The sequence below is a fragment of the Schistocerca cancellata genome, chromosome 3, assembly GCF_023864275.1.
Source record: "Schistocerca cancellata isolate TAMUIC-IGC-003103 chromosome 3, iqSchCanc2.1, whole genome shotgun sequence".
Taxonomy (NCBI): Eukaryota; Metazoa; Arthropoda; class Insecta; order Orthoptera; family Acrididae; genus Schistocerca; species Schistocerca cancellata.
In genome coordinates this window covers 293,813,245-293,885,171 of record NC_064628.1, presented here as the reverse complement: position 1 = coordinate 293,885,171, position 71,927 = coordinate 293,813,245, and the positions used below count along the sequence as shown (strand labels likewise).

The 71,927-nt window shown below is 40.4% G+C and overlaps 1 protein-coding gene across 1 annotated transcript; it reads left to right on the top strand.

Moving 5' to 3' along the window:
• Positions 1-27,945: 27,945 nt before the first annotated feature.
• LOC126174991 (BTB/POZ domain-containing protein KCTD9) lies at positions 27,946-60,932 on the top strand. Its single transcript, XM_049921473.1, has 8 exons — positions 27,946-28,110; positions 28,185-28,306; positions 28,538-28,759; positions 35,180-35,337; positions 35,539-35,762; positions 43,016-43,211; positions 43,393-43,526; positions 59,460-60,932. The coding sequence occupies exons 1-8, from the start codon at positions 28,063-28,065 to the stop codon at positions 59,574-59,576; spliced, it is 1,221 nt and encodes a 406-aa protein (XP_049777430.1). The 5' UTR covers positions 27,946-28,062; the 3' UTR covers positions 59,577-60,932.
• The last annotated feature ends 10,995 nt before the right edge of the window (positions 60,933-71,927 follow it).

Below are 71,927 nucleotides of genomic sequence, written 5' to 3'. Positions count from 1 at the left end.
CATAGCTATAGAAATGTAGGCTCAGAACTTGCGTGATAGTTCTAAATATTAAGTGCAATAAGTTAAGAACTCACTAACAATGTCTTCAGATGTGGGTGTTATGCAGTGACAATCTTTGTCTATTTATTAGTTTAGTTTCCCCTGTCATTTGTAACACAGGTGTTAATTTTTGTTCAAATTGTAAGGAACGCCGTATTTTCATTGTATAGAGGTGGGGGAAAGTATAGTTTCATCTTACGGTGAAACGAATTTTTATTAATAGTTACATCTCTCATTTAAACATTATTCGTTTTATGAACTTCATGTTAGGTTTGTTGCTTGCTGAGTCATGGTAAAATCTTTATCCTTTGAAGGTTATGTTCCATACCAATGACCAATCTGCCATAAAAATATCTTAATTATCACTTGTTCTACTGTGGCTATATAATATATGGGGTTAAGTATAATGCAGTCTGTATATGTGTGTTTATGATAAGACGTATAAATACATCCAGAATACTCCTCTCCACTTTTCCTTTTCCGAAAATATTGCAGGAATCGAAAAATTTTGAGACAAACTGCTTCAGTGCAGTTTTCGCTGTGAAAAAACGCATCTGCATACAACTGGTTTCAGGTTTATAGCTACTTTTATTAAAGTATATTGACAACAGAGTCCACCCGGTTGGACGTGCGGTCTAAGGCGTAAATTGAGACGCGTATAGCACGTGTGACGTGACACGACACTACAGCGCGACACGCACGTGCCGCACGAGTCGCGCGGGTGCAGCGTATAGTGCGACGCGTACACCATACTTCGCACGCGCCGAGTGACGACGCTCTGCGTTGACAGAACCGAAGCGCACTCATCCTGTTATTTCCTCAAACGATTTTACAGAAACTATTCACTGAAAATATTTGATTTTTGCCTTACTTGTAGCGTTATATGTCAGCTTCGTGGCGAAGTGCCCATGATCTTGCTATTGACCATTCTTATTGTGATGTACACATTTTAGTAAGACACTACGCAAAACTCGAAAAGTTTGCAACGAAAACTAGGGATCGCTATGATTTTGCATTTGGTGCGTATTACACCATACGCTGCTGCGCATGAAATTTAGCTAACGTGTTGAATTTTTGTTTAGACTTAGGAGAAGGTCTCTATCTGCCTCCGATCTCGAGGAAATGGATCCCATGTAGCGCGCTCACTTCCGATCTCACGCCCGCGAGAATGAAATACTCGCAGCATCTCTCATATCTCCTAAACCGCTCGAGACATCGAAACGAAAGTTTTGGGAATGATGGCACACAAGAAGGAGAGTATATTGCCAGTTTTTAAACACACTGAACTTTCTTATTTATGGCGATATATCAGAAATTGTACTTTATATTTTATTTGTTTGCACTCCAATGACTAATTTTTTAAGAGGTCTGTGATTGCCAATTACTTGTTTAATGAGGCACTCCGTCTCGGAGTTCTGTTTCAATAGCTGCTGTGAGATGTGTTTAGCAAATTACACTGTAACAAAGGAAGTGCAATTAAACCAGTCACCAAGAGAAATGTGCCCGTTACTCACAAACGGTGATGCTTCTTCGAATGAGAAAAGGTTAACAACTCACAGAATAATAGATTGCCAATTGTGTTGGAATTTTGGTGGAATTCCCGTAACCCATCGTATTTTTAACACTTACCGACTGGAATGGAAACTTAACTGAAGTATGCTTTTTTCTTGACAGAAGAAAAACAAAACAAAACAAAACTATACAGATATAAATAACAGAAGAGTGTAATGTACTAATGAAGAAAGCCGGAGCGTTTAAATGGCGAAAAACGAAACACTACACAAAGGCAATAAAATCTAGTACACAGTAAGGCAAAATTTATCGTATGGGCAATACTACCACTGCTCATATGCGCCATTCCGATGTGAGCATATGGCCGGGCTACTTTTCCGCTCCCCGCCTCAAATTTCCCATGGTGCTAGCGAGGCACGCGCGACGCGCGGCGCGAGAAACTGTGCCTCAACCACAACGCCGCGCGACCTGGCACAGGCGCGTGTCGCGTCCCAGTCGCGTCACGTCGCGTCGGTCCCATTTGAACCTATGATGTTACAAAAACGCGCGCTGCGCTGCGTCGCGTCACACGCGCTATACGCGTCTCAATTTGCGCCAAGGCTAGGCAAACTGAGACGCGTATAGCACGTGTGACGTGACACGACACTACAGCGCGACACGCACGTGCCGCATGAGTCGCGCGGATGCAAACGTATATCGCGACGCGTACACAATGCTTCGCACGCGCCGACTAGAGACGCTCTGCGCTGACAGAACCGAAGCGCGCGCAACCTGTTATCTTTCTCAAACGATTTTACAGAAACTATTCACTAAAAATATTTGATTTTTGCCTTACTTGTAGCGTTATATGTCAGCTTAGTGACGAAGTGCCCATCAACTCGCTAATGACCATTCTGATTGTGATGAACACATTTTAGTAAGACACTACGCAAAACTCAAAAAGTTTGCAACGAAAATTTGGGGTCGCTATGATTTTGCGTTTGGTGCGCATTACACCATATGTTGCTGCGTATGAAATTTAGCTAACATCCTCAATTTTTGTTTCAATTTGGGAGAAGGTCTCTATCTGCCTCCGATCTCGAGAAAATGGATCCCATGTTACGCGCTCACTTCCGATCTCACGCCCGTGAGAATGAAATACTCGCAACATCTCTCATATCTCCTAAACTGCTCGAGACATCCAAACGAAAGTTTGGCGAATGATAGCACGCAAGGAGGAGAGTGTTTTGACAGTTCTTAAACACACGGAACTTTCTTATCTATGGCGATATATCAGTACTTATACTTCCCTTTTTATTTATTTCGCTCCACTGACTGTAATTTTTTAAGAGTTATCGACAGCTAGTGAAACAAGAACTTCCTAGTATGAAAATAAACACGGAATTTCTTCTTTTAGGTTACTGGAAACCGACACTATGAGGTTTTTGGTAAGCTATTGAGCTCTGTGATTGCCAATTACTTGTTTAATGTGGCACTCTGTATTTCGGAATTCTGTCGCAATAGCTGCTGTGACACGAGCTTGGCAAATTACACTGTGACAAAGGAAGTACAATTAAACCATTCACCAAGTGAAATGTGTCCGTTACAAACGGTGATGCTTCTTCGAATGAGAAAAGATTAACAACTCACACAAAAATATATTGCCAATTCTGTTGGAATTTTGGTGGAATCCATGTAACCCATCGAATTTGTAACACTGAGCGACTGGATTGGAAAATTGCCAAAGGATTTTATTCCTTCTCTCGATATGAGCAGTATTAAAATAATGACGAGTGTTCCTTCAGGTGAATGATAGGCACATGCCAGATACTGGTTACTCACCTACGGCTTGCCAAACTGACAATGTGTGATCACAAATAAAATAGTTATTGAGAAAAATAAACAATTGATCTGTCGCACAACACAATGGTCAGTGTGTTGTCAGCAGTGGGGATAATGGGCGCGACAGGAATGCACAAGCTAGCCATGTGTGCTTTATGAGTTGGAGTTTGAAAAACATTGTCATGAAAGTAGATCTGCCTTTGTCAGCAGTACATTTCAACAAATTAAATATATCTAATCATAACAGCCTTTTATGATATTCCTTAGTTTCGTAATAATACAGAGCATTTTCTTATTTGTGTAGCCTGTTGTATAATTATTTTATTAATGCTGATAATGTTCATGCAACAATTAAAATGCTTTTTCTCATCATGGCAAACCAATTAAAACATTGTTATTTGTAACTGTTTTTCGACTGTTTCTAGCTTGCAGTGGAAATGTGATGTTCACTTGCATGTAGTACAGCGTGTTGTATTACATTATTGCATCCATATCAGAGTAGTCACAGTGAGCCTTCTATACTTCAGATCTTGGACGCTTTTTACCAGGAACACAAAGGGATCAGACCTGTGGAGAGTATCACTTTCTAAATTTTGGTAACTGATCGTACAGACACGCCAGAATACTAGGCAGCGAGAAGATAACCTTGTTTTACTTTCCTACCTTGATTCTTAATCACATGATTTGGTAATATTCCTTGCTTTCTTATTCACTACCTTCTGTCCCTTCTTGCGATCTGAAAACATCGCGGAGTCATATGACACAATTCCAGCGGCCAATGGCTCATCAGTTACTGAAGTATGCATTTTTCTTGACAGAATAAAAACAAAATAAAACAAGACTATACAGATATAAATAACAGAAGAGTATGATGTACTAACGAAGAAAGATGGAGCGTTTAAATGGCGAAAAACGAAATACTACCCAAAGGCAATGAAATCTAGTACACAGTAAGGCAAAATTTATCGTATGGGCAATACTACCACTGCTCATATGCACCGTTCCGATGTGGGCATATGGCCGGGCTACTTTTCCGCTCCCCGCCTCAAAATTTCCCACGGTGCTAGCGAGGCACAGCGCGACGCGCGGCGCGATCAACTGTGCCTCAACCACAACGCCGTGCGACCTGGCACAGGCGCGTGTCGCGTCGCAATTTGTGTGGCCCCATTTGAACCTGTGATGTTACAAAAAGGCGCGCTGCTCTGCGTCGCGCCACACGCGCTATACGCGTCTCAATTTGCGCCTAGCCTAACGGTCGGCTTTCCAGGCAGGAAGGAGCACTGGTCCCTGCACGAATCCGCCCGGCGGATTTGTGTCGAGGTCCGGTGAGCCGGCCAGTCTGTGGATGGTTTTTACGCGGTTTTCCATCTACCTCGGCAAATGCCTCAGCTACACTATGTTGGCGAATGCTGCGCAAACAAGTTCTCCACGTATACGTACACCAATATTACTCTACCACGCAAACATAGGGGTTACACTCGTCTGGTGTGAGACATTCCCTGGTCCACCGGGGGCCGAACCGCACAATAACCTCGGGTTCGGTGTGGGGCAGTGGAAGGGTGAAGTGGACTGCAGTAGTCGTCGTGGTGATGCAGACTACTGCGGCTGCGACGGGGATGGAGCGTCTCCGTCGTTTCTACGTCCCCGGTTAACATAACATAACATATTGATAATACATAACTGAGTGCTCGGTAATTCCCAGTTGTCTTCCCGGGCAAGCTATGGCCCATCTTTTTCTTCATTTAGGATCACTAGGTAATATAAAAGCACGAAAACCATTTTTGCAATCGTTACTTCAATTCACAGCTGACAACTACCCATATTTCTGACGAATTCTTCAATTCATTAAATTACACATCTCCTCTCATATTGTGACTAATAAGTAAACAATTATGAACATCCTATACTTTGGAGAAAACATGGCGGACAGCTCAGTTCAGGTTATACTAGTCTTAAATGAGGCTACTTGCGTGGTAAGCTTCACTAATTGCGACTGGGTCAATTCTAGTGTCACTACAGACATATTCCCTAGCCGTGGTTTCAGTGATGACACATTTGTTGCTGGATACATCTTGATGATCCTATCCACTGTTCGCTCTAGTGTGTTTAAATCACCCTCACACACTGTCATAATTTTTTGTGTGTCCTAGGGTAATTGGGACAACCAAATATTGCACAGTACGTCGTCGCTCAGTGTGTTGCTTGCCAGTGTGCTCAAATGGCATAAAAGTTGTAACGCGGTTCGATCGCCTAGCTCCTCAGACCGTAAAAGCTTCTCCAGTTGCTTCTCTTCCGATTGTGACAGGTGCGTCACTAGCACGTTCTTAATTCACACATACACATGCCGTGTGGCTAGGGCCTCCCGTTGGGTAGACCGTCTGCCTGGTGCAAATCCTTCGTGTTGACAACACTTCGGTGACTTGCGTGCCGATGGGGATGAAATGATGATGATAAGGACAACACAACACCCAGTCCCTGAGCGGAGAAAATCTCCGACCCATTCACGAATCGAACCCGGGCCCGTGGAGGTATGACATTCCATCGCGCTGACCACTCAGCTACAAGGGGCAGACGCGTTCATAATTGACGCATACCATTCGGTGTTGGGCGGTGCAGCTATTATACCTTGCACCTCAGTGGCTAAGTCTTCTGTTAGTGCTGTGACTACACAGCTACACCTCGTTTCGTCTGCTGATATCTGTGCAAGGACGAACTGGCTTTTAAGCTGCACAAACCACATCAATAACGTCAAAGAACAATTGAAATGACAAGTATTAGACATATGGAATGTTTATACACTACTGTCCACTCTTGTTTTCGGTGACAGAATGAGATGCAGTTTACACTCACTAAATACACTCCTGCAAATTGAAATAAGAACACCGTGAATTCATTGTCCCAGGAAGGGGAAACTTTATTGACACATTCCTGGAGTCAGATACATCACATGATCACACTGACAGAACCACAGGCACATAGACACAGGCAACAGAGCATCCACAATGTCGGCACTAGTACAGTGTATATCCACCTTTCGCAGCAATGCAGGCTGCTATTCTCCCATGGAGACGATCGTAGAGATGCTGGATGTAGTCCTGTGGAACGGCTTGCCATGCCATTTCCACCTGGCGCCTCAGTTGGACCAGCGTTCGTGCTGGACGTGCAGACCGCGTGAGACGACGCTTCATCCAGTCCCAAACATGCTCAATGGGGGACAGATCCGGAGATCTTGCTGGCCAGGGTAGTTGACTTACACCTTCTAGAGCATGTTGGGTGGCACGGGATACATGCGGACGTGCATTGTCCTGTTGGAACAGCAAGTTCCCTTGCCGGTCTAGGAATGGTAGAACGATGGGTTTGATGACGGTTTGGATGTACCGTGCACTATTCAGTGTCCCCTTGACGATCACCAGTGGTGTACGGCCAGTGTAGGAGATCGCTCCCCACACCATGATGCCGGGTGTTGGCCCTGTGTGCCTCGGTCGTATGCAGTCCTGATTGTGGCGCTCACCTGCACGGCGCCAAACACGCATACGACCATCATTGGCACCAAGGCAGAAGCGACTCTCATCGCTGAAGACGACACGTCTCCATTCGTTCCTCCATTCACGCCTGTCGCGACACCACTGGAGGCGGGCTGCACGATGTTGGGGCGTGAGCGGAAGACGGCCTAACGGTGTGCGGGACCGTAGCCCAGCTTCATGGAGACGGTTGCGAATGGTCCTCGCCGATACCCCAGGAGCAACAGTGTCCCTAATTTGCTGGGAAGTGGCGGTGCGGTCCCCTACGGCACTGCGTAGGATCCTACGGTCTTGGCGTGCATCCGTGCGTCGCTGCGGTCCGGTCCCAGGTCGACGGGCACGTGCACCTTCCGCCGACCACTGGCGACAACATCGATGTACTGTGGAGACCTCACGCCCCACGTGTTGAGCAATTCGGCGGTACGTCCACCCGGCCTCCCGCATGCCCACTATACGCCCTCGCTCAAAGTCCGTCAACTGCACATACGGTTCACGTCCACGCTGTCGCGGCATGCTACCAGTGTTAAAGACTGCGATGGAGCTCCGTATGCCACGGCAAACTGGCTGACACTGACGGCGGCGGTGCACAAATGCTGCGCAGCTAGCGCCATTCGACGGCCAACACCGCGGTTCCTGGTGTGTCCGCTGTGCCGTGCGTGTGATCATTGCTTGTACAGCCCTCTCGCAGTGTCCGGAGCAAGTATGGTGGGTCTGACACACCGGTGTCAATGTGTTCTTTTTTCCATTTCCAGGAGTGTAGATGGGTTGTTGAATAATTTAACTGTTATTTGCGAAACACTTTCCTGATACAATACTGTTACACACTGAGACATTTGGATATTACTAACGTTTCTTGAGCTGTGGCTATGAACATGCCTATTTTATCATAGATGTCCAGTACTGTTTAAAATATACTTCTTTCCAAACAGTTTGGCAGGCTCATTATTTTCAGCTGTATGGAATGTTGTCTTCATGTTTTCAATTTCTTTAGGTTTCATGTAGCTCATACTACTCTTTTATGCATTCTAAAGATTTTTTGTTTGTGTCTGAGTTTCCCCAAAAGATTAGCCCATACCAGAATAAGGAATGGAAGTGTGCATAATATGCCTGAATGACTGTTGACCTGCTTACACACATGGAGAGTGTAACAAACGTTTGAAAGCTTTTTACCAAGTTCCTTTTCATGACAGTTCCATTTCAAATTGTCTTGTATCCATGTCCCCAGAATTTTAGTGTCAGTAACTAATTTCATTAATGTGTGGCATATTTTGATTCATTGGTAAATTGGCAAAATTTAATCAGTCTACAAAGGAAAGTGTTCTCAGAACTGTTAGGCAACCCATACTGCAATATTATTCAAGTTTACAATACAGTATATTACTAATGGGGCACAGAATGGCTGTTTGAACAGTGATAGGGTTCTTTGCCCCTCGAGAGACTATCATGGAAATTGAGAAAAGCCTTAATTGGCAGACGCTTGAAGACAGAAGCTAACTGTGAGAAATATAAGAAAATACTAAAACCCCTTCAAAGACCAGATTACACTAAGTACAGCATGCAAAGAGGCATTTAAGCGGCCATTTTTTCTTTACTCAACACTGATTGTAAATGGAACAAGAAGAGACCTTAATTTCTTAAACAATGCTGGTACACTTCTCGTTTGTTAGTATACTTTAGATGTAGATCATCTCTTGCATGTTTAGCATGTCTGCTGCACAGTTTCTGGTTGAATAAATTTTCAGTTGTGACCTCACTGTAAAATTTAGATTTAATAAAAAGAGCGTAAATGTACCATCATTGTTATTGAGTCAAAAAACTCTTAAAAATTTCAAAGTGTAACAAAAGTGTGATCCTAAGATGGTCTATACATAACTTTACAAAAAGGGTGGGTCCTGTAAATCATGTTGTGTTAGCAGTAATTACTGATAAAGGCTAATTGTCAAAAGTGAAAATAAGATTTCCGTTTCCTACACAGTAAAATTTGTATTAACCATTTACAAAGTATTTAGTTACTTTACATATCTGAAAATTGTGCAGAAGCGGGTAAAGTGACAGAATAGAATAATGCATATTTATTTAATTGTGTGGTAGTAGACAATACAAGGACATGCTGTTGAAGGGAAAAATTAAAACATTGTGAAGGAAAGTTCAGTCATGTGTATGTCTTGTCTTGTCCGCTTCTCTTTCTGAAGTGAAGAAAATTATGTATTCTTTCAAAAGTAAAAACTTCTCATTCCAACAGATTACTACATATTTGTTCCCCTAGAATAAGTGATCTCTTTTCTGAAATATGTAATGGGTCTCTAACTCAGGGTATTTACAGAGAGATCGAAATATCTATAAAATGTATGTTTTAACGATCAGCTGTTTTTATTTTAAACGCAAATACCTACCGGTTTCGGTCTTGGACCATCTTCACAGATGAAGGCTTAAAATGGTTTAAGCCACCATATTGCATTAGTCATTACTTAAAATGCGTGGTGTATGCCATGAATGTAAATGTGTGACATAGCACTTAAGAAGAAAGCATGTGAATAATAAATGTATACAGAGCAGGAAGATTGAAATACGCCATTGGTAATCTTCTTTGTAAGAAAGGTGAGCAGAGTGATATCAACAATTACCAATGCTTTACACTACTGGCACCATTTTCCAAAATCCATTAGAAGATGATGAATTCTATCTGAGGACCATAATATCCTCACTGAATCACAGTTGGGATGTCAGAAGAGTTGCACAAATGAGAATGCCATTTACACATTCACTTAATAAATTTTACAAGCATTACATAACAGAAGAGTGCCATTTGCTATTCTCTGTGAAGCATAGTGAAGTGGATGTCAGAGGATAAGTCCTATTGTACCAGTTAAGGGGGTTTCTTCTTGTTCCAGTCTTGTATGGAGCAGGGGTGAATGATTGTCTGAATGCTGCTGTACATGCTGTGATTATTCGAATCTTATCCCCATGACAACTATATGAGCAATAGATAGGGGGTTGTAGTATATTCCTAGAGTCATCATTTAAAGCCAGTTCCTGAAACTTTGATAGTATACTTTCTCAGGCTAGTTTACATCTATCTTCAAGAGTCTGGCAGTTGAGTTCCTTGTAGCTCTGTGACACTCTCCCATGGATCAAACGAACCTGTAACATTTTGTGCTGCCCTCCTTGGTAGGTGTTCAATACTACTATATCCGTTAATAATACTACAATAATGTCTCCCCTAGAAAATCTTCATAAAACCAACTATTGTCCATTAAATTATATTGGTAAATGTTGAGAAAAAGCCCCCTGTATGAAATCTTAAAAACAAATTCATCATTAAAACTTATTCATGTGTCTATAATCTGATAATAACCAAACGAGTGCTGGAAGTTGTACTTCTTAGTTTAACCAATGTAAGCAAGGGAGATTCCTCCAATGAGAGAAATCACTTTTATAGTTCCACGTGGCTCCGTCTTAAGTCCACTTGAAAGGTCGGTGCTATCCACTTTTGTATTGGTTAACGAAATGTATCGTCTGTGTGTCAAGCCAGTGACACTGCACCGAGTGTGACATGCAAATTTTGTATGCGGGAGATGCCACCAAAAGCCTTCTAGAAGGAAGATAGAACATGTAATCGTTTTAATTCAAAAAAATTTCGTTTTTTCCTCACTCCATGTGCAACTGCAGTTGGATGAGAGTGAGGGTAAGTAATCATGGTGGCAGAGGAAGGAAAAATACAGTAGGGCAGGAACTACAGTTTCAAATTCTAATGGTTACGAAAACTTTTCCCAGTCCGTAACTTTACATTACCTTGAGCGCGACAAAGGTGCACCTTGTGTGAGGAAGAGGGCAAGTTTAACGAAAATCTCCCCCCATCACCTTGGTTGCTTTGAGAATGAGGGAGAGGCCTTTGGATAAGGAAGATGACAAAACGTGTAGCCGCCAAGAAGAGAATCCTTGGCGTTTTCGAATTCTGACGAAAATTCCTTCCCACCACTCAGTAAAGAGAGCCAGTCCTGCACTGCTATCGGTTGGTGTGTTTCGTATCCCCCAGTCACCTCTTCCCCTTCAAACTGCGGCCGAGGGCCATTCTGGAAAAGACGAGGAAGACTAAGTGTTAGAGAGACAGAGGGATGCAGATCTGTAAGCCTTATAATAATTGAGAGCCTCAAAATCTAAGTTTTAACCTCTTCCTTTGTATGCAAAAGAGACACTGGCGAACGTATGGGGCTCCAAACGAGATTTCTTAGTGTAAATTCAGACGAGAATAGAAAAGTTTACGTCAGGTAGCAGTGGTTTTAATTGGTCACATTTCAATTCAACGAATTTTGCTTCCCAAACTCCTAAGTATCGCGGAATGACCTAACCTACAAGGGTAATTCTCGGGGCGGTGGAAAGTGGCCTTTACATGTTGTGTGCAGTGACCACGAAGCGCGGACGAATGGGTGGGCGAAGGACAGAGTAGGACTGCTGATGGTTGTGTTGAGTATGCCTTCGTGAGTGGGTAAGTCTTCCGTGGCTCTCCATACGTCGGCATTGATGCCATGATAGGTCGAGTTCTTTCGCTTTCGAGTTTTGTGTACCTGTTTCAGTCAAATCTTCACGGGTATTCTTAAGAGAAGAGTAACTGGATGATCGTTCCCATCACGCCGTATTCCTTCACACTCTGTCACCAGTATCTGAAGTATAGTTACCAGAGAACCACGACTCTTGAGTGCATCTGCAAGAAATGAGATGAAATGATCGTATTGCGTTACTGCCTGGGAGATAACATATGGGGTTGTTTGCCACTTAGTGCAAGTCTTTTGATTTGAAGCCATTTCGGCGACTTGCTCGTAGATGATGATGAAATTTTGATGAGGACAACACCACACGCAGCCTCGAGTGGATAAAATCTCTCATCCAGCCGGGAATTGAAGCCAGGATCGTAATAGGGCAGTCAGCTACGCTGAACACTCAGGTACAGCGGTAGACAGTCAGCAAAATATGTGACAGGACCACCGTTGCCCCTTCCAATACGAATGCTCTCGCCATTTCTCTCCACTTCAGTGTAGTCCCATATATTTACAGAGTTAATATGTGAGAGGGTCCACAACTTGCTGTATAATGGTTCACTAATCATTCGTGATGCTGTCATGGTGTTGTTGATGAGTTGTCAATTAAGTTAACATGTCTTACGAAATAAAAAAACAGGTTGTGATGCTAAAACAGTCCCATAGTCTCCTCCAAGCCATCTTCTGTCACCTGCACGCGAATAGACGTATCTGTAGTGCGTAGTTTCGATGTTTACTATTAAGACTGCGACTTAATCGCTAATCCTAATTTCTTAAGCAGCACGGAAGTAAACTGAGCTGGAAGAGCATGCAGAAGTTAGTATTCCATTCAGGTTACCCCACCAGAAACTTTTTTAAGCACATTAGTTGCTTCATAAAAGTATTTCCCGTTTAGTTTTTCTGCTAGGATGGAGACTGAAGATAGAACAGTAGGCTTTCTGACACCTGCTAAGGATGTCAACTTTGATGGAGTCTTTAGCAAAACCGTAGGATTTTCTAGGATGTGCAATAATGTGTGGGAGACACTTTCTGACTGTCCATCAATCCGGGGTTGGTAACAGTGGTGTGCCTGTCTTTCATGGGATATTTGAAGATTTCTTACTTAGTGATTGGTGTCTGTGTCATTTGATGGATGCTTGGTTAATGGTTATTAATACGACTGCTGTTCAATAAGGTTCAAATGTTTCAAATGGCTCTGAGCACTATGGGACTTAACACCTGAGGTCATCAGTCCCCTAGAACTTAGAACTACTTAAAACTAACTAACCTAAGGACATCACACACATCCATGCCCGAGGCAGGATTCCAACCTGTGACCGTAGGGGTCGCGCGGTTCCAGACTGAAGCGTCTAGAACCGCTCGGCCACATCGGTCGGCTGTTCAATAAGGAATGTTCATTTTTTTTGTTATAATTTCTCGTGCTAGAATTTAATCTTATGATATTCTGTTATCTTAATGTGTAACAAACACGCCGTAGTAGTTCCATCGTTGGGACTTCTGATTCCCGCCTGTGAGAGGCAGGCAAGGTCACACATGTTCAGTATTGCATGCTGCTGCAATGGAGGTAACACGCGAGGAACATTATGCAGCTTTGAAATTATGCTTTCATCCCAACAAATCTTCAGCTGAGGCCTATACAATGGCCTATACAGGAGGCCTATCGAGAGTATGTTTTTCCCTACGCACAGCCTGAAGGTGGTTTAAAATGTTTAAAGAGGGGACGCAATCAATTTCAAAGGAAGGTGGACCCAGTGCTCCAGTTACTGGTCTTACGGAAGGAAACATCAACACTGCTGCTGTCATTGTGAAAGAGGAATTATGAATTACTTTAGATCACTTTCTGAAATACTGAGCATTTCATTGGGTGCCACCCACACGTTGGTGACAGAAAAATTACACATGACACGTGTTTGTGTGCGATGGGTTCCAAGACTGTTGATTATCGAACAAAAGGACATGCACATGCAGGTCTGCAAGCAGTTAAAGCTGATGTTAGAGGAAGATCCGAAGTATTTTCTAAATGTAATCACTGCTGCAGAAACCTGGCTACATCATTTTGATCCTGATCCCGCAAAGCTCAGTGTGGAAGTCTCGTTCATCACCCACTCCCAAAAAAGCAAAAGTGGTTGCTTCTGCAGGGAAAGTTATGGTCATCTCATTCTTTGATATTCATGGAATGGTTTATCAGCATGTTGTACCTGCACACACATCAGTAACTGGACAATACTACAGGGATGTCCTGAAAACATTGCAAGTCCATATTTCCGTGAAGCAGGCTAGATGCTGCAGCACGATAACGTGCGGCCGCCTATTGCCAGTGTTGTTGCTGAATATCGTGCAAAAGTCAACGTGAAGTGCATCCCTCACCCTCCCTATAGTAGGATTTAGCCCCATGTGACTTTTTTTCTGTTCCCTAACATGAAGAAAAGCCTTCGTGTGAAGCATTATCAATCATCATAAGCATTGATGAAGGCTGCAGAGGCGATTTTGAAGGACCTCTCAGAAAATGATTTCCAGCCTGTATTTGAAAAATGGCAGAAATGCTGCAACAAGCGCATCATATTCATGGGAGACTACTTTGAGAAGGACCATGAAAATTATGAGGATGGGTGATGGTATGTTGTCAAAAAAATTATGATCACTCTTTATTGAACAGCCCTTGTATTATCAGTTTCTTCCTTTTCCCTTTCCATCTCTGGTTCACAGATCATGAATAATTGCAAGTTGCAACAAAGACTGTAGCAGCTGTGTAATTATTACTACAGCAAAACCTTGGATGTTGATCATGAACGAGTCGCAATCAGCCATAGTCCACGGAAGTGTTGCAGTCTGCGAAGGTGATGGCGCCAATACAGTTGCCTTTGGGGCAAGCCGAGATAGAGAAGTGTGAGAACGTTAAGGGAAAGATTGGCCTGCATTTCAGGGCGATAGCAGAAACGCCAGATTTTTAACAACTGAGACCGCCAGAGAACTAAGAAGTAGCGGCGCGTTTATCTACAAGAAAGTGAAGTGAGAATAGGTAATGCCGAAAAATGCTATCCCAACAGGTGCTTGGGGCGGTTCGTCAGTTATAGCTGCAGAAATAAGACGAGCAGTGTAAGAAATCCGATTAGTAGAGTTAGGTTCTTAGTGCAAGACAATGGGGAACTACATGAAAAACTTAATGAGACTAATAAGAAGTTCGATGAGCAGAATAAAGCACTTATTTGAGGGCAACAGGTGCTAGTTAGAAAGCTCTATGAGACTAAGACTGTCGCAGAGTCTGTACACAAAGTAGTGACCAAAGGAGGATCTTTGGAATTAAGAAAACAATTTCTGGAGATAGCTAATATTGATCCATTATGTCATTATTGTTGCAGGTGTTTATATAGACATTTAGAGATATAAACATTTACCTGAAAATACAATCGCTGTATTGACTAAAGAACAAAAAGAAAATTAAAGTAAGGAATCCATAGGCTGGTTAAACAGTTTAAACAATCATAATATCATGCATGCTCTTAATAGTGAAGAAGTAAAAACAGCTGGGGCTAAAGTAGGTGAAATTGATAAAGAAACTAATACTGTTCGTCAATACCACTATTGTTTTTGGCATGGTTGTAAAAAATGTTTTAAAACTGAGACGATCAGCAATAGAAATAAAGAAACAACGGATGACTTTTAACAAAAGACTTTAACCAGAAGTGCAGAGATACAAAATGGGGGATATAATTCAGTGGAGATGTGGGAATGTGACTGGCTTAATTCAACAGAGTATAAAAAACTTAAGAAATTAAAACAGTTATCTGAAATTGTTGAACCATTGAATCGAAGAGATGCTTTATATGGTGGTCGAACAAATGCAATAAAATTAAGAGCTAAAGCAGATGGAGTTTGCACAAAAATAAGATATAATGATGTATGCAGTCCTTATCCAGTTGTACAATATTACTATTATTATGCTGAGCAACACCACAAAAAATATGTAGACCAAGATATTATTCTAAAAATTGGTATGGTTTCATAAACTGTAAAGTAGTGGCAGACGAAAAGAATAAGTAAATGCAATAATAACAACAAAGAAAGAAGTTTTATTGGAACATAGGTAGCTGATGAAGTAAACGTGGCTGTAGAAATGGGATATAAAATTTTAGATGTCTCTGAAGTAAGGGATTTAAGAAATAAAAGCAGCATGTTGTTTAAAAATTATGTGAAAGATTTTATTAAACTAAATTAGAAACCAGTCCATATGATTTTGAATCTAATGAAGAATGTACCAAACAGTTAAAGAGAAATTAGATATTGACTTAGATCCTGATAGAATAATGGAAACTCCATGGAAACGAGCTGTTTCTAAGATATGTCTTAATTCATTATGGGGGAAATTTGGGCAGAGGCAAAATATGAGTCAAATAGAATATGTAACAGATTTACAGCGATTTTATGAGATATTATTGGATGCTCGATTAGATGATATAGATATCAATTTTATTAATGACAATATGTTTCAGATGAAGTTCAAATTCAAGGATTAGTATGTGGAAAATAATACAGTTACAAATATTTTTAAAGCAGCTTTCACTACATCGAAAGCTAGGCTTATGTTGTATGAAAGACGAGATAAACTATGAAAGAATGTTATATATTTTGATACCGATTCTGTAGTATATATTGATGATGGCAAAGTCAATTAAGAAAAAGATTGTATGTGGGTGAATGGACATATGAGTTAGGTGATAGTAAATGGATAACAAGTTAGGCTTTGAATGGACCTAAAAGCTATACTGAGGAAAATGATAAAAGCACAATGATGAAGGTAAACATCTTCACTTTAAACTACAAAAGTATTCAAAATCTGAATAGTGAATCTATGATAAGATTAATTGAGAGTGAAGTGAAAGAAAAGGTACATTAGAATACAATCAGAACAGGATATGTTGATACTAAAAATCTAGTCAACAAACAGTCTAAGTAAGAATTCTCATATCAGTATGATAAAAGAGTAGTTCTAGAAAATTGTGTTGCAGGCCTTATGAATATTAAAAATTATTATTTAATAAATTTAATAAGACTACAACAATTTTTCTATATTTTCTGATGTAAGAATAAGATTCATACCACATTTGTGGTACCAACGATATAAATTTATTAGTTGATTTTTATTGCATTCTCTATCTTCTAAATGTCTAATTATAGAGAGAGAATTTTTAAAAATAATGAATAGGCTTTAATATAATTTTGTATTAATTTTGGTAAATTATTTAATGGTAAATTATAATTCATTACATTTTTTACAGTCATAAGAAAAGAGAATCTGAGTTTTGTATTACTTCCCATATTTCTACACTACTGACCATTAAAACTGCTACACCACGAAGATGACGTGCTACGGACGCGAAATTTAACCGACAGGAAGAAGATGGCATGATATGCAAATGATTATCAGAGCATTGACACGAGGTTAGCGCCGGTGGTGACACCTACAATGTGCTGACATGATGAAAGTTTCCAACCGATTTCTCATACACGAACAGCAGTCGACTGGCGTTGCCTGGTGAAACGTTGTTGTGATGCCTCGTGTAAGGAGGATAAATTTCCGACTTTGATAAAGGTCGGATTGTAGCCTATCGCGATTGCGGTTCATCGTATCGCGACATTGTTGCTCGCGTTGGTCGAGATCCAATGACTGTTAGCAGAACATGGAATTGGTGGGTTCAGGAGGGTAATACGGCACGCCGTGCTGGATCCCAACGGCCTCGTATCACTAGCAGTCGAGATGACAGGCATCTTATTCGCATGGCTGTAACAGATTGTGCAGCCACGTCTCGATCCCTAGGTCAACAGATGGGGACGTTTGCAAGACACCAATTATCTGCACGAACAGTTCGACAACATTTGCAGCAGCATGGACTATCAGCTCGGACACCATGGCTGAGGTTACCCTTGATGCTGCATCACAGACAGGAGCCCCTGCAATGGTGTACTCAACAATGAACCTGGGTGCACGAATGGCAAAACGCCATTTTTTTCGGATGAATGCAGGTTCTGTTTACAGCATTATGATGGTCGTATCCGTATTTTGACGTCATCGCGGTGAACGCACATTGGAAGCGTGTATTCGTCATCGACATACTAGCGTATGACCCAGCGTGATGGTATGGGGTGCCACTGGTTAGACGTCTCGGTCACCTCTTGCTCGCATTTACGGCACTTTGAACAGTGGACATTACATTTCAGATGTGTTACGACCCGTGGCTCTACCCTTCATTCGATTCCTGCGAAACCCTACATTTAAGCAGGATAATGCACGACCACATGTTGCAGGTCCTGTACGGGCCTTTCTGGATGCAGAAAATGTTCGGCTGCTGCCCTGGCCAGCACATTCTCCAGATCTCTCACCAACTGAAAACGTCTGGTCAATGGTGGCCGAGCCAGTGGCTCGTCACAAGACGCCAGTCACTGCTCTTGATGAACTGTGGTATTGTGTTGAACCTGCATGGGCAGCTGTACCTGTAGACGCCATCCAAGCTCTGTTTGACTCAATGCCCAGGCGTATCAAGGCCGTTATTACGGCCAGAGGTGGTTGTTCTGGGTACTGATTTCTCAGGATCTATGCACCCAAATTGCATGAAAATGTAATCACATGTCAGTTCTAGTATAATATATTTGTCCAATGAATACCCGTTTATCATCTGCATTTCTTCTTGGCGTAGCAATTTTAATGACCAGCAGTGTGTATCAGTTTAATCATAACTATTAAATCTCATTTTGTATTCTTCTTCTTCATAAATGTGCTTTAATACATTAATACTGTCAGTACGGTCCTAGCTTCTGAAACATTCTATAATTAAAGATGGTTTAAAATATCCTTAAAAATATTGCATACAAATTGTTTCTCTCTTGGTTTATTATTTCTATCAACAAAAAAGCCAAGTTCAAATTCTTCCCACATATTAGTCATATTTATATACATTAAAAATTTAATGGGGTTTTCAAAATACCGATTTAAAATCGCTGTCTTCAAATATACGTAAATTTTTATATTTATTTTTATTGGTTTGAATTTTATATTTTATTGTTGTGTGTGAAGTGGGATTGATCGGTAAATAATCTTTTAGTCACTCACATTACTCATAACCTAACACCCTCCTTAACCTAATCTGTCATTTGCATACTCTGCCCTGACCTATGCCAAGCCCCCTCGACTTGTCATGGAAGTGCATCTTGCCTGACCATCCTCAGTCCCATACTGTCGGTTGATGGAATACAGTTGAAGTCAACGAATCTCCCCACTGACTTTGGTGCCTTGAGAGATCTTGTTAAGAAAGTATTTGAAAGACGAAAAGAAACCTTCGACCTGGATTAGATCTACGCACAGTGAACACTAGCCAATGGGCGCATAGCGCTCGATTAGAATAAGATGTGCCCTGAATGTAATGTCCACACTTGCTTTCCCCAAGATGGACGTAAGTGTAAGGTAACTAAACACACACAACAGTAAACTCGTAATGCAAGAGCTGTGTAAGGTGGTGGAGGAGACGAGACTGAATTTGCTCTATCTGCAGGAGACATACTCCCTTGCTGGACAGATCGCTTTCGCAGCCGCCATATGGCAGGTTATACCTTTGGTGATGAACTAAAAGCTGCGCTAGGTGTCACCAACAAAGCGCTAACAACTGCAATTATTTCACAGTTGTCAAATAGCCACAATAACGACATAGAGCTTCAGTGTACACTAGGAACGCTCTACATAGCTAACATTTACTCCCAGTATGGAGGCACTTTCGAGGAGTACCTAGACCACCTTACTAGCGTGAGTGCGTGACCATAGCATTGCGGGTGCTGAAAGTCACTGTGGCGGCGAGCATCAATGTGAAGTTCCCACTTTGGCTCAGTGACACTCGAGATGCCAATGGAGGCAGGGTGGAACAAGTAACCATGGCCCTGAACTTGTGGTGGCCAACAGACCAGGTAATACCCCGACCTACAATGGTCGAGATGGTGAAGGCTCTAACATTGACATCACTTTGGCGTCACCTGGTATAGTGGACAATGTTAAGAACTGCCTAATGCATAATGGAGCTACCACAAGTAATCACAAGCTAATAACGTTTACATTATCTGATAGAGAGTGCCACTGGGACCTAGGGTGGGAAGTTTGACTCATTTATAACCAAACTGATTGGGAGTGTCTGGCAAGGGCATGCGACATTCCGATGTTGCCAGAGAGTGACGAAAATGTGGAGCAGTACACTGAAGAACTGAGTTAGAAAGCTTACCACAGCAGTTAAAACAGCTGTGTCAACCAAGGGAAGGGTCTTGGCGGCCTCCCCATCGCCATGGTCTGTCGAGTTGGGATACATGCGTCAGTCTGTCAGAAGGATGAGGAGGCACTATCAGCAAAGTGTCTTTTGAGAAGACAAACAGTACTGGCTTCAGCAATACGGGAAGCTAAGGAGCTTCTTCAGAAGTGACTCTTAGACTCCGGTGCTGGGAGTGGTATATGCTGTATCACCTGGCAACCGCCCCCTGGGGTATCCTGTACAAATTAGTGAGGGATAAAATCAAGTCACCCATAGTGTTGTCCACCATCAGGGATGGGGATCGGATGATGGAGTCTTGGCAGGAAACTGCTAAGGTTCTGCTCTGGTCTCTGTTGCCTGACGAAGATGCAGAAGTAGATACTGAAGAGTGATGTCGCATCAAAGAAGAAAATCAAACAGAAAATGTCAACAACAGCGTGGTGTACCAATTCTCTGAGAGGAAATGGGTGTGCAAATTACATCCTTAAAGAAAAGTAAAACCCCAGGGCCAGATGGCATCACAGCAGAGGTAGTGCAGTTCCTCACCCCACAACCAGCCATGCCCTTAACAAGGCTGTGCAGTGAATGCCTGAGACTACATACATTCCTGACCATTTCGAAGAGGGCAAATGTAATAATAATAAGGAAAGGTCCCGACAAGGATCCAACACTGGCAAAATCATACAGGCCCATCTGCCTGTTAGATGTACTCGGGAATTTTCTGAAAAGCTGTTAGCTCACAGACTGGCTGCACACAGAGTGCTATGCGGGATGATCGACAGGCAGTTTCGCTTTCGGCTGGGGCGATCAGTGTCTGACGCTATTGCCCTGGCAGCTGAAGTCTGTGGCTCATCTCAGCATAACTATATTGTTGGCATCATGGTGGAAATAAGTGGCGCCTTTGACAACCTGTGGTGGTCGTCGCTCTTCTCCTGATTGCAGGAGAAGGAGTGCCCAGGGTCGCTAAATGACTGTCTAAGGAACTATTGCGAAGGAAGGCAGGTCTGGCTATAGTGGCTATAGTCCCCTAGTGGATGCGTTAGTAAAATAATAACGGTTGGCTGTCCACAGGGCTCCTTCCTGCAGCCACTCTACATCTACATCTACATCTACATCCATACTCCACAAGCCACCTGACGGTGTGTGGCGGAAGCTACTTTGAGTACCTCTATTGGTTCTCCCTTCTATTTCAGTCTCTTATTGTTCGTGTAAAGAAAGAGTGTCGGTATGCCTCTGTGTGGGCTCTAATCTCTCTGATTTTATCCTCATGGTCTCTTCACGAGATATACGTAGGAGGGAGCAACATACTGCTTGACTCCTCGGTGAATGTATGTTCACGAAACTTCAACAAAAGCCCGTACCGAGCTACTGAGCGTCTCTCCTGCAGAGTCTTCCACTGGAGTTTACCTATCATCTCTGTAACGCTTTCGCGATTACTAAACGATCCTGTAACGAAGCGCGCTGCTCTCTGTTGGATCTTCTCTATCTCCTCTATCAATCCTATCTGGTGACTGCAGACAGCAAAACATCTTTGATATGCTTAACAGCTTGGCGAATGAGGTTTCCACCAAGATAATAAGGGAATACCTGAGGGACAATGAATGAAAGCATAAGATCACCAAAATACGACTGGCTGACAGTCATTACGATCGGAATCCTCCACATCGCAGAGTAGGAGGGAAGTGCATCTCACACCGAAGGATACTGCATTAGGTTAAGATAGTTAGTCATAGCTGTAGTTTTAGTAAATGTCGATTTTGAAACTAACAGTTCAGGATCCTGCAGCGATAATACAGTTTCTAGAGCCAGCCCAGTGCCAGGGGCATGCCCACTGGGGCCAGCTCCGTGGGCACGGCCACAAAAGTAGGTTTATACCTCTGCTGGCACATCTGTGACTCTGCAGTAGTGTGTAGTACAGTAGAATAATAGGAATAACTTGTAGTTTCGGTAGAGCAATGATGTGGTCAGCTTGCTCATCAGAATTAAGAAACACTGCTGTATATTACGCTGCATGGGAAATTGCAGTAAACTATAGCACCCACTAATCATTTAGGTGGTGAGTTTATGTCCTACTATGAACATTGTTATGAATAAAGAATTTAAAAAAAAACAGATTCCTCATCAGAGATGTTAGAACGCTTTTATTAGATCAAAACTAATCGGTCGGCTCGTCTGGTCTGTTTGCCTTGGTGATTCTGAATAACTTTGGGCTGATTGCATGGTCCTTGTACCAGTAACACAGCTTTGAAATGTCTGCCTCATCAAGTGCCAATGGTAGGTTAGCACCTACCATAGTTATAATGGGTAATGAGGAATCATGGTTCAGTTCCAGAGTGGAAGCCTGAAAAGTGGTACCTCATCCAAGGAAGGCAGCAGGCGTGAAAATTACCCACTCCCGGTACAGGAAGATAGTGACGAAAAATTACGATATGGGACCAATCCGAGGCCCCATAATTCGAATGAGTATAGTTTAAAACCTTTATCTAGTGTCTATTGGAGGGTAAGTCTGGTGCCAGCAACTCCAGTAATTCCATTTACCACGTTTCTGGTTCATCGACCATCAGTGTTAAACTGGCATTTATCATTGGATGTCATGTCACTGGGGCTAGCTGAAGGCACGCAGTTGCCTTGTGCATGCCTGTGCGTCCCAGAACTTACCCCATTGAAATGCTATTATAGTGCTCTTTATCAAGTGTCGAGGTGGCCCAGCACATTTACTTTGAACAAATAAGAGGGCTTGCCGCAGGCAAGCCCTCCTGAATACTATGTGCATGGAGTAATGGAATAGGACTTTAGTTATATTTTGTAGGTTTTCAGAATCCGAAGTAATAATTAACAGGGACAGGCGGGGGAATTCGTACTGCAACGTTAGAGGTGAAATTCTTGGACCGTTGCAAGGTGAACAGAAGCGAAAGTATTTGCCAAGTATGTTTTCATTAATCAAGAACGAAAGTTAGAGGTTTGAAGGCGATCAGGTACCGCCCAAGTTCTAACCATAAATGATGACAGCCAGCGATCCGCCACAGTTCCTCCGATGACTTGGCATACAGCCTCCAGGACACCAAAGTTTTTGGGTTCTGAGGCCAAGCATGGTTGCAAAGCTGAAATTTAAAGGAATTGATGGAAGGGCACCACCAGGAGTGAAGCCTGCAGCTTAATTTGACTCAACATGTGAAACCTCACCCGTCCCAGACAGCGGAAGGATTGACAGACTGATAGCTCTTCTTGATTCTATGGGTGCTGGTGTTTGGTCGTTCTTAGTTGGTGGAGCGATTTGTGTGGTTAATTCTGATTACGAACTAGATTCTAGCCTGATAACTAGTCGTGTGACATCCTTCGTGCTGTCAGTGATTACTTTTCTTCTTAGAGGGACAGGGCACTATAGGCGTACGAGAAATTACAGGTCTGTAATGCTCTTAGATGTTCTGGGCCATTCGCATGTTACCCTGAAGGAATCAGTGTGTCTTCCCAGGTCGAAAGGTCGGGGTAACCTGCTGAACCTCCTTCGCACTAGGGATTGGAGCTTGCAATTGTTCTCCATGAACCAGGAATTCCCAGTAAGTACGAGTCATAAGCTCGCGTTGATTACATTCCCGCCATTTGTACACACTGCCCATCACTACTACTGGTTGAATGATTTGGTGAGGTATTTGGACTGGTATGCGGCATCGACTCTGTCATTGCCGAGGCTACCGAAAGATCACAAAAACGTTATCATTTAGAGGAAGTGAAAGTAGTAATGAGGTTTCCCTACGTGAACCTGCGAAAAGATCGTTATCAACTAGACTGCATATCTTGCCATGTGCATGTCATGTCGCACAGCTCACTACCTGCACGGCTTGCAGTAACCGCACGCCACGTGTGGAATCACGCGCACTTCTCAAAACTATCACAATGGTTGTAGTTAAGACTGGTAAGAGCTCTGAAGCTCTGGAGCTGGAAGCCTGTGGCACCTGGCGCACTGTGTCGGTTTTGAATGACTCTCAGCGGGGTGCCTCTCCGCACTAATGTGGAGCCATTCGATGCTCATCGGCTATGAGGCCATTGGACAACACTCTGAAACAGGGGTCGTCAAACACCCCAGTCTCGCACATGCAAGTGTTTTGCAGCAGAAACAGAACAAACGAAAATAGATCACTCAGGACGGTGGATCACTTGGTTCAGGGGTCGATGAGGAATGCAGTAAATTGCATGTAGGCATAGAACTGCAGGAGACAAGAACGTCGACGTTTCGAACGCACATTTCGGGCCTTTGTTCTGTTCCTGGGCCACGTCTGGCTGAGGTTCAGCTATGTATACTGTAAAGCGGCACCTGTTGTGCAACGTGCGCCGCTTTGGAGACTTGGGAGCATCGTGGCTGGATTGATGAAGGTTTCAGTGCATTTCTTTGTGTAACGCTATCTCACGAAATAAGCATCAAACGAAAAAACTACAAAAAACGAAACTCGTCTAGCATGAAGGGGGAAACCAGGTGGCGCTATGGTTGGCCCGCTAGATGGCGCTGCCATAGGTCAAACGGATATCAACTGCGTTTTTTAAAAATTGGAACCCCCATTTTTTATTACATATTCGTGTAGCACGTAAAGATATATGAATGTTTTAGTTGGACCACTTTTTTCGCTTTGTGATAGATGGCGCTGTAATAGTCGCAAACGTATAAGTACATGGTATCACGCAACATTCCGCCAGTGCGGACGGTATTTGCTTCGTGATACATTACCCGTGTTAAAATGGACCGTTTACCAATTGCGGAAAAGGTCGATATCGTGTTGATGTATCGCTATTGTCATCAAAATGCCCAACGGGCGTGTACTATGTATGCTGCTCGGTATGCTGGACAACATCAGCCAAGTGTTTGGACCGTTCGTCGGATAGTTACGTTATTTAAGGAAACAGGAAGTGTTCAGCCACGTATGAAACGTCAACCACGACCTGCAACAAATGATGATGCCCAAGTAGGTGTTTTAGCTGCTGTTGTGGCTAATCCGCACATCAGTAGCAGACAAATTGTGCGAGAATCGGGAATCTCAAAAATGTCGGTGTTGAGAATACTACATCAACATCAATTGCACCTGTACCATATTTCTATGCACCAGGAAATACATGACAATGACTTTGAACGTCGTGTACAGTTCTGCCACTGGGCACAAGAGAAATTACAGGACAATGACAGATTTTTTTCACGCGTTCTATTTAGCGACGAAGCGTCATTCACCAACAGCGGTAACGTAAACCGGCATAATATGCACTACTTGGCACCAGAATATCCACGATGGCTCCGACAAGTGGAACATCAGCGACCCTGGGGGGTTAATGTATGGTGCAGCATTATTGGAGGAAGAATAATTGGCCCCCATTTAATCGATGGCTATCTAAATGGTGCAATATACGCTGATTTCCTACATAATGTTCTACCAATGTTACTACAAGATTTTTCACTGCTTGACAGAATGGCGATGTACTTACAACATGATGGATGTCCGGCACATAGCTTGCATGCGATTGAAGCGGTATTGAATAGCATATTTCATGACAGGTGGATTGGTTGTCGAAGTACCATACCATGGCCCGCGTGTTCACCGGATCTGATGTCCTGGGATTTCTTTCTGTGGGGAAAGTTGAAGGATATTTGCTATTGTGATCCACCGACAACACCTGACAACATGCGTCAGCGCATTGTCAATGCATGTGTGAACATTAAGGAAGGCGAACTACTCGCTGTTGAGAGGAATGACGATACATGTATTGCCAAATGCGTTGAGGTTGACGGACATCATTTTGAGCATTTATTGCATTAATGTGGTATTTACAGGTAATCACGCTGTAACAATATGCGTTCTCAGAAATGGTAAGTTCGCAAAGGTACATGTATCACATTGGAACAACCGAAATAAAATGTTCAAACGTACCTAAGTTTTGTTTTTTAATTTAAAAAACCTACCTGTTACCAACTGTTCATCTAAAATTGTGAGCCATATGTTTTTGACTATTACAGCGCCATCTATCACAAAGCGATAAAAGTGGTCCAATTGAAACATCCATATTTCTTTATGTACTACACGAATATGTAATAAAAATGGGGGTTCCTATTTAAAAAACGTAGTTGATATCCGTTTGACCTATGGCAGCGCTTATTTCGTGAGATATTTGGCCAAGTCACAATCAATGGACCACCCTGCATATATGTATATATCTTGAAGGGAAAGGTATTGAGGGAGATATGAGTATTGCAAAAAAAATTTCACTGGCCTCATAACGAAACTTAATTAACCAATTTTTCATGGGATGTGATGGCAGCTCGTGACACTGCGTTTGTTTTAGTAATCCTGGGTGCAGTTTGATATAACATATAAAAAAACTGATGCTTCGGCTTTCTAAAATATAAAATGAAAATTCCTCTTCCTTGAACTCCTTGTATGGTGTCTGAAATACCCTATTTTTCAGATCCACGGTCTTTTTTGTGTAGTCTTGCACTTCTATCTTTTTTCTGTAATATTCAAGCTATTCCTTCACGCTGCAGACCATTTGAGTTCAATAAATATGATTTTCATACAAACGTGAACTCAGATATCCATGTACATAAAAGTTACCACGCTGTGTATGTGCACTTTGAAATCATCTTGCGAATGCCGTAATTCCCGCGAAAAAAAAAAAAAACAGCTAATTACAGCCATGCTAGTTGAGATCACGTGACTTGAATTTACTTGACGCGCCATGACGTGAGAGACAGTGTGAATACCCCTTGACGTGGTGGTGTCATGACGTTACTGTGCTGTTACGGATAGTGTGAACTGGTCTTAATAATAACTGTAGATAGGAATCCCTAGTTCATGGTCGTGTCCAGGTCTGCAGGTTCATTTACCAATTGTGAGGTGATGCAACGACACAGCGATTACTTTTTGCTCATATCGCTCTCAGATTTGTTGCTCGTAGCTCAACGTTTTTCATTTTAATTCTGAGAGGATCCACAGTCTAACGTAACAGTCGCTACACTCCGTCTCGTTTTTGTTGTCCACAGCGATAGCAGCATTCCAAGCAGCGACGCTTCGGACTACGATATCGGATGAGTGTGAATGCTAACGTTTATATCGATTTGCAACATAGTTTTTACAATAGGGAGTGTATGTAGTGCCATAAAAATCTACAATAACTAAAAAATGAGACCACATTTATCACTCTTTCGTTTCCTAAGGATCCTCAAAGGTACAAGACTGTACATTACAGTATAAAATTAAAGCAATAACAGCCCTTCGCGACCGAGGGCTGTTACTGCTTTAATTTTACTTTGCAAATAGTCGCTGACCACGCAGCCATGTTTAAAAGTTTAACATTACAGGATAGTTTATAATTCTCTTGTAGTGTACATGTATCTGCTGGATACCGCTGTTTTTCTTTGATAACAGAAAGTTGCTAGTAAATAGCGGAAGACCTGAGCTTTTGCAGAAAGGCATTGTGTATGTACCCAACAAAGCGGGGTTTTGTTCACTACACTTTCATCAGTGATCCGTGAATGTGGAACGTAGGAAACCTATATGGAATGTAGTACCCACATTACTCACTGTACGAAATTAGCGACTACACTTCTGGCTTAACGCAAAATCGCACAGGCATGATAATAAATCGTCCAAAGCAATAAAACTCTTTCCCAGCACAGAGGAAACCAATGCCACAATTGTTGCTAAATCTGAGCTGCAAACGGCAAGAATATTCAAGACATTTGTTTTCGAAGAAAAAGTAATTACGTTAACAAAAATACTATGTATTAGAAAGTTGAGTGAAGTGAAAGATTGTCATGAGACTCCATAAAATTTTCTGTAAGTATCAAGGAAACTGCCCATGATAATAACATCAGACGGCAGAAATATATGCTCTCATTAATGAAATATGTGTTTTTATTGAAAAATGTGTTTAAATTCTCTTGCTTTCAGAGGGGTAAGCTGCAAATATAGATATATTCAAAAGTATTTCTTCACGAATAAGTTGTAACTTATGTCATTGAATCGGTGCGATTCGGCTGTGTTTACATGTATTTCAAAATAATTCATGTCTCTTGGTAATTTACTAACGCATGGAACACAAAAGTATTACAACAATTTCGTTAACTATTTAGAGAGTAGTTAAGACAAACACTGTCCTTACGACACATGTGACTATCCGCTTTCTCGTCGCTTGGAGCGCTAGTGTCGCTCCAGCTGTCTAACGATAACAAATTTCGCATCACAGACTATCGTGACTAGGTTCTCGCCATGGTTCTGGCGGATCTCTCTGTACTAGCGAGATGTATGATCTTTGCAAGCTTCTATGCCGAGAAATTTGACAGGTACAGTTACAAAAAATTGTCGATAGAAAAGCATGAAGAGAGTAATATTGTTCAAAAACGGAACAGATGTAGACGGAAAGGTCAGCATATTGTTGTATTTGCGTATATTTTTGTCTTACGTAAAGTGTTTTAAAATATTTTTTTCTATTTTAAGGTCTTTTTAGTGACACATTCGCTGGACGAACTGCTGACAGCAGCGAGTCAGAAATTTGGATTTGCAGCTAAACGATTGTTCACCTCTCAGGGTGGCGAAATTGATGATCTTAAGCTTATTAGGTAAGTGTCTGAATAAAGCGCAGAGAATTTTCCTGTGTCTCGTTCCCACAGAAAAATAAACAAATGTCACTAACTTAACAACCATTGTAGATGCATGCTGTCTAAATATCTGCAAGGAGCGTGGGTGACTTTTGTTGTGGACTAGTTTGTACGATTAAGCCAACTAGCGTAAACTTGAAAACCTCTGCATGCTGATTAATCTTTTTTCCGTATAATGTTATTCTGTTACAGAGATGATGATATATTATACGTTTCTGAGGAGGAAGGTTTTATTCCTGTGAAACCAGCCACTACTTCAGCAACAAGTCAGGTCGTACCTGTTAGTTCTGGAACTGAAACGCCATCATGCAGCAAGTCAAACACAGAGTGGGTGACATTAAATGTAGGTGGAAAATACTTCACCACGTCAAGGAGCACATTGGTAACAAAGGAACCCATGAGCATGCTAGCAAGGTAAGAATCTCTTAAGATGTGTACAATAATGGTCACTATGCGACATATTGAAATTGGTTATGTATTGAAACATGCCCCCAATATCAGGGTAACAAATTTATTATCTTATAGTAAACACATACAGGTGATTTTTTTTTTTTTTTTTTTTTTTTTTTTTCAAAAGAATAATTTCATGCAGTTAAAAATAAACCAGAGTGAGCATGTGAGTAAAGTTTTCCCTGAACAGGGATAGTGTAAGTACTCTAAACACACAGAATTACTGAGCAAATATGTGAGTTAATACTCACCATGACATTACAGAAGTGTCCAATTCCACATTTCTGCTTTGAACCACGACATCACCAACATGACAAACGACTACTTCCATTGTATACAAAATGGCAACAATGTCGCTACCCACACATGCAAACAGACATGAACAAAAATAAAAATGACACAATAACTTCTCACTCCAAAAATAAAATGAAACTAACAGGACAACTGCAGAAAGTTGGGGGTTTAGCGCGGGGCAAGCTGAATATACAATAATGAAGAAAACACCATATCATCACAAAACATATAATATAAAAAGAAATTATGTTAAAACATTCTGCTACACCAACAAATCCACCACAGGAATCAGAAATTTCCTGTGACCTACATAGCTCAGCCGCAGCTATAGATACCAAAAGACTAGTACCTACAGCTCAGAAAAGTAGAACTCAAAATCCAAATATCCCATATTTACTACATCAGTTAAAACACAACTGACATACCATAAATGTACAACACACAAAATATCCCAGTTACTATAGGATAAAACCAAAACAAAAATCGCTTACCAACAAAAGCCTCCATCATTACCACCACCTAGGTTGTTCACCAAACCCAACCTCGTGCTGTCACCACAAACATGATGCACAACATATTCAAAATACATCTGCAGATACTGTGTGTCAGACTTCATATCGTCACTCATCTCAGAATTCTTGTGAATTTCACTGTCATATACGTACCTAACAAAAAAGCAATTAGAATTCTTTGTGCTCAACAAAAACAAAACTAATTGGACCTGACAAAAACACCAGGCGCATAAACAACAAAAAACAGCCTTAATAACTCATTGAAAGCCCTTCCACAACCCATGTTACTACACGAACAACCAAATTTGAAACCATGTTAGCACAATGACAACCAAAACTCAAATGAGGCCAATACCACATGTTAAACTCAGCACGTCCACATCCACCATCAGAGGGCATGAACAAATACTACATCTGCAAATACGACCAACTCAGAGTTCTGCGCTGTACTGATGTCACACACCAAAACACCAATTCATTACAGGTCAAAGCAGACTGGTGGAATCAGACACTTCCATTGACCACCTACTGTAAAGAAGACACTTTAAGTTGCACACAGAAGGGCATTGTGGCTCAGGCTACTGGAGGTGGCGGTCATGTGCTTGCTTGCTTGCTTCTATGTATGACTGTTGTTTGTCTTTTGAAGGCTGTGACCGAAAGTTTTGTGCAAGTGTCTTTTAAATGTGCCTGTCTACAACGTAGCATGTCTTCTTTACAGTAATTGCCAATCTATCTTTCCCTAAATTGTTGATACTTGTACACAGAGTTTCCAGTGTTTTATATGAGTACTCAGATGCTTTTATTCGGAAATATTTTGTTGTTTTAGTAGATGTAATTAAAGAATTGTTCTGTTGGTGCACTACAACTAGGATATTTTAGGAGAAATGGGTAGTGTTTTGGGGGCATGTGCTCATTATTCTTTTCAGTAAAAACTTGAAATCTGTAGCTGTAGTGGAACATTCCTATCTGCTCTTGTGGTTTCCCAGGACTGCATAATGAAGTGGAGTATTGGAGAAACTGTGTTTTGTCATAAAATATTGATTTTCAAAGCAAAGATATGTGACTAGGAATTGGACAGATGCAGGAAAAGTTTTATAGTGTAGTAGTGGCTATTAAGAAGGTAGACAGAAAAAGAACCATTTTATGCCCTATTAATAATTTTGATGATAAATTAATGAAATGACTGAAGCATAAATAACAGAAAACTGTAAGTGTGACTGGGATAATGTGATAATGCATTTGTACAGTTATTGAAGTAGGTGATGTGAAAGTCTTATGAAATAAGAAACAGTTGTTGTTACTAACAAATAAAAACATTAATAATATGAGATGTAAGTTACTTAGTATGAGTGACAACTAAACCCTGACAATGAATTTCAAATTATGAAAGCACATCATCTGTCTTACAGGGATTTATTAATCACGACAACGTTCATGACATGGTGAGATCATCAGGTAACAAACTGTTGACCTAAAGATACCAAATTGTAATTATATCTTAAAAAAGAAACTGCAGTACCAGAATCTAAAGTGCCAACTTATTAAAATGTTGAGGGATGTGCACCTTTCAGCATATAAAATCCATAAATTCTCCGTAATCTAAATTAAACTTCTGGTCTGCCATGAACATTCCCCAGGTTCTGTGTATCTGCTGCTGTGCATTATTCTTAAGATGGATCATGCTGATTCAGTCTCGTTTGTACTAATTGTATTGACCACTCTACCTGAGAAGATATACTACATATTGCATCCCGGCAAGAAAAGTGACACAAGTTAAAAAGTGGCATCTGTAGATTGTCACTGGAAAAGATGACTGAAGTGCCCCAACACACATGAAAAATGTAGTGGAATTTACTGCCAACAATAATTACTTGAAATATAAGGGCAGTTTATACTATTTCAATGTAAATTTTATAGAATTAATTCTTTAAGTAAAATTTTTTCAAGTATTGTATTTTTCAGTTGTCACTGTTTGTTGGGGTTCAATATGTTCTGTGAGCTCATTTAGGTTTGGGCTTCTGTGCCATGTTGTATGATGCTGTTTCTTACTCAGCAATTTTTGTTTTTAGAGTTAGCATTCTCTCAAGTTCCATTAGTTATCTTGTTTGTGACAGTTGCATGCTTTGACAGTTTTATACATCTACGTATTGTTCAGAAGTGGCTTGTTTGAAAAAGAAGGAATGTATGAGACTTCTGTTATTTACTCTTACGGAAGTTTTTTTACACGTCACGTATTGAAAGGTCTATTTACCTCATTTGCTAATCAACATTATACTAATTCGGTAATTCCTGTTTTACAGTCTAATTACAATTTTTGTGTCTTCATTAGGTCAGTAGTTTGTTACTTGAAGATGTGACTACAGTGTCATGAAGCTAGTTGTGATTGTTAATCATTTTGATACAGATGTTGCGGTTTTCATCATTTCAAAACAATGATGTATGACAAACCAACAGGTCCTCCACAGCAGTAGTGGATTGTGGACTGAGAATGTTCTTGTTATTAATGTCTTCACACATATTAAGAAATTGAAAACATCTGACCACAGTGGGAAAACAGGATGTAGTACAAAATAAAGTGTCATGACACATTCATTGGCTTCATCAACTGGCAATGAAACTGTCACTTTCCAACTTAACATAGATCTTGAGTTACACTTCACTGCAGTTTGTTGCTGCAACATCATATAAAAAAGTACATACACAGAACAAAACATTTTTTCCCTCAGCCGCACTAGAGCTATGTAAATCTAGTAAACAATAGTGTCAGCTACCACACACTATAAATGACACATTTTTGATAAAACATGTGACTGACATATACAGCTGAAACATGAGAGATGCTGTCTCCTTAACGTATGTCACACTTCCAGGAATTTACTGATGACTCATTATATATTAGACCAGACTGCCCTTATTATTTATTTCATCCAGGGATCATCAATAGCTAAAAGTATAGATGTACACAAAATACTTAGGTATGCTCTGTAAGGATAGGACAGGTGGTCACTCATTGTAAAGAAACTGGACAAACGAGCAAAATACTTGATAAATGGAGATATGCTGTACAAAACATAGTAGAACATACATGTTCAAGGATGTCAGGAAAAATGTTGAAGGGAAAAAAAGTACATTCTTAATTACGGGTAAAAATGTTTTTATGCTTTGCACTTATGCAAAACTGTGTGAAATTTGCATAATTAATAAACATTTATTAAGTATAAAGACATAGTTTTAAACACCAAATGAACAACAGTTACGATAGTTAGTGGTGCTATTGAAAAGTAGATCTGTAGAGGTACAATATCTGTCAAAGTAGATCTTGTAGGTCTGGTCCCATGCAGTTTGCCTTAAGAGACCAATAATAATGTTTTGAGACGCTCCAATATCTGTTTCATTTTTTAATGTGAATTTTTACTTATTTTCTTGATTGCCGTATATTTCAGTTTTGTGTTCAAACCCCATTTCTCCATACAGAATTAAAAGTACCCCCATTTATTCAGTTTCTTCATATACAGCTCATGTGGTGCCTTGCTTTGGTTAGTGACAGCTTCTCAATCATTGCCACCGAAGGACATTTTTTATTCACTTGATCAATTATAGCACTTACACAGTTTGTCATGATCTCGACTCTCAGGGTCTGATAGCTTCATATTGTCTTTGAAATGCAAAGTTGTCATCAGACTTTAAAAGTATCTCTGAGACATTCTGTTTTACTAGCTCAACATGAATATCATAATTCCAGTAACATTGAAATTAAATGTTTTGTTTAGGTTTTTGTGTGTACTGCAAAGATTAATTTCATTTAAAATTTTTACCATTAATTTGTCAGTAATAAAATACTTAGAAGACTGATATGGTGTAGTCAGCTGTTGTATTGATTGTGGCAGTGCACTATTTTCTTCAGATCTAAAAATGTCACTTTGTATATAAATGGAGCACTTTGTATTTTTCCAAATGATTTGATTTCTCTGTCTCTTTAGATGTTTCCAGAAGCTTGTTGTGCTGGATATATCAGCATCAAGTTGATTATCATCACTATCACTACAGTATCAGGCTCACTACCATTATTTGCAGATTCCATATCATTTAAAGTTACAGTGGGATCTTCATCCAATTCTTCAAAATATAACCCATCTTCTGTGTCAGACAGACATTGTAGGGCCGTGAATTCTTTGTAAGTCTTCACTTAATGTCATCCATTTTCAAAATACAAGATTGCCTCCAAGCAATAATTGAACTAGCATGGGAAACTATATGAAACCAGAATGAAGGAAACACCAGTTTGCTATTGTCTGAATGTGGGTAGGAGTATTACTATGGACCATTCCACATATGCAAACAAAATTGATTCATATTGTACTTCAGTACTTATCGTTAGTGGAAATATGAGCTGACCTGAACAGCACACTCTCCAAAGGTTACAGAAACACTACAATTTTTTTACATTTGCATGTTCTTGCTTGCAGCTACCAGCAGTCACTATCAAGAGAGGGCAATGTTTGCCAGACTGTTAATGCTGCTCAGAGAACAGTCACATCATGAGCTCAGTAGTACTTTCTGATGGGAGTGTGTTCCACTTAACCATATCTGGCGGTGTTAAGGTGCACTGGAATAAAAGAGGCACTCCACTTCTTAAGACTTGTTTATAGAAAAACAATTTCTCACTTAATACATCTACTACAAAACAATTATAACATATATGTATTCATACATTGACTGATGACCATAGATGTTAAGTCCCATAGTGTTCAGAGCCATTCATACACCAAATATGTAGATGATGCAGGAAAGAGAGCTCAACTTTAATTTTCACCCTCAGAGTAGAAGGAAGAAACATTTGAAGTCACTGTGTCAGAATCTGAATTCCCATACAATAAACTATCCTTGGTACTGACCAGTGCATTTCTGATTTCGCACTTAAATGATTTAATCACCTGTTTCAATTTTTATAGAGCCCCATGAAGCTTTGACTAACTCGCAAACTTGAGAAATGCTAGGTATCTTCTATTTCCTGACAGTGTTGTTTCAAAATATGTAGATTGCATCTGTATTTTTCAACTCTTCCTTCATAAATCCCATAAGTGGTCTGTTGATATATAAAGGCAATTGGTTCAAGTAAACTAGTTAGCCCACCTGAAATTACAGCAAACTGAGTCTTCAGTCGATTCAGTCTATTTTTAATGTCTAGTGTTTTGCAAGAACGAAACTGATCCCATACTAAGAGGACAGGCTTTTTGAGGCCTCCAGATTGTGCAGTCCCTCCCAGGGGCACAACTTCATCGTAGTCACCTTCAGTGCCGGGCGGGAGGGTTTGCATTCCTCGATGAAGTTCAGCTATGCTGGCGGTACTGTAGCTACTGGCATGGTCACCCAGAACATCAATAAGGTTTGCCTGTTCTGTTACATTAGTTTCGTATGTTGGAGATTTTGTATTATTTGCCAGTGAAATAAAGTTGTGATCAAAAGCATGTTGTAGATACGAATATTACGTATATTTTTTACTCTGTCATCTTTAATATTGCAAATCAGTTGAGATATTAAGATCCTTTTTGATGTTTTGTTATATGATTTATTACAGAATGTTTGCAGAGGGGGACAATGGATTTTTAATGACTCCTAGCAATGTTGACAAAAATGGTGCTTATCTTATTGATAGAAGTCCAACATACTTTGAACCACTTCTCAACTATCTGCGAAATGGACAACTAATTTTTGATAATAATGTGAATCCAGAAGGTATTTATCCAGTCCTGTAGTTATTCTTTGAGCTTTGTTTCTTTTTCTTCTTCTGCTAGTTCACATGGTATTTTATGATGGTGTATGTAATTCATCATCTGACAAGTTGATTTGCATCAATCTAATGTACTAAATATTTTATATCACAATGAAGTAATTTGTTTGTATGCCTCATTTATGTGTGTTTCTGATTATGTTCAGGAATATTGGAGGAGGCACGCTTCTTTGGCATTGAATCATTGATTCCTCAGTTGGAATCATTAATACAAGCTGGTCAACGTTCTAGAGATAATGCTCCTCTTACTCGGCGTGATGTTGTTAATGCCATCATTGTCACGCCATTCACCGCTGAACTGCGTTTCCAGGGGGTTAATTTAGCTGGTGCAGACTTATCCCGCTTAGATTTACGCTACATCAATTTCAAGGTATGGAGAGTTTATTGGTGTAGATACCAGATACAATAATTTCAGTTTTATACATCTACGTATTGTTCAGAAGTGGCTTGTTTAAAAAAGACAGTGTGTTATTGGTCAGTTTGCGAAACATTTTAGTGGTGTAAATGACAATTGACCAATTATTAGTCTCACCTCTCTTCATGGTCATGGTTTTTTGTGGAGGATATAATTTGGTGTTGATAGATCAACCATTCTTTAAAGTGAAACAGTGGGAAATCCAGGCTTGAATAATGACAATATTATGAAAGGGATAGTTGCCACTCATCACATAGTGGAGATGCTAAGTCACAAAAAGGCACAACAAAAAGACTGTAAGCTTTTGACCAAAAAGGCCAATGTGGCCTTAGTAGCAAGAGACTGGTCATGAATGTATGAGTAGCATTTGATTGTGTGTGTGTGTGTGTGTGTGTGTGTGTGTGTGTGTGTGTGTGTGTGTGTGTGTGCCGCACCAGTGTTTTTGTTGTACCTGTCTGACTTAACATCCTCACTATATGGTGAGTAGAAACTACCCTTTCCATAATATGTCATTCTTTAAAATGACTCTCTTTGCAGACAAATGGGCAAGTCTCTCAGACCTCCAGTCATCCTGCACATGTTGTATTCCACTACAGTGAGGGAGCCATTTAATGATAAGTTGTCTTCCTATCATTATTTGTGGAGCCCGCACTAGTTTGGAAGCTGGTGAATGACTATTTCATTTTTTGACAGAAATAAACATTCGTGGTTGCATTGCCAATAAGGTAGAAACAAAGTTGCTATCTACCGGGTGATCAAAAAGTCAGTATAAATTTGAAAACTTAATAAACCATGGAATAATGTAAATAGAGGGTAAAAAATTGACAGACATGCTTGGAAGACATGGGGTTTTATTAGAACAAAAAAAAAGTATTGCTAGATGCGTGAAAGATCTCTTGCGCGTGTCGTTTGGTGATGGTGTGCTCAGCTGCCACTTTAGTCATGCTTGGCATCCCAGGTCCCCAGGCCTCAGTCCGTGCGATTATTGGCTTTGGGGTTACCTGAAGTTGCAAGTGTATCGTAATCGACCGACATCTCTAGGGATGCTGAAAGACATCAGACACCAATGCCTCACCATAACTCTGGACATGCTTTACAGTGCTTTCATCCCTAAATGCAAGACAGTTTATGCTTGACATCCTATGTCATGAGACAGTTCACATAATTCACGGGAGGAGGATGACGGATGACGCACATTGCTTTGTATGCTGCTGTGACCCACTTCCCAGAGATAGAATGTCCTATGCAAACGAGTAATATGTTCATAATTTTGCCACTCAAAATAAGTGATTTGATTCAGTCTAAGAGGTTGCACTTTGACATATAAATCTAAGATTAATGAATTCAGATAGATTTTATGAACAGAAGGTTTTTTTTTTTTTTTTTTTTTTTTTTTTTTTTTTTTTTTTTTTTTTTTTTTTTTTACATATTGGACACATTACACATGAATCCTTAAAATGTCAGACATTCTAAATGCCCAGTCTCACATTTAAATGTTTTAGGGGTGTTCTTGTAGAACAAGAATATACTTTGGGATTAAAGGCGACCACCGAAAAGCGGAAGCATCGAGTTGTCGATAGGTACACACAAAAGAAAGAAAAAGCTTGCTAGCTTTCAGTGACGAGCTAGAGTAAAACACACACACACACACACACACACACACACACACACACACACACACAATAGTGTTAGGTGGGTGGGTAGATAGAGAAAGATATATATAGATAGATAGATAGATAGAGAGAGAGAGAGAGAGAGAGAGAGAGAGAGAGCAGGGGGTGGGTCACTCGGAGGGAGGTTTTGTGGCTACAAATGTGGGAGGGAGGGGTGGCAGGTATGTGGGCTACCATGATTGTAGCAGCCAGTGGGAAGTGGCACAAGCCAAAGAGGACATGAATTGTGAGGACAGAGGGAGAAGAAACTGTTGGGTGGAGGATGCAGGGCAGTGGGTTACCTGAGAATGAGGCCAGGGTGATTATGGGAGCAAGGGGTGTACAAAAGTGTAAAAATTTAGATGAAAAGTTTGATATTTTCTAGTTTCTCTTGCTCTGGAATTATTCGGCCATGTGATATCACTCAGTTACCTCTATACGGCAACATTTAACTTTGCTTTTGGGGGTACAGTGCCAATTGCAATGTTGGCAGTACTCCGTAAGCAGTCAATTGTTATTATCGAGGCAGATATTGCACGGCTGCAGCCATTTTGGAGACAGTTTGATTCAGCTGGAATATACCTAAGGTGCATTTTATGTTTAATGTAACATCAGTTATTGTTTTGAGTATCTCTACTTACATTGTAGTCAGAATATAAATACTTTAATTATCATCAATAATTATTTTAGGTGTCTGATATATGTTGATTGTGGGTCAGAAAAGTGATCCGTTGCCAACAAAACTTGCTTCTACAAAAGGAGGACAATATTTACAGTGAGAAATGGCAAACATTTTTGTGGCCTAAATCGCAAGGTCCGCATTGTCTGGAGCTCTGAATGGTCTGTCTTGAACATGAAATAAGCTCCGCATGGTCAAGTCGTCCACGACGGTATGGAACTCATCCTTGAGGGGCACGCGTAGGGACTCAGTTGTTCTCTGCCGTCTCCAAATTGGACGTACGCGGTTGACCCACAGCTATCTCCTTCGTAGTGAGAACCCGCCCCAGTGTCACTGTGATGCAGGGCTGACAGTGGTCCATCTTCTGATGGACTACCCTCTTTTAGCCCCCTTGCGGCAGTCCTTTAATTTACCAGCTGCACTTCCTTTAATTCTAGGTGACGATGCCTCTATAGCTGACTCAGTTTTACGTTTTATCTGTGCAGCTGGGTTTTATCACTTGCTCTAGTGTGGGTGCTCTCGCATGATTTTTCAGGCTACACCCACTCCAGCGACTTTTAACTGTGACATGGCTACCAAAATAGTGTCTTTTATGGTAACTAGTTGTGTTGGTACCTCTATCAATGCTTTCCAGCTGGAGGTTCTTCATTTGTAGTTGAGAGGTTGACTGTTTACTTGATCCATCAACCACTGTAGTCTGTTTTACTCAAGTCAACTATTTGCTCTGCTCCTTTTAAGTGTCCTCTATTTTGTGTTACTGCGGTGTTCTCTCCCTCTGGGTGCAGAGGCTATGCTTTTACTGTATAGGCCTTTTACAAGTATGTCTGTTTGGAACTGGGGACTGATGACCTTAATGTTTAGCCCCCATCAAACCCCAAAACCAACCAACCAACCCGGTGCCACAGGGATATGATCCCTGTGGCAGACCAAGGTGCAAGACTCCCCAATCCACCAACCCAGCACCTCCTAGTCCAGTCGTGTCACAGGTTTATCCTACCCCAACAGAGGCCAGGCCACCTGCGCAAGCAGCTATGTCATATGCCAGCTCTGCTGCAAACACTGCACAGCCCTTATTTTGGTTGACATAGGTTACCAATCAGCTGTCCACCAGGATGGCGTGACCACTGCCAAACTGTTGTCAAGAACAAAGTTGACCACTTGGTGACACAACATGCAGCTGAGCACAACATGTTAAATTTCAAAGGCTGCTTCACAACCCAGGACCACCACCAGCTCTTCTGAACTACGCAGATGAAAAGTTGTTCTTACAACGTACACTTGGCTCCCATGGTCGTCCTCGCCCCAGTCTCAGGTAACCCTCTGTCCCACATCCTCCACCCAACAATTTGCTCTTCCTTTGTTCTGTCACCCCCTTCCAATTTTCATCACCTTCAGCGTGTGCCACGTCCCATTGGCTGCTAAAATTGTATCAACCTGTATACCTGCCACCGCTCCCTCCTGCATTTGTGGAAGGCAAACCGACCATCTCCCCTCCCTCCGAGCCACCCACGCCCTGTTCGCTCTCCCTGCCTCCCCCTCCCCCTATCCACCCCGTCTGACACTACTACTACCACAATCAGTCCACTTCCTGCAAAATATCGATGGCATTGTTGGTCTAGCAGGCACCACGTTGGGGTAGGAGCATGACTGCGCACACATTTTACTCTAGCTTGTTTGTGGATAACTCTGAAAGCCGCCTCCTTGTGTGCCTATTGATGACCAAAACAGGTCTGTATGTCAGTGAGTGGTCTCCTTGAATCCTAAAGTACTTAAAATCTCACACGTGTCATGAGAATCAAGATAAGTGTGTCTGTACATAACTTACTTGTTTCCAAAAAAAATAATTGAGAAAGCATTCTGATATGACAGAATTATACTGGTCATTTCATAACTCTTAATGAGACTACCTAGAAAATAAATAATTTGTTAAAAACATTCTATGTGCCTCACCAAGGAAGTGACTGGTTCTAATGCCAATAAGAGAACTGAGACACTAATTTTTATTTCTGCAAAACAGTTTCTCATATCTTCTAAATCTTTACTAGTGAAAATAAAATTTAATTCAAGGAAAAAAATATTCAGTATTTGCTTCTGTTTCTTATACAGTTGTCCCCTTTGGGTCTGGGGGTTAGAATAGGCCCGAGGTATTCCCGCTTGTCGTAAGAGGCCACTAAAAGCTGTCTCTCACATTTCAGCACTTCAGCCTTAATGTGATGATCCCCAGTAGGGTTTGACCTCCATTTTTCAAAATTTTCCTGAAGAGCGAGGCAATTGGGGAAGGGTGCCTTACATGGTCCATAGTGTCCATCATGCGCTGAGACCTCTCGCATCCGTTGTTGACGTGGATCTGCGCTGCCGCTTATTCTCCGGCTGTTGGGCGATGTCACCCTCCTGGGTGCCTTTTCCTCCTTCCTCTGTGCAGTATCACTTTCACGCTGGGAATGATAATGGACTTCTTAGCTCGTTTGCACCTGATATCCGGCACGGTAGCCAGTCCATTGTGGTGGGGCCGCCATGTACCCTGTTGGTTGTACCCCATGACCACATACAGATTGCTCTGCTGACGCTTGCGCCGTTAACTCCCCACGTATGCCAAGGAGAAGATGACTGTCACCCTGGGGCATCGGGACTCCAGGCAATGGTCATCCTGCCAGGTGGCCTTTGCTGCAGCAGGGTGGCGCCTGTGGGGAGGACCCCTGGTCTGAGTGGGTGGCATCAGGGCGGATGATATGCCATGAAATGTAGTACGTCATCTCTTGCTGGTTGTCTCTAAGCAGTCAAGGTCTAACTTCAATGCTAAGAAATACGACCCCAAATCATTCTCCCCCTGGCCACACCATGGGAGGAACGCCAGGCTAAAGATGGCAGCAAAGTTTATTCACCTCGGTACCTCGTATGTACAAGAGTTGATGGGGAATCTTTCTTGTCAAAGAAACCTCAGTTTTTTGTGGAGCATTCAGAGGGCAAGTTTGAGGAAGTGGAGGGCATGTCCAAAATGTGGTCAGAGTCAGTCTTGATCAAAATAGCCGCCTCTGCCCAGACACAGGCACTACTAGGTTGTGACAAGCTGAGGATGTTTGTTTCCATCACACCCCATAAGAGCTTAAATATGATCCAGGGTATCATATTCACAGGGACCTTCTTTTGCAGTCTGATGATGAGCTGTGCGCCAATTTAGAGCGGCGAGGTGTCCATTTCATCTGGTGCGTCCACCGGGTTCTGAGGGATAATCAGGTTGCCACCGGTGCCTTCATCTTGGCCTTTGAGGGTGACACATTACCCGAGAAAGTCAAGGTGATGGTCTACTGCTGCGATGTAAAACCATATCCCTTCCCTGATGTGGTGCTATAAGTGCTGGAAGTTCAGCCATATGTCGTCCCACTGTACTTCCGGCATCACCTGTTGGGATTGTGGATGTCATTCCATTCTTCAGATCAGATGTTGAAAAATTTACAGCAGGACTCCCTATACTGTTGAGGAAGAACTCTTTTATAATATTTTCCCGACTCACGTTGTTTTCTCAGTTAACTTCTCCAACTTCTTTATTGTTTGTGCTGCTCAAATTTTCTGTTTCCATTTCAAAGATGTTTTGTTGACACAAACAAAAGCGTACATGCTTTCTGATTACCCCAAAACTAAACGTAGGAGACCTTAACATATAACTCTTGGAACTTGCTACTGGACACAAAGAGCATGTGCACTCTGGCAGTGAGTGTTTTAAAAATGTTCTTTGTGATCTGACATATGGAACAAGTCTACAGACATGAAACAGAGCACCAAGAACACAATAACAATGAAAATGTATTTTGTGTAAGAATGGCACTTCGAATTATTGACATTTTCATTCATCATACGTAAGTGACTTTAGCTTGTTTGGTTGTCGAGACAGCAGAACTTTAAATTGTACAGCACTGTGTGAGTAATGCATATACAGGAAGCATAAATGACAGAGAAAGAAAACAAATGAGAGTAAGTTTTGGATTCTGCTGTGTAGATTATTACTGCGCCCTAATACTACAGGGATGTGATGTAAGTGCTGCATGCATGTTTTGTGACTACAGCGTTGTTGCCTTTTGGGCATGTTAGTGTAGGTCCATACAAGCTATTAAGTGAACATCATCCACTATCATTAGAAGTGGTACTTTTTCACGTGTATTTGTGTGTGCACATTTGAGCTGATGATGTGATCTTTGTAACAGAGTTTATCACCAGCTGAGACTTTGCATGATGAAACTAGATTAGTATGTGTTCAGATGGGCACTAAAATTACTGATTTTGCCTGGCTGCTGTTGGAATTAACTTTTTATGGAAGAAACTACAGGAAATCATGAAATTCATATATACCAGTTCCCAAATTGAGTAATTTTGTTAACGAGATAATTGAAAAAAGAGCTAGGAAAAGGACATCTAATGCTTTCAATTGATCAATCGCAGCAGTGCATGAAACTGAGTGAGAATATGGACTTACATAATGAAGAGATGTTTACATAGTAATGAATAGAGATGTTTACATAGAAATTGTCATAATAAAATAATCCTGAACATTTTTGTGCTGTAATATTATATCTTCACAGAATTTTAAGAAATGAGTTATTTTATTTGGTTGTTGTTAGAATATATATTATCAGAGTAGCATGTAGCTATAAGATCAATAGAAACTTAAGTTGTAAATGAGAGTTGGGGAAAGTCTATAATAGCACAATGCCAAATGTTGTTGGCATGTGACTTTCTAAATTTGCGAAGTGTGATCGATGGCTTTGTAGTTAAAATACTGTGTCTGGGAAAGGAAAAGTGTTTCCGAAGACTTTAATCATTCCTATAGCTTATTTAAAGAAATGTTTGTAATCAGTGTAATTTTAATGTTCTTACATCCATAGTATGCATGCCTCCATGGTTGTCGGATGCTGGGTGCAAATTTGAGCTGGTGTAGCATGGAGAGGGCAGACCTCAGCCATGCTCAGTTAGATGGTGCTCAGTTGCTTGGTGTCAAAATGCTGTGTGCCCATTTGGAGGGAGCAAGTCTTCGTGGATGTAATTTTGAGGACCCTGCTGGAAGCAGAGCCAACATGGAGGGCAAGTCATGTTCACATATTGCCTATGAATATAAATTCCAGTTTCCTTTAATCACAGCAACATAACATTGACAATTAGTGACACACCGTCTTTCTGCTTTATGAAGATTGTAAATTGCTTGACAAAAATGCCTTGAGGTAATTGATATATTTTGTTTTCTTCATTTTTTCAATCTTTCCAGGAGTCAATCTAAAAGGAGCCATCCTAGAGGGTAGTAATATGGCTGGTGTAAACCTGAGAGTGGCCACCTTAAAAAATGCCAATCTACAAAACTGTGATTTACGAGCTGCTGTGCTTGCTGGAGCTGATCTAGAGGTTGGTACACAATAGACATTATGATATGCACTGTCACTTTGGCACATGCATGCACACACAGTAATATACACACATAAATTGAAGCCCCCCCAACACAGTTCCTGTCTGTATGTTCAGGCCACTTTAAGGAACTACTGTAGGGATTTTGATGTGGTTTTCACTGGTAGATAGACTGATTCATGAGGAAGCAGTGGCACCCAGCTGTAGCTACACAGTGCTACCTGTGCGAAGCTGTAACGAGTTGCTAATATAAAATAAAAATGGCAAGAAATACTGAGTTCAAGTGATTGCATTGGACCAAAGCTTTCAGGATATTGTGTGAGAAAAATGAGAGTTTGCTGGGCTTTGCACAACTGATTTCTGAAATCCATTGTGGTTGGAATGTTGGAGGTCATTATTTCCAAAATGCCTCATTGTATTTGAGTGCAGAATGTGTTTTGAGATTCCACAGATATCAATGATATATGGTATGGTAGTTTCGTGACTCACTTTTACTAACCTTTTGGAGATGTATGTGCCCTGTACACTAGCCACCTTTTTTATTTTTTTAAAATCTCTTGTGTATGATGGTTAAGGGAGGGGCTACTCAGGTGGAACTTCTCTAGAATATGACAGGGATTCAATAAGGTGGTCAATAGAAGATTTGTGTGTGTGTGTGTGTGTGTGTGTGTGTGTGTGTGTGTGTGTGTGTGTGTGTGTTGGCAGATTAATAAAATTCTTGGCCATAATAATGCATAATGTAAGTGAAAGGCAACCACTCTCACAGCATACTGACATGTGGAACACAGAAAACATTCACACTAGCTTTCGAATTCTTGCTCTTTCTCTAGTAAAAGTATGCACATTCACACACACAATCACATACACCCAAACTTGGATGTCGATGGCTGTGGTGAGACTGACTGATTATTGAAAGTTGTTGGTTGGGCTGATGGAGGTGTGAAGGGGATATGGATGGCTGCATGAGGTAAGAAAGGAGTAGTTGGATAGAGTGAGGCATGTCTTTCAACTGATGACTCGGCAGCTGCACAGCAAGATGAAAAAAAGTTCAGAGGATAGACCATACAAGTGAAATAGAGAGAAGGGCTCGAGGGGAAGACCAGGAGGAGATAGAGGGTGATGGGGGTGGGAGAGAGAAGGGGGTTACAGAGAGAGAGAGAGAGAGAGAGAGAGAGAGAGAGAGAGAGAGTGCTCACATGAGGGGGGGGGGGGGCTTGGAGAGGAGTGCGAGTTAGAATTTTGTGAGAAGGCAGCACAAGATCTCACAGGGAGCTGCACTGTGGACAGAAGAGAAAAGGGAATAGCTCAAATGAGGCAGTAGGAAACAGGTTAACAGAGGTTTAGGCAAGGGAGATTGTGGGACCACAGGGTATGTTAAAAGAAAAGTCTCGCCTGTGTAGTTCAGAGAAACTATTGCTGGAAGAGAGTATCCAAATGGCTCGCATAGTGAAGCTGCTGTTAGAACTCATTAATGTTGTGCTGCTCAGAATGTTAGTCAAATTGCAGTTTGTCAGTTTGGCAATGGATGTTCATGTGAGTGAACAGTAGAATATGGTTGGACATCAGATAGGATGGATGGTAGAACACTATATGAGTACCCACATGGCATCATCCTAGCCAAACTTAATTACGAGCCATTTGGAGAAATCCTACCTGTCCAGTCAACACCTAAAACCTCTTGTTGGGTTCAGATTCATTGCTGACATTTTCAAGATCTGTATTCATGGCAAGGACAATCTTTGCTTTTTCCTCCATAATCTCAACACTTAATCCCAAATCCACTTCATCTGGCCCTTCTCAACTCAACAAGCTCAATCAACAGCTCTTCCTAGATTTTGATCTCCACCTTTCAGGTGGTTTCATGGATAGATTGTTGATATCAAACACACCAGCCACTGACAGCACTTCCACTTTGACAGTTGCCACCCATTCCATGCCAAAGTTTCACCTTTACAGTATTGTCACTTGTGGATGCCACATCTGCAGTGGAAAGCAAGTGGTGTTGAAATATACCAATAACATTACCAAAGCATTTGACTGACAACATCGTATTTGGCAGACATTATATATTCAGCTCATTCATAAACATGTCACCCGTGCTATCTCCTCCTCTGATACCAGTAAACCTTCTCTGATCAGAAAGTATTATTACCCTGGCCTTGAAAAGCTCAAACATATTCTCCATCAGAGCTTCAATTACCTCTTGCTGTGACCTGAGATGAGGGGAAATTGTACCTAGAATCTGACCCCCATCACCTAAAGTAGTGTCTCGCCTCCCACCCAGCTTACAGAGTATCCTTGTCCATCCCTTTTCCAATCATGCATTCCATGAGTCATTCACTCTCTTGCGGTTGGCCCAGGTACTTGTCCCATATACACACCCACCACCTCCTACAACCATCCAGTGACAGGCATTTCCTACCGTACAAAAGGCAGGATCATTTGTGAAAGCAGCCATGTTATATACCATTTAACTAAAGTTACTGTGCAGCATTCTATGTGGGCGTGATAAACAACTGTCTCCTCAGATGATTGGTCACTGCCGAACAGTGGCAGACCGCAAACTTGACCATCCAGTTGCTGAACCTGCTCTGCATAACAGCATTGGTGACTGCAACAGCTTTTTCACTATGCAAGTCATTTGGATTCTCCCGTCCAGCAATAGTTTCTCTGAACTACACAGGTGGACATTGACTTTCCAGTATAATCTGTGCTCTCACAACCCCCTGGCCTGAACTTCCACTAACCTGTTTCCCACTGCCTTATCGCGCCGGTTCCCTTCCCTCTTTTGTACAATGTCCCTATACAAATTGTATGCCGCCTTTTCCCACCACTCATCATCTACCCCCCCCCCCCCCCCTCCCAAGTGGGCAAATCTCTCCCCCCTCCCATTTCTTCACTACTCTCTTTTTCTCCCCCTCTGGCACCATCATCTCCCCTTCCTCTTCTTTACCCCTCACTCCTCTCCCTCTCTCCCCGTCTGTATACCCTTTATACGCTCTATTGTCTGAACTCCTTTTGTCTTGCTATGCATCTGTTGAAAGATCAGCCTTGCCCTATTCAGCTACCCCCACCGCGCTTTGTGTGTCCTGCCCTCCCCCTCCCCCTCCCCATCACCATCAGCCCAAGCAACCACTTCCAATAATCGAAAATCAGCTGTAGCGTGGGAATGAGCTTTCAGGTGTCTGTGGTGTTGTGTATACGAGGTGCAACAATAAAGTAATGAGACTGATTTTCTTTGCAAGATGTGGCAACCCTGCAGGCTTGCGTAGGCACAATATCTTTGACCTTGATCTAGAAGCTGCTTCTAGTCCAAGCGGCACATTGATGCAACTGCGCAGTCATGAGTTGTGCTGTAATAAGTTAACACATGTTTGTGTCTCTCATCACGGAAATGGAACTGCATAATATTGCACAACGGTATGCCATTTCTTTTTGCATTAAATCGGGTGAAAACACGACGACAGCTTATGGTTAGCTTCAGAAGGCTTTTGGAGAGGAGGTTATGTCAAGAGCTCAAGTTTTTCATTGGCGTAAAATGTTTAGTGAAGGCAGAACGAATGTTGAAGATGAAGACCGCAGCGGACGACTGTTAACCTCATGGACGGATGTCAACTTGGACAGTGTGCGTGAACTCGTATGATCTGATCGAAGATTATCTGTGAAAATGAAAATGATTGCAGAAGAACTGAACATCAATCAAGAAACTGAAGATCTTGGTATGAGAAAGATTTGTGCAAAAATGGTCCCCAAAAATCTCGCACAACAACAGCGAGAAACATGGAAAAATGTGGCAACTTATCTGCTAGAGCAAACGGAAATCATTCGAGTTTTTGAGCCGTGTTATCACTGGTGATGAAAGTTGGTTTTTTCAGTACAATCCAGAGACAAAACGCCAAAGTTCACAATGGCACTCAAAGGGATCACACAGACCAGAAAAAGCTTGGATGTCAAAGTCAAAGGTGAAATGCATGCTTGTGTGTTTCTTTGACTCCAAGGGAGTTGTTCATAAAGAGTGGGTGCCTCCTGGACAAACAGTTAACCAATGTTACTACAAAGAAATTTTAGAAAGACTTCATAAAAGAATTCTTTGGGTTCGTGTCAACATTGCTGATAATTGGATTCTGCATCACGACAGTGCACCATCCCACACTGCTGTCAGTACAGCAATTTTCAACCTGAAAACCAATTTCAGTACTACCACATGCACCTTATTCATCAAATATCGCTTCGTGAGACTTTTTTCTATTCCCAAGAGTCAAAACGGCAGTCAAATGACACCATTTTCAAACAACACAAGATGTCCAAAAAACTGTGACGAGGGTCTTGGAGGATATTACAGAAGATGAGGTCCAGAAATGTTTACATCAGTGGCAGAAGTGCTGGAAAAAATGTGTGCAGTCAGAAGGGAACTACTTTGAAGGAGACAACACTAAACTTAACTAAAATGGTAAGCAACATTTTTTCTCATCGGTTTCATTACTTTGTCACACCTTGTGCTTATATAGAAAGAGAGCAAGAAGTCTAAAGCTAGAGTGAATACAGTTTTCTTTTACGTGTTTCTGTGCTTCACATGTGTCTGCTTTAGGTGAAGGGTTGCCTTTTCCTTATTTCACATATCTTGGTAATTTTGTGTTTCTTACCTATTGTGACAAATATCTCCCACCATTTCCCATAGTCAGTCATTTTGGTATACACTTAGATTACTGCGAAAATGTAATTGCCGTGTTTTGGGTTTTAAGCAGTTTTCCATAGCTAGTATTAATTAAGCACTGTTGCTTTCCAGGACTGCTTCCCTGCTCACAAAATACATTAAAAAGTGATTTACCCCACTTAACACTTACAGTAGTTCAGGGACACTTCAAACTCTTTAAATTTGTTTTGCATGTAAGTTGCTTTGACTTCCTTATGAAGATATACACACTGAAGTGTCAAAGAAACTGGTACAGGTGTCCATATTCAAATACAAAGATATGTAAACAGGCAGAATACAGCACTGCGGTCGGCAATGCCAATATAAGAATAAGTGTTTCTGACGCATTTGTTAGATCAGTTACTGGTGCTGTAATGGCAGGTTATCAAGATTTAAGTGAGTTTGAACGTGGTTTTAAAGTCGGTGCATGAGAGTTATCAGGAGTCTGGTAAAACATCAAATCGCCGAAATCACTGTGGCCGGAAAAAGATCCTGCAAGAACGGGACTGACAACGTCTGAAGAGAATAGTTAAACATGACAGAAGTGCAACCCTTCCGCAAATTGCTGCTAATTTCAGTGCTGGGCCATCAACAAGTGTCAGCATGCAAACCATTTAATGGATCATCATCTATATGGGCTTTCGAAGCCGAAGGCCCACTTGTGTACCCGTGATTACTGCACGGCATGAAGCTTCACATCTCATCTGGGCCCTTCAACACTTACATTGGACTGTTCATGACTGGAAACATGTTGCCTGGTTGGATGAGTGTCGTTTCAGATTGTATCAATCGGATGGATGTGTATGGGTGTGGAGTCACAACCTTATCAAAAGTGGACCGTGCATGTCAGCAGGGGACCATTCTAGCTGGTGGGGGCTCCGTAATGGTGTAGTGGTGTGCAGTTGGAGTGATATGGGACCCCTGATACATCTAGAAATGACTCTGACAGGTGACACATGCATGAGTACCCTGTCTGGTCACCTGCGTCCATTCATGTCCATTGTGCATTTAGATGGACTTCGGCAATTCCAGCAGGACAATGCATCACCCCAAACATCCAGAATTGCTACAGAGTTGCTCCGAGAACACTATTCTGAGTTTAAACACTTCCTCTGGCCACCAAACTCCCCAGATATGAACATAATTGAGCATATCTGGGATGCCTTGCAGTGTGCTGTTCAGAAGGGATCACCACCCCCTCGTATGCTTAGGGATTTATGGACAGCCCTGCAGGATTTGTGGTGTTAATTCCCTCCAGCACTACTCCATACATTTGTAGAGTCCATGTCATATCGTGTTGCGGCACTAATGGTGCTCGAAGGGGCCCTACACAATATTAGGCAGGTATACCAGTTTCCCAAAAGCATTTTAGAACTTTTGATTCTTTTGTTCATTATGCTGTCCATCCAGTCAGTGTATCCTACTAACTTACTTACAAAAACCCAACTGATGCTATGTATTTGCTGTTAATACTGCTAATTTTCTTTTCAATGTGTTGTTGATAAATTATTTTAGTCTTGCTAATTGTATAGTATAGTTACAGTGGAGCACTTTAATCTCTACATACACAGAGTATATCAAAAGGTATGTTGCAAGGTGTGATGACTGGTAGAGAAGTACCGTGTGCACATAATCTGCCAATATACGTATATTTGAAAATGTTACGTTTGCGTGCTAGCGTATCTGAAATATGGAAGAGTATGTAGGCAGTTCTAACAAAACAATTTATGCAAGGAATAAAGAAGGAGATTTAAATGGCTCCAGTAAACTTAGAAAATGTGGCCACTTCAGTGACACCTTTGACAACAGATTGATCAGATGTGGGGTTCCAATAGCATGGCCTGCTTGCTCACTGGGCATTGACACCATTAGAGTTTAATTTATGAACATTGTCTCCTTTACTCCTTGCACAGCTTGTGTTGTCCAAACTAAGTATTGCCTCCTCTGCTTTGAGGTGGTAGCATGCAAATGAAATGTTTTTAGTATGTAAGTCCATTAGCACAATCTATGTAAGTCCATTAGCACAATCTGCCCACACGGTAACAATCTATCTAGCAGCTACCGTGCCTGGTAACATACCTTTTGATACACCCTGTCTTCTAGATTTGCTTATTTTGTTTGCATGTACCCTGTTCTCAAAACTTTCTCATTCTTTCTTACCTAGCTGTCATTTCTTTATCTGTAGTGGAGTATTGATTTTGTTAAAACCACTTTAACTTGTCTCTCATTTTTGCTCTTTGGAATCCCCTTTTGTCTTTGATTTGTTGCATTGTCATGTTTAACTATTTTCAGTCTTCATGGACTACTTTGAACCAGTTGTTCTTGATTTTATTTTTACAAAGTAACGGAGTTGCTATTTGAGTAGCCTGGATTCTGATAATACATTCCGTGTGTTATGATTCATTTACTCGGTAGTTAACTGTGTTAGGCAACTATTGTAGAGCACATCTGTTTCATAATTGTTATTGATAATTCTTCTCTCTAGTTTCTGCAGTTTACCTGTTACTGCTTTGATATTCACTTTAGTTTTACACTGGCATAAATTGCTTCAAGAGCTTTCTTTGTATATGTTGGTGAAATGATTTGTTGTGATTTTTTCGATTTGATTGTTCTTAATTTTATTGATGCTGTCTCATTTGAGGTCACTCATGAGTTCCCCAAGGTATTTAAACTTACTTACATGCTGAAGGAAGGGTATTCAGTCACTTATCACTAAGATTGCTAAACCCAGATTAACATGGCAACTCAGAGATGATATGAGACAAGGCAAGGAAAAAGATGAACTTACTTATAACACTGATTTTTTTTATTATTTAGTCAGATGACAGAAGTTTCAAACTTCAATGTTGGCATGATTTACATCTTTGTGAAAGAAATTGGGTCTTAGTTGTGCTTTTATGTTTTCTAGTTGTTCAGTCTAGTGATTTGCATCTTCCACTTTACTTGTACGTAATGCAAAATCATCTGCAAATGCAAGGTGCTTACATTTTATACTTCTACTAATCTTGATGTTTGGTTGACAAGTTTTTCCCTTCTTCCATGTCTTTTTCCAATACACAGTACAATTGTTTGTGAGTCCATCACCCGGATGAAGCTCAGTTTGGGAAAGAAATGATTCAGACAATTGACCTGTAAATTTAATTCCTGGTATAATCATCTTTGGTGTGATTCCAATGAGATTTACAGGTTTTTGGTACACACCAAGCTCCTGAAGGGCTTTCAGAAATGATTCCCATTGGTACTGCCAAATGCTTTTTTTGAAATCAACAAAACTTATTACTAGGTGCTTGTTTGAACTCTGGTGTTTTGTGATTGTGAAGACAGAAAATTTCATGCAAGTTGATGAAACCCACTCTTGTTATTCTGAAACAGTATTGATCCAGATAAATTTGTTCCTGAATTCTGTGAATAACATTGGATCAGATAGAATGTAGGGATAGCCTCTGATAATTATTTTGATCCGATTAGTGAGCAAGTGAACTGCTTTGATTACTTTATTGTAAATTGATGTTAGTGTTATTATATACACTAAACTCATTCCAGCCTTCGGTAGTCTGACCTCTCAAAAAACTGACCTACATCTGAAGTGGCATTCAATGAGCATTTATCATGTGCAAATATGTTTTTAGAGAATTACAGTATTAACCCTTTGCACTCCGTAAGGCAGACACAGGGCGGCTCCGCGCGCTCTTACTCAAATTGCCGCCGCCAGGATGGCAGTGCACTGCAGAAATTTGAGCGGATCTCTTTGTGGAAACAATGTGGCCGCTGGCCAACAATTGGGGTATACATTAAAACAAAATGTGTGCTTTCATTCATATATTTACATAAGCTTTTACGGTACAAAACTTTCCATTGTGTGGTATTTTTTGAAACACTCTTCAGGGTGGAGAGCTGGGTATTGTTAGCATGTTTCGCAGTAATACACTGTTTCACGCTTGCCACTTTCCTTTTTTCTGTCTGAGCACACTGTACAATCCTTATGCTTGTTCTCAGGAAGCTTGTTGATAATGTGCAACTTTCCATTCAAGTGTACCTCGTCATGAGAAGTTGAACGACGTCCTCGTTTCTGTCCCCGAGTTCTTTCTTCGGCAACTAATACTCTTATAACACTTTTACGGAATGCTTTGTGAGACAGTATTGTCAAGTTGTTTTTCTCACAGTGGTTCTTGTATAGTAAATAGCTGTTTACAAGTCCTACCTCCAACAGCCAGAAGTATAGTTTTCGCCACCACTTGAGACTTTTCATTAGAAAACCGTAACTGGAAATAAAATGGTCAGATCAATCAACTGCACCCATCTTTGAAGTATAATCAATAATCACATTTGGTTTCTTTATTTCTTCCCTTTCCTTTCTGTTTCTCCTTTCTATAAGTGACACTGAGTTATTGGCTTTTGTAGAAAGCATGAGAACTGTTCGTTTATCTTGCCATGCCAGAACCATCATTTTGTTGTTGCGGAGGCATTTTATTTCATGGTTCCTTAGACGCAGAGCTCCTTTCTTGATTGCACCTGGAAGGTTTTTGCGATTGGCCTGAATTGTTCCTGTGAGATGCATGTTCTGTTTAAACAGCTCATCAGCTAATGCAACACTTGTATAAAAACGGTCAGTGTACAAATGATACCCTGATTGCCCTGTCGCATTTATGATATTAGCTAGCAGCTGAAGAACTATTCTCTCAGAAAAATTCAAGTGTGGACAAATCAATGACTCAGTTGTTACAGCGCCAAAATAGGGTATCAAACTACAGAATAACCATTTGATGAATCCAAAATTACATAAACTCTGAGTCTCCATTTTGTTGGTGTTTGAGGATTGTACATTTTGAATAATATACGGCCCTTGAATGATACTGTAGATTCATCAGCAGCTAAATACCGATATGGTCGATAAATTTCGAGAAACGTGCCAGACAAGTAATTCAGTACATTTGTCACTTTACTCAGACGTGACTGAACATGACTGTTGACATGTGTAGCACTGTCGGATTAGAAACATGAAGGGCCCAGAAAATTTGCATAAATCGTCGGTGACTAAAACAGTCTGGAAAGAAGTTGGATGATTGTAACTATTCTCTTGAAAACAGTCCTGCAAGTTCTTACACTTTTGTAATGCCATATTCAGTAGCACAACATGGAAGTGTTTCATTTCTTCCATGGTAACATTTCTCCAGTTACACCATGCAGAATGTTGTGGAAGTGGTGTCACTTTACGTATTTTTGATGTAGCATACCTATTCGTTTCATCTGCTGCTGTTTGTTGAAATAGGCTATCTGTAAAAATTAATTGAAAGAATCAGACGGGCGATGATGGAACAGAACTACTTTCTGTTATAAAACCACACTTTGATTCGTCAAAAGGAAAATCTGTGGAGTCAGTGTCAGTGTTGTTCCACATTCGCCACGAATCCTCTGCTGAATCACTAGAAACATGCACATTGTCACTGTTTTCTTCGTCATTGTCACACGAATTGTTTTGAAATGAATCACTATCATAATCAAAATCATTTTCAATCTCGTTTTCACTTAGAGATCGTTCTAAAAGATCTAAAATCTCTTCCTCAGACAGGACTGTACGTGAAGAACTAGCCATTTCGAGCGCATGGACTTGAATGTAATAATTACAATCTTTGACTTAACACAGCTGCTACTGTTCGACACGGAGTTAACACTGGTTCCCCTAGATGGCAGCACATTGCAGCAATAATGCCTAGTAGACTCAAATTACGTCTGAGACCTTCGAAAAGTCGCGTGGAATGAGGCTCGACATCGGAGGCGGAAAACAAATTTCGCGATGTGGAGTAGCATTCGACATTGGAGTGGAAAGGGTTAAACAATGCTATACATATTTGAAATTGTGGAAATTCTTTACAGTTCAGTATCATGTCTTCTAAAAGGGAAACATGTTATGTCACAGTTCAAGCAGAGACTTAAAATTTTAGGTAAATTGAACAGAGGTTCTTCACAGAAAGTCATTACTGCCAAATACAGTGTTGGACAAGCAACTATTTATGACACATAAAAGAAAGAAGTTAGATAGAATGCAACCCAAATGGATAATGATGGAAAGGTTATGGGAAGGAGTGAGGATGAAGAACTAGACATAGTTGTTTTGAGATGGTTGATACAACAAAGCAGTAAAGCAATTGCAATCAGTGGCCCAGGCATAAAGGAAAAAAAAGCAGCTGCATTTAGCAGTAGTAATGTTTCACCGAGCAAGGCTTGGCTGTCAAAATGGAAAAGACAATATGATGATCAGCAACTGACAGTTACTGGGGAATGTAACTCAGTTACTGAAAAAGATGTAGGTGATTTTGTGAACAAGGTCCAGAAGATAATACAGACACAAGATTGAACTGCTGATGTTTTGTACAATGCTGATGAAACCAGACAAGGTGCTGCCTTCAGAAACACTAGCTGCCAAAATGAGAAGGGAACTTGTGGGTATAAGCTACAGAAACAGCATGTAACATTATTGGTCTGTTGTAACACAAATGGGAGTCGTGTATCTTTCAATTTAATAAAGTATATCCCCTGTGTTTAAAACATATTCAGACACTTAATAATCTGGCACCCATATGTACAAGGAATGGCTGGATTAGTGAGACTAGTGTATAGTGGTGTCTTTGTTTCTTGGCTTAGGGTCAGAGTGTAGATACTGTTTGCAGTTGAGTAATATTTTGAAGCATTTAGCAATTTTCACTTCTCATCACAGGCATAGATGGAGTTTGAGACTTATAATATGTAAATTTTTGTGATAGTCTCTTGTTTTATGCTGATTCAGTGCCTAGTCTAAAACTATGAGAATTTGACAATGGAAAATCTAGGATGGAATGTAACAAAGTTATGAAAATGAAAATTGCTGCTCAGCATATAGCGGAGATGCTGGGTTGCAGATAGGCACAGCAAAAAGACTGTCACAAATAAAGCTTTTGGCCAATAAGACCTTCGTCAAAAATAGGTGACACACACACACACACACACACACACACACACACACACACACACACACACACACACACACGACTGCAGTCTCAGGCAACTAAGGCCACACTGTGATCCGCAGCACTAGTGCACGTTGGGAGTGGCGACTGGATGTGGTTAAGGAGGAGGATGGGGCAGGGAGGGGGTGGGATAGTAGGGAAGGGGGGGGCAGACAGTGAAGTGCTGCAGGTTAGATGGAGGGCAAGAGAGAGGTGGGGAGGGGGTGGTGGGGTGTGAATTAGTTGAAAGAACTAAAAAGACTTGGTGCAATGGTGGAATGAGGGCTGTGTAGGGCTAGAATGAGAACAGGGAAGGGGCTGGATGGGTGAGGACAAATACTAACGAAGGTTGAAGCCAGGAGGGTTACGGAAATGTAGCATATATTGCAGGTGAAGTTCCCATCTGCACAATTCAGAAAAGGTGGTGTAGATGGGAAGGATCCATATGGTACAAGCTGTGAAACAGTTATTGAAATGAATGATGTCTTGTTGGGCAGTGTGCTCAGCAACAGAGTGCTCTACTTGTTTTTTTGGACACAGTTTGTCGGTGGCCATTTATGCAGTTATACAGCTTGCTGGTTGTCATGCCCACAGGAATGCAGCACAGTGGTTTCACCTTAACTTTTAGATCATGACTGGTTTCACAGGTAGCCCTGCCTTTGATGGGATAGGTGATGTTTGTAACTTGACTAGAGTAGGTGATGGTGGGAGGATGTATAGGACAGGTCTTGCATCTAGGTCTATTACATGTGTATTGGCCATGAGGTAAGGGTTTGGGAGCAGGGGTTGTGTAAGGATGGACAAGTATATTGTGTAGGTTTGGTGGATGGCAGAATTCCACTATGGGAGGGATGGGAAGGGTAGTGGGCTGGAAAGGTAGTTGAAACCCTGTGGAGAATGTAATTCAGTTGGTCCAGTTGGATGGTACTGAGTTACGAGGGGATGCTCCTGTGGCTGTATGGTGAGACTTTGGGAGGTGGTGGGAAACTGAAAAAATAAGACACAGGAGATTTGTTTTTGTACTAGGTTGGGAGGATAATTATGGTCAGTGAAGGCTTCAGTGAGACCCTAGGTATATTTCAAGAGGGACCACTCAACACTGCAGATGCGATGATGATGGATGGCTATGCTGAATGGAAAGGACTTCTTGGTATGGAATGGGTGGCAGCTGTCGAAGTGGAGGTATTGCTGGTGGTTAGTAGGTTTGATATAGACAGAGGTACTGATGTAGCCATCTTTGACATGGTGGTCAACATCTAGGAAGGTGGCTTGTTGGGTTGAGTAGGAACAGGTGAAGCAAATGGGGGAGAAGTTGTTGATGTTCTGGAGGATTGTACATAGGGCGTCCTCACCGTCGACGCAGATTGCAAAGGTGTCATCAATGAATCAGAACCAGGTGAGGGTTTTAGGGTTCTGGGTGTTTCGGCAAGATTCTTATAGATGGCCCATGAATTGGTTGGCATAGGATGGTGCCATAACAGGTGCCCATATGAGAATTTGATGTTGTTGATTCCATCTAATTCTTATTTGTTTGGCTGCTATTTGTTAGTTATTCCCTGGATTTTTCCATTTTCCTCTGTTCGTCATTTAACCCTGCTTTGTGCATTGTTTCAATTGCCTTGACACACAATCTTGGTGCCACGAGGCATGTTTTTTCTCTGTTTAATAGGAGCAGTTTCTTGAGCTATCAATTTCAGTTTATTAGTTACCACCCTCAGTTTATACCACAGCCACTTCAGATTAAGGAAAAACCTTAAATAAAATCTTAATAACAGCTTTTCAAGAACTTTAGAATACTCATCTGGTTCCAGTTCAATTAGGAGGACATTGTCATTGCAAAATACTTCCTGGAAAAAGAGTAATGAAGATTATCTCTTAATTCAGAGTGGTATTCCTGGTCCATAATAACATAGTAGATTCAGTAGTGGACTCATATGACTGTTAGTGTGAAGACTTCATAAAACAAAAAAGGAACAAAGCATATGCATTGATAAAAACTGAAAAGGTAGAGAAGAAATGGAAAACCTTGGGAAACTGTTCAGCAAAATGATATCAAACATCTGCGTGACATATTAAAATCTGACTAAGAGATTTCAATGCAGAAGTAGGATGAGAGAGCAGATATCGCACAGGGGTAGGACTGTGTTGATGTGTGGTGTGGCCGTACAACATTACGCAACATTTTTAGCCGTACCAGATTATGCTACATTTTGATGACTTAATACACAAACAAATGTATAAAATATCAGTTACCATGCTATTTGCCTGACAATGAAGTTTTGTACTTTGAAATCAGTCACAAAAGTTATATATGTAATTTCTCAAGTCAACATACCTTTTTCTCAAGACACGCTAATAATATGGGGATGTGTGATGTATCTTTAGAAAAGTTTTTAACAGGCTTTTGACATTGCATACCAACTTTGCGCTAAAACTTACTATTTGTGGAAAAATTTTTCATAAGATACTTTTAACTGTCATAGGCAAGTGGGCATCATAAATGCTCAACTTCATACCTGTATGTTACTAACTTATTAATCACGAATAAGAGGCTCCCTTTTCATATTATCTTATTACATATACCATTTTTATATTTAAAGTACTTATTAACTGGATAATTTGTATACAGCATTGTCGTAGATGACCTTGACCACTTGCAGTAGCCCATTATCTCTGCCCATTGTACAAGTTAACCTTCCTAAATGAATATGTTTTCCAGAATGACAAACTCATTGATCACTGTTGCCTTGAATTATGATTTACCTATTGCGACTAAGGGCTAATGTGCATATAACAAATACGAAGTGTAATTAAAAACTCAAAATAATTAGGTTATTGTGGTCGTGGTGATACACCATGTAAAAACTGAACACTATGTTCTAACCAATACATTTCACATCTATTTACTTATTTGTATTTCTCATTAAACTTCTCTTCAGCAACATGTAAATGTTATCATTGAAAGTTAGACATTACAAGCAATTGAAGACAGTCGAATATTGTCATAAGCAGTAAATTATATTTCTTTAATTCTTTCATTTTGTTTTTTTATATGCTCATTGTCAACTTTTATCAACAACAGGTTGGTGTAAATATTACGGTCATTTTCAAAGATGTTCTCATTCACACAACTACCCTTATCTCAACTACCACACTTATTCCAGATACTGTCGTTTAAAACTACAAAAGTGTGAAAGTTTTGCATAGGCTCCTGGTAATCAGTAAATACAGTTTATTGGAAGTAGAATAAGTAGCTTTTATTCATTCTAATGAGACTAGAAGTTTTCTCTTAAAACAATAGGACCGTGGCAGGCTAATAAATTGTGAGTACGGTGGTCAGGGTCCCTACTGACACATGAGAGTTCCTGAAAATCATTAATCAGGCTTAGGTGAAAGAATATTGATAGTTGTGGGCTAGGGTAATTTGGGTGCTGGGATTAGGGCGGTGGTGGTGCACAGTTTTTCTGAACCTACACCTCCCTACTACGTGAAGTAATTTGTTTTTAGAATCTCAACTACCTCCACTACTTCTTATTTGGACATAGTAAATTACAAATCTTTAAGATTCAAAGATAGGTTAGTGGAGTTGGAAGAAGAGTTACATCAGTAGTTTATCATGTGTGTGGTGAAAAAATGAAGAGAAAATAGAATTAAAAATCAGGATATTTGTCTTATTACAGAGAAACAAAGCAAGTAGGAAATTCTCATTCAACAGTATGTCACTATTTGGGGGAAAATAGGCTAGTAGTAAGTTAAAGGGCATGGTCATTTGTATGAAGTAGGGGAAAAAACTAGTGTTGCATTGTATAAAATGTAGAACAGTTTGTTTTTGTTTACCAGAGATTCTGAACAAACGTGGTGAGTAACTGCAAATGCTGAATATTACTGTAATGTTAAGAACCAAAGTTCATTTAGTCATCTGTGATAGGCCCACTCACCCTAACATCAGACAGTTACAATTAAAACTTCACTTCAGGTGGCTGCCAACAGTTAAAATTTAATGATTTTTATTGTGAACAGATGATCATTTAGTCCTTCCACCATCTACTTACAAATAAAACATGACAGTCCAATGTATCTTAACCCTTTGAAAGGACTTCAATAAATGGTTCTTGGAAGTTCATATTTTCTGACACTCATTGCATATTGTAGAGAGTTCCCGATGAATGTGTACACTGAGTACACATTCTTTTTGCAGTTTGAGTACTCAAGGGTATGAAAATGTTGTCAACATTGTGTTTTTCTTTGTCCATACAGAACTGTGACCTCTCTGGAAGTGATCTCCATGAAGCTAATTTGCGGGGAGCAAATTTGAAGGATGCAGCCTTTGAGCTTATGTTAACACCATTACATATGTCACAAACTATACGCTAGAGCATCACTGTGCTGTTATTGTAGTGGAAAAATATTAACGTGTAACAGTGGAAACAAGTGTGCAGTCAGTTGTATAATATGATTACTTTTCCAGAGGCATGAGCATCTTTGTTAAGTTTTTTTGTATAATTGTATATTTGTTGAAAGATGTTAATAGATAGTGTGTATTTACTTTTGAAATTGCAACCTTTGTACAGGAGAAACATTTTAATGTTATCACTGGAGATATTTATTTGTAAATATTTTAATATTTAGTGGCCTCAGAGTGAAAGAAAATTGTACAGTGTAACTGTAATGCAGAGTATGCATTATGAAGGAAGTGTCACCAAATTTTGTTACCATTTTTTACAACTAGCTGCAAATGCATTATTAAATAGTACAAGCTGATATATAATATTATTTTTAGAGTCTGAATATACAAGGAATTTGATTTCTTGTTATATACTGAAACATGTGTTCATATATCATGCTAATAAGAGCATGATCTCATTATGTAAGAAGCATATACAAATATGCAGTTACTTACAGTTAATTCTTCCCTATCTAATGTGATAGTTTTGCGGGTCTGATTATACTGGTGGCTGTGAATAAGTGACACAATTATGGTATCTTAATAATCCCCAGTCACTTATTTTTAATGCTGTCACACTGAATACTCCAGTTGTTTCCGTCTTCTGAATATGCTGTTTTGTATATGCTTTCTTATATATGTTCAGTGCAATATAGTGTATATCTTATAGAATCTGATTTTTGTATTTTGATTAAATTATTAGTGTTTAAATGCCAAAGCCATCTAAATAACTATTGTAATAACAGCTTAAAAGTAGGAAAAATATTGAAAGATACTTCGTAGCATATCAGAATCTTATTAGGTATGCGTGTTAAATGAGTGTGAATATGCATCCCTCAATAGTCGACATCCAGATCCTGTTAACGAAAATAGGACTTTGTGAAGACTAATCTGAAATCCCTGATGTAAGATTGACACCTGCTTTTCAAAAATGTCAATAGAAAATTCTGTGCATATGTTTTGTTGCAAATATAACGATACTGAGATTGTTCTTTCAGTAGGCTGTTTTTAATAACACAAACCTTGTTAAACAATTTTCGTAAGTGGCAGTTCCTCTTATTTATATTTTACTCAGTAATTTGTTTGCAAGTGAATTTGGTCAAAATATCAGGCTAACTGCTGAGGATCTACGTGACTGAGCTCCTCATTTGTACTTGACATATCTGTTCCTATGCCACAGTTTATATATACATGATTCAGTACATCAGGACTGCAATTTAGGTGAAGTAGTTATGTTTAGTTATGTTTGATAGAGCAAATAAATGTCATTTGCCATGTGGACAAATCTTTATTGGTAGTACTTTTCCTGACATTCTTCACCATAAGTATTTGAACAGGAATTCTTTCACTGCTTTCAGTTTTTTATAGTATAATAATAGGCCCCCTTTTGACTGTGGGTCATGTGCTCCCTTTTCTTCATCGGTCAGTTGTTAGTCAGTACACTCTTTTCTATAACTCAAGTTTGTATCACAAAAAGGAAAACTCTCTTGAGGAAACTAAAGTTATGAAACAAATGGTTCGCCAGAAACTTAACTTTAAAGGGCGAAATATAAGAGTACTGATGATGGCCAAACACAAAGCTAGGGGGGGAAATTTCTACCTTTTGAAACAATTATCTCCTTCCTCAGGAAGGAAAGAGATGAATTGGCAAAGGCTGGAGTAGAAGGGAGGTCACTTGGACCCCAGGATGAGGGGGGGGGGGGGGGGACCCATCTGTTAAGATATTAGGGGATACAAGATAGACAGAGAAGTAAGGCAGCAAGAGGTAAAAGTGCTGTGGATACTCAAATATTGTACAGTTGAAACTGAGAGAGGGTTACCAATGTCCAGATTGAAAGTATCTTTTGGCAGGAAGAGGGAAGACTAGCTCTAATCAAGGCTTAAATACACTGCTAAAAGTGCTGCAAAAGTCTTGTGAATTATAAAAAAAAGGAAAAAATTGTGTACTACGCCTGTAAAAAAATTGAAGAGCAAAGCATTTTGGAGAATTATTAGGCATAATATAAAAGCAGCCTGTGAGAGAGAAAAAAACCTTATATTCATCTCCCTGGTGACTGATGAGACAAGTGGCCTTAAATTCAAATAATTGGGTATTAAATTAAATGAATAATTCCTAACAGTTGCAGAAAATACAACAATAGAAAATGAACCACTACAAGTAGATCCATTTAGGTATACACTACATTACAACATTGTTTAACTACACTGCTGGTTGGGGGAGGGGGAGGGGGGGGGGAAGTAATTTTGGATGACACTTTTTTTGGTTAAGCCATGAACATCTGAAATCTGCTACAATTTTTTGTATTATACATGTTTTGGAAAATTTTTAAGGTCAAATAAATTCAAAAACCTCTTTCTAGGTTAAGCTTTTGCACACTGCACTAGAATAGCTTTGTCACCCTCCCAATCTCTGCAGTTTTCTTGTCAGACCCTATGCTGCTTCTGCACCCATCTCCATAAGCTATGGCTGCTACCCCTGTGACCTTCCCCTCTGCAAGATTTGCCCTCCTACCACCACCTATAATAGCTCTGTAACTGGCAAAACATATACTTTCTTCCCCAAGACATCAGTTTCTCATAACTCTGCAGGTGGGAACTAGCACTACAACATGTCCTTGGTTCTTGACACCCACCTGGCCTTAATTTACGTTAATTTCTTCCGTCTCAACTTTTATTTACTGTAACTACTCTTTGCTTCACTCTGTTTTAGTTTTATACATCTTTCATTGTCTTTCCTGTCTTTTTCACTGCCCCCTCCCACCTCCCACCTCTCACCTCTGTTATGTACAACACACTTCAAGCTTCTCGCTGTTATTAACTCATTTTTGATATCTTAGTAGTAATCTTTGTTTTGAATATTACCCTGTCTTCCACTTTAAGCTCTCAGGTTTTCAAATCTCGCCCGATGCAGTCCCCAACAATCAGTCTTTCCTCTCCCCACCCACGGTTCTGGGCGACTTTCCCAAAATCTACCTCTTTTCCTAGACCTCTCCAGTCCTTTTCCTTCACCCTTCCCCTTCAACCCTTGAAGGAACCACGAAAGCTTGTCGATCACAACAGTCTTTCATGTGTGTGTGTTACACCACCGCTTGGTGAGTACATTTTGTATCTATCCAATTAAATAATTTTATCAGTAATTGATTGTTTCCATTGTTACATATATATTCACATATACACAATATAAGCACTCACATATATATGTAAATATTGTATATTTACAACGAAATAATATATTCTCAGGTATGTGGCCACTGCTATTCGTGCTGGACATTGCGGTGCCAAATTATTCTGTCTCTCCTTTTGTTTGATTTTAATTTTGTGTATTACATTATGTTGCATCTTACAGGGGTAAATAAGAAGAATTTCAGATGAATATCATTGAATTTCCAACAACATAACAATACAAGTTTGATTTTAAATCATACTCTGTAACATTGCCTAAGAGAGATGAATAATAACATGAAGTTAATCCTGTGGTGAGATTTTCTATCAGTGTGAATTATACAAAATTTATTATTTGCGTTCTGTGGTGTGACTACATAAAGACATGGTAAATTATTTTGTAACTGTCCACTATTCTTTGCTATATTATACCAATTGATTTTGGTTATTATAACTTTTGCTAACAGTTACAAACACGTTATATCTTATATCGCTACACTTGAAAAATATGCAGTGGATTTATTTGGCATGATAAAATATTTTTGCCAAGCTGCTCTCAGAATGTGACACACAAAAGGTAACGGTTTGAATATTTTATAGTCACATCAGACCTAACCCACCAGGAATCTTATGAAAATTAATTATTTGCTTTGAAATTTTATATGAAATTCGGAATGCAGTCATTGCTCATCTTTGCAAATGTCTAGCTAAAAATTCACAATGAAATAAAATATTGTCTCCCGCATCTGATAATTTTACTGAAAGAGAAATGGATTAATGTTATTTCCTGTTAATACTTTATTTTTTTCTGCAGTGTAGGCAGGCTGCTGAAATATTTAATTTCTATGCTCATAGCGGTGGCAGCTTCCACTAACCATTGTCATGCTCTGCATCAAAAAAAGCTAAATTTGCTGAAAAAGTAGATATTATGGTTGGGCAAGCTGTCTACAAAATTAACAGTGCACTTTGTCATATATGATTATATTCTAAAATGTAAGTTTCTTATGATACACACCTTTTTACAGAATCTTGCCCCTATCGGTGGCTAAACGTTTCAGCGGGCAAAACACAGCTACTATAGGTAAAGATACAGCGCTACATGTGCCTGCACTCGTCAGCAAGTAAAGAACAGAGAAATTATTACCCTTGATTCGGTTATATATAATAGAGGGAAACATTCCACATGGGAAAAATATATCTAAAAACAAAGATGATGTGACTTACCAAACGAAAGCACTGGCAGGTCGATAGACACACAAACATACACACAAAATTCAAGCTTTCACAACCAACGGTTGCTTCATCAGGAAAGAGGGAAGGAGGGGGAAAGACGAAAGGATGTTTGTCAGACAAATGTCTGCTTGTGTCTGTGTATGTGCGGTTGGATATGGGTGTGTGTGCGAGTGTATACCTGTCCTTTTTTCCCCCTAAGGTAAGTCTTTCCGCTCCCAGGATTGGAATGACTCCTTACCCTCTCCCTTAAAACCCACATCCTTTCGTCTTTCCCTCTCCTTCCCTCTTTCCTGATGAAGCAACCGTTGGTTGCGAAAGCTTGAATTTTGTGTGTATGTTTGTGTTTGTTTGTGTGTCTATCGACCTGCCAGTGCTTTCGTTTGGTAAGTCACATCATCTTTGTTTTTATAGTGAAATTTTATCATCTTAGTTTCAGCAACCAATTTGTTTGTGGCAGTCTCTTTCTCTGCTGGCCACTGCGATGACTTTTACATCTTTACCTTTGCGTTTCACATAGAAATAAAAAATGGAAATGATGTTCAGTACACTTCATCATGATTTCATATATTGTTTATCCAGGAGATGTTAGAAACTTCTGCACGACAACACAATGGGATTGCACATCAAAAGCCACGATGTCCCTGGTTCTTCAAAACAAGTACTATGTGATGGCTCCCAAAACCACCTTTCTCCACTGTTACCACATCATGAGACAAGCCATTTTTGATGAACTGCACAGACTGTCACACCTGGGGTTTGCCCAAGAAGAAAGCTTCATCTGGCCAAATGTTGAGAAAGATTATAAATCTTGTATCCAAGCATGCACTGCCTGCCAGCAATCCAAAATAGGACAGCATGCACAATCATGACCCGGGGTTGCATAAAATATAATATCTAATGGAAACGGATTAAAAATTGCTGCTTGAATAATTAAAAGAAATTGGAAAGAATAATTGAAAGACATTGGAAGGTACACATATCCTGAGTGAGCTTTAACTGGCATCAATATCAACAGATCTTAAATATTCAATACATATATTTAGCATTTAACTTTACGTACTTTTTTTTTTGTTACTGCCATTGTGTGTAGAGCTTGGTACAATAATACTGATTCCGGATCTCCCCTCTGCTCACGCAAATTCTTCTTGTTTGTTTTGATCTGCTTGATGCAGGATTCTTGGCACAGGTGAAATGATGAACTTATGCGGTTATAAATGAACTTCGTCCCGCTAATAACTTTTGTAACACTTCTTTAATGTCTGGTTAGAATACACATTTCTGAACAATATTAATGCGGCAGAATTTTTTATATAGTGTCTGGGCTTACTTCCCTTTTTATGGGTTGATAACTCTGGCTGGTATGAGCATAGCCTCTATTTTTTGGTCATAGGAGTTATCCTATATGGTTATCAATTTACATAGGCATTTCAGCTTCCCTTAACATATACATACATAAGTTTTCTTTCATAACAGAGTGCTTGCTGTAACTGCATAGTCCCATTATTGTCAGTCAGTATCTACCCAGTGTTTAGCTTGCGAAGCATGCGCGTGTAGCTCGACGTCTGATACCGTCCCAGCTCGCTTTCAAACATTTGATGCAAAGAGTGCCCGTGTCGTGCATTCACAGTAGTCTTCACTGCACAAATTCGTGAAGCTCCTGTTCACCGGCGTGATCCTTTGTGAATCTTTTTGATGTGGTGACAACCGGTTTCCATATCAGCGGTCCGAGGAATGTATTTCATCTCATCGCTCTCACTTGTTTAGTGGGGACACCAGCCGTATATCAGACATCCATCGACAAGGTGAGTTTCTTGCCACTTTTACGACGTTGTCAAACACAGAAAATTCATGTTACACAAAGTATTGTCATCTTTAGTTCATCACACGCAGATCCACACATCTCAAACGCACACTTAACACTTTGCAGGCATGTTTCTTATGTTTTTGCACTTTGTTTTTGAGCGTCTTTCATACCGTTGCACTACACAAAATTTCTGTAGTGTCCTTTCCACATACAACAAAAACATACAGCTACAAAAGTAAACTTACCCTATTCATTTGCTGGCATGCCATTATCGTTGCTTATGTACATTAGTCTGATTGTCGTTTTGTTTTAGTACATTTTGTTAAATTATAATTTCATTATATTGTTAAATTCCAATTATATGAGTACACTTTTTTCTCTCATTTGGTTTTACATTCTTTACACAACATTCATAAAACTATAGATTCTGTATTCCTTCATGGCATAAATTGTCTTACATTTCATTTCAATTTACAGACTTCTTGTCAGAGCATATTTAACAGTTTCAAAGAATTAATGAAGTGAACAATAGTCACTACAATAGATTCTACGCACTTCTCACGCAACTACGTGTGGCTTCCCCTCTCTAGCATTCTCCAGGAAGGATCTACACACTACATGGTTGAGGAAAGTTCACGGAAAGGATTTATGTGCTGAGTTACATCCTATTGTTGGTCTTAACTGTGTTCTCAAGAACAAAATGGTTTGTTGTTTATAAACACATCGCAAACCTGACGATACCAATCATATTGTTATGTTCATTGTATTAAGGATAACCATTTAATATGCTGAGTTATACAGAGTTGTATCATCACTACTATATGTCATGTACAAAGAGCGTAAAGTAGCGTTTACATAATTAACAAACGTGCAAAAAAAAAGTTCAATGTGAATCAGGCATTTGACGCTTTCATGGGTAGTCAACGCTCACAGCAGTTAGGTTTTGACACCTTTATTATTTGGTAGTGCTTCACCTTAGTTCAGCATCGTGATATGTGACGTACTGAAACTGTTCTCTTCCACACACATTTTCACTCTATCACATTCATACATATCATGAACTTACAACTATATTTACTTGGGGTGCGGACATTTTTATGTTTGTATGGTACCCCCCATGAACCATGGACCTTGCCGTTGGTGGGGAGGCTTGCGTGCCTCAGCGATACAGATGGCCGTACCGTAGGTGCAACCACAACGGAGTGGTATCTGTTGAGAGGCCAGACAAACATGTGGTTCCTGAAGAGGGGCAGCAGCCTTTTCAGTAGTTGCAGGGGCAACAGTCTAGATGATTGACTGATCTGGCCTTGTAACATTAACCAAAACGGCCTTGCTGTGCTGGTACTGCGAACGGCTGAAAGCAAGGGGAAACTACAGCCGTAATTTTTCCCGAGGACATGCAGCTCTACTGTATGATTAAATGATGATGGCGTCCTCTTGGGTAAAATATTCCGGAGGTAAAATAGTCCCCCATTCGGATCTCCGGGTGGGGACTACTCAAGAGGACGTCGTTATCAGGAGAAAGAAAACTGGCGTTCTACGGATCGGAGTGTGGAATGTCAGATCACTTAATCGGGCAGGTAGGTTAGAAAATTTAAAAAGGGAGATGGATAGGTTAAAGTTAGATATAGTGGGAATTAGTGAAGTTCGGTGGCAGGAGGAACAAGACTTCTGGTCAGGTGACTACAGGGTTATAAACACGAAGTCAAATAGGGGTAATGCAGGAGTAGGTTTAATAATGAATAAAAAAATAGGAGTGCGGGTTAGCTACTACAAACAGCATAGTGAACGCATTATTGTGGCCACGATAGACACAAAGCCCATGCCTACTACAGTAGTACAAGTTTATATGCCAACTAGCTCTACAGATGATGAAGAAATAGATGAAACGTATGACGAGATAAAAGAAATTATTCAGGTAGTGAAGGGAGACGAAAATTTAATAGTGATGGGTGACTGGAACTCGTCAGTAGGAAAAGGGAGAGAAGGAAACATAGTAGGTGAATATGGATTGGGGGGAAGGAATGAAAGAGGAAGCCGCCTTGTAGAATTTTGCACAGAGCATAACTTAATCATAGCTAACACTTGGTTCAAGAATCATGAAAGGAGGCTGTATACATGGAAGAAGCCTGGAGATACTGACAGGTTTCAGATAGATTATATAATGGTAAGACAGAGATTTAGGAACCAGGTTTTAAATTGTAAGACATTTCCTGGGGCAGATGTAGATTCTGACCACAATCTATTGGTTATGAACTGCAGATTGAAACTGAAGAAACTGCAAAAAGGTGGGAATTTAAGGAGATGGGACCTGGATAAACTGAAAGAACCAGAGGTTGTAGAGAGTTTCAGGGAGAGCATTAGGGAACAATTGACAGGAATGGGGGAAAGAAATACAGTAGAAGAAGAATGGGTAGCTCTGAGGGATGAAGTGGTGAAGGCAGCAGACGATCAAGTAGGTAAAAAGACGCGGGCTAATAGAAATCCTTGGGTAACAGAAGAAATATTGAATTTAATTGATGAAAGGAGAAAATATAAAAATGCAGTAAATGAAGCAGGCAAAAAGGAATACAAATGTCTCAAAAATGAAATCGACAGGAAGTGCAAAATGGATAAGCAGGGATGGCTAGAGGACAAATGTAAGGATGTAGAGGCTTGTCTCACTAGGGGTAAGATAGATACTGCCTACAGAAAAATTAAAGAGACCTTTGGAGAGAAGAGAACCACTTGTATGAACATCAAGAGCTCAGATGGCAACCCAGTTCTAAGCAAAGAAGGGAAAGCAGAAAGGTGGAAGGAGTATATAGAGGGTTTATACAAGGGCGATGTACTTGAGGACAATATTATGGAAATGGAAGAGGATGTAGATGAAGATGAAATGGGAGATAAGATACTGCGTGAAGAGTTTGACAGAGCACTGAAAGACCTGAGTCAAAACAAGGCCCCGGGAGTAGACAACATTCCATTAGAACTACTGATGGCCTCAGGAGAGCCAGTCATGACAAAACTCTACCATCTGGTGAGCACGATGTGTGAGACAGGCGAAATACCCTCAGACTTTAAGAAGAATATAATAATTCCAATCCCAAAGAAAGCAGGTGTTGACAGATGTGAAAGTTACCGAACTATCAGTTTAATAAGTCACAGCTGCAAAATACTAACGCGAATTCTTTACAGACGAATGGAAAAACTGGTAGAAGCCGACCTCGGGGAAGATCAGTTTGGATTCCGTAGAAATGTTGGAACACGTGAGGCAATACTGACCTTACGACTTATCTTGGAAGAAAGATTAAGAAAAGGCAAACCTACGTTTCTAGCATTTGTAGACTTAGAGAAAGCTTTTGACAATGTCGACTGGCATACTCTCTTTCAAATTCTGAAGGTGGCAGGGGTAAAATACAGGGAGCGAAAGGCTATTTACAATTTGTACAGAAACCAGATGGCAGTTATAAGAGTCGAGGGGCATGAAAGGGAAGCAGTCGTTGGGAAGGGAGTGAGACAGGGTTGTAGCCTCTCCCCGATGTTATTCAATCTGTGTATTGAGCAAGCAGTAAAGGAAACAAAAGAAAAATTCAGAGTAGGTATTAAAATTCATGGAGAAGAAGTAAAAACTTTGAGGTTCGCCGATGACATTGTAATTCTGTCAGAGACAGCAAAGGACTTGGAAGAGCAGTTGAACGGAATGGACAGTGTCTTGAAAGGAGGATATAAGATGAACATCAACAAAAGCAAAATGAGGATAATGGAATGGAGTCAAATTAAGTCGGGTGATGCTGAGGGAATTAGATTAGGAAATGAGACACTTAAAGTAGTAAAGGAGTTTTGCTATTTAGGGAGTAAAATAACTGATGATGGTCAAAGTAGAGAGGATATAAAATGTAGACTGGCAATGGCAAGGAAAGCGTTTCTCAAGAAGAGAAATTTGTTAACATCGAATATAGATTTAGGTGTCAGGAAGTCGTTTCTGAAAGTATTTGTATGGAGTGTAGCCATGTATGGAAGTGAGACATGGACGATAACTAGTTTGGACAAGAAGAGAATAGAAGCTTTCGAAATGTGGTGCTACAGAAGAATGCTGAAGATAAGGTGGGTAGATCACGTAACTAATGAGGAGGTATTGAATAGGATTGGGGAGAAGAGAAGTTTGTGGCACAACTTGACTAGAAGAAGGGATCGGTTGGTAGGACATGTTCTGAGGCATCGAGGGATCACAAATTTAGCATTGGAGGGCAGCGTGGAGGGTAAAAATCGTAGAGGGAGACCAAGAGATCAATACACTAAGCAGATTCAGAAGGATGTAGGTTGCAGTAGGTACTGGGAGATGAAGAAGCTTGCACAGGATAGAGTAGCATGGAGAGCTGCATCAAACCAGTCTCAGGACTGAAGACCACAACAACAACATGGTACCTAACACTCGACAAGCATTTATCTTTCTTCACTTTAGGACGTGTCGATTCATTGTTCCTTAGAAGAAAAAACTTAATACTAACTTAAAACTAAGTCTTCATAGATAATATATAGTGGCTTGATGGTCACGAATACCTTTTTCATATATTCAACCATGAGAAAATGTATAGTGGCTTGATGGTCACCAATACCTCTTTCATATATTCAACCGTGTATTCATTTATGTGTGCAGTCGTGCTATCACAAACTCATTTAATGTCATGTTTGCGTCTTTATATACCTTATAAATCTGAAAGATAAAGCATATTATAGATGTGATGTGACCTCTTATTCAGTTTACCATTTATAGTGTACTCGTTTGTTTACCTGCAGCAAGAGTTTTCTGGTCCCTCAGTTATAATTAGTACATGTACTTTCAATACTCAAATTTGTAAATATGTAGATATAATGTGTATAGTAGTGTAACTTTAGTAAATATCTCATAGTTTGGGATCCCTTTCCATGTATATAATACGTTAGCTTATCTTTGTGTTTATTGTGTAGATACTCGTAGTTGTAGTACAGACTCTCCATTAATTTTCTATATCCCTGTTTATGCAAGGGGCTTTAAAAATGCTGGTGCAGGCCTTAGCTCATAGGGTTTGTTTGTTTCGGGTTCTCCAACACTTCCAGCTGTCTATCTGGTGCGCACACGCTTGCGGTTTGTTGACTAGATTTCTCCCCAATGTGCATGCGCTATGTCGCTCTGCACTAACGTCGCAGCAAGTTGTGTAGTGCATTACGCACTACCGTGTTTTTCACAAGTTCGTTAATTTGTTTATAACTGGGCTACACACAAGCTGAAGCATTGTATTTAAAGTATCGTCATTTCTAGACGCACAAAAGTAAAACTCTTCCTTGTTACATCCATTCACATTATCATTTACACATTTGACATATAAGAAAAAAAACCACAAAAAAAATTTTCCTTATCAACTATCAACATAATTTCTGGAATGTGATTTTACAGGATCCTAAATCTGATATTATTATACATTTATACAACTTAGAGGGTATACAGCCGTTCTGCAATATACAGGGTGGTCCATTGATCGTGACCGGGCCAAATAACTCACGAAATAAGTGTCAAACGAAAAAACTACAAAGAACAAAACTTGTCTAGCTTGAAGGGGGAAACCAGATGGCACTATGGTTGGCCCACTAGATGGCGCAGCCATAGGTCAAACGGATGTCAACTGCATTTTTTAAATAGGAACCCCCATTTTTTATTACATATTCGTGTAGTATGTAAAGAAATATGAATTTTTAGTTGGACCACTGTTTTCGCTTTGTGATAGATGGTGCTGTAATAGTCACAAACATATGGCTCACAATTTTAAATGAACAGTTGGTAACAGGTAGGTTTTTTAAATTAAAATACGGAACGTAGGTATGTTTGAACATTTTATTTCGGTTCTTCCAGTGTGATACATGTACCTTTGTGAACTTATCATTTCTGAGAACACATGCTGTTACAGTGTGATTACCTGTAAGTACCACATTAATGCCCTCTGGGTGCAGAGGTTAAGCTTTTGCTGTATAGGCCTTTTACAAGTATGTCTGTTTGGAACAGGGGACTGATGACCTCGATATTTGGCCCCCATCAAACCCCAAAATCAACCAACCAACCAACCAC

Excerpts from the sequence above, each read along its gene's own strand:
- LOC126174991 (XM_049921473.1), top strand. The coding sequence starts at position 28,063 with ATGAAGAGAGTAATATTGTTCAAAAACGGAACAGATGTAGACGGAAAG. Across the intron at positions 28,111-28,184 it reads GAACAGATGTAGACGGAAAG|GTCTTTTTAGTGACACATTC; the intron begins GTCAGCATATTG and ends TTCTATTTTAAG. Across the intron at positions 35,338-35,538 it reads TAATAATGTGAATCCAGAAG|GAATATTGGAGGAGGCACGC; the intron begins GTATTTATCCAG and ends GATTATGTTCAG.